This window comes from Pollicipes pollicipes, unplaced genomic scaffold (genome assembly GCF_011947565.3).
Source record: "Pollicipes pollicipes isolate AB1234 unplaced genomic scaffold, Ppol_2.1 Scaffold_4881;HRSCAF=5763_pilon_pilon_pilon, whole genome shotgun sequence".
Classification (NCBI taxonomy): domain Eukaryota; kingdom Metazoa; phylum Arthropoda; class Thecostraca; order Pollicipedomorpha; family Pollicipedidae; genus Pollicipes; species Pollicipes pollicipes.
In genome coordinates, this window is record NW_023596576.1 from 50,337,741 (window position 1) to 50,408,613 (window position 70,873).

The 70,873-nt window shown below is 53.3% G+C and overlaps 4 protein-coding genes and 1 long non-coding RNA gene across 8 annotated transcripts in view; 2 read left to right on the forward strand and 3 right to left on the reverse strand.

Annotated features, from left to right (window-relative positions):
• Nucleotides 1-5,636: 5,636 nt before the first annotated feature.
• Nucleotides 5,637-7,811, forward strand: LOC119101473 (endocuticle structural glycoprotein ABD-4). The gene is made up of 3 exons (XM_037224814.1): nt 5,637-5,687; nt 6,497-6,597; nt 7,404-7,811. The coding sequence occupies exons 1-3, from the start codon at nt 5,679-5,681 to the stop codon at nt 7,588-7,590; spliced, it is 297 nt and encodes a 98-aa protein (XP_037080709.1). The 5' UTR covers nt 5,637-5,678; the 3' UTR covers nt 7,591-7,811.
• Nucleotides 7,812-15,519: 7,708 nt separating this feature from the next.
• beta4GalNAcTA (beta1,4-N-acetylgalactosaminyltransferase A) lies at nt 15,520-26,646 on the reverse strand. Its single transcript, XM_037224038.1, has 6 exons — nt 26,614-26,646; nt 24,942-25,086; nt 23,409-23,506; nt 21,370-21,553; nt 16,898-17,116; nt 15,520-16,059 (listed from the first exon to the last, which is right to left on the reverse strand). Exons 2-6 carry the CDS (start codon nt 25,040-25,042, stop codon nt 15,933-15,935), a joined length of 729 nt encoding a protein of 242 aa, XP_037079933.1. The 5' UTR covers nt 25,043-25,086; nt 26,614-26,646; the 3' UTR covers nt 15,520-15,932.
• Nucleotides 26,647-26,890: 244 nt separating this feature from the next.
• Nucleotides 26,891-51,409, reverse strand: LOC119100866 (uncharacterized). The gene is made up of 3 exons (XR_005094471.1): nt 51,317-51,409; nt 47,025-47,112; nt 26,891-27,342 (listed from the first exon to the last, which is right to left on the reverse strand). It is a non-coding gene; the product is annotated as an uncharacterized LOC119100866 (long non-coding RNA).
• A 6,720-nt stretch (nt 51,410-58,129) lies between these two features.
• On the forward strand, nt 58,130-65,916 carry LOC119100554 (28S ribosomal protein S31, mitochondrial). The gene is made up of 7 exons (XM_037223637.1): nt 58,130-58,194; nt 61,083-61,248; nt 62,141-62,327; nt 62,825-62,954; nt 64,135-64,373; nt 65,029-65,184; nt 65,573-65,916. The coding sequence occupies exons 1-7, from the start codon at nt 58,130-58,132 to the stop codon at nt 65,800-65,802; spliced, it is 1,173 nt and encodes a 390-aa protein (XP_037079532.1). The 3' UTR covers nt 65,803-65,916.
• Nucleotides 65,908-70,873, reverse strand: part of LOC119100771 (adenylate kinase isoenzyme 1) — a 17,369-nt gene continuing 12,403 nt past the window's right edge. For all 4 annotated transcript variants that reach the window (XM_037223904.1, XM_037223903.1, XM_037223901.1 and 1 more), the window contains 4 exons: nt 68,674-68,837; nt 68,429-68,545; nt 67,976-68,161; nt 65,908-66,682 (listed from right to left, as the gene is read on the reverse strand). In XM_037223904.1, the coding sequence (XP_037079799.1) occupies nt 66,599-66,682; nt 67,976-68,161; nt 68,429-68,545; nt 68,674-68,837 (551 nt within the window). In that variant the 3' untranslated portion in view covers nt 65,908-66,598. The remainder of the gene's footprint in view (nt 66,683-67,975; nt 68,162-68,428; nt 68,546-68,673; nt 68,838-70,873) is intronic.

The window sequence follows — 70,873 nt, forward strand, 5'->3', positions numbered from 1 at the left end:
ACAACGATTTTTAGTCGAACCTTGCTTAGCCTGATTTGACCCGAAGATAGCGACCAAACAAATTTGAAATTTAATACGAGTGAGCTCATATAAATCGTGCTCACCCTGTGAATGTGATGTTCCTAGATCTCTGCTTTTGAGACATCACGGGGCCAGGCTGCCCCGCCCCCTGCCCTCCGCCTCTCCCGCCATCACCCCCTGACACCATCGCATTTAACCGGTCACCCGAGCACTGTTATCACCAGAAAACATACACTTTCTCCGTTGATTTACAGCTGTAAACTTTGGGGGGGGGGGGGGCAGTGAGGTTTTCGAAGGTACCCCTTGTTATGCAACGCCGTAGTTGTAAAATACAATTGCTGGAAAGTTAAAGGGGCGTGCATTCCTCTCGCATACAGCGGCAAAAAACACGAAAATTTGGCGATCTTTGATTGCTACTATAGCACGCATCTGGACGTTTTCAGGGAGATTCTTGTTTGTGGCATTTGTGTAGGTTTGTGTCCGCGTACCTGTAAATGTAGTACATGAAATGTATATGTGTAAAATGTGTGGCCGTTTCGCCAGTCTTAGGCTGTTTTCACAAGGCCATACCAACCCCTTTATTGCTCGCATGCCTGCCCAATTCTAGACTGTTTTCTAAGAATAGCTGTTTTCTGAGGATGTTTGTCTGTAATGGCCGGCTCCGCTCCAGCGTCGGGACCTCGCAGAACAATAAGAAAAACATGCTAGCGCGGTGTCTCTGCCTTGTGCCTGATCCGGTTTTCAGACGCGGAAATGACGGAGTGCACATAACACGCACATGCGCACGGCACAAGGCCTACTGTGCATGGTCAGCATCACTGTGAATATCGTAAAGGTGTGCTTTACATGAAGTGTTGAATTCAAATATTCAGCAGAGTTAACGCATGCAGAATTCATATAATGGTCAATCATTCATTGCAGAATCCGTAATATAGCCCGGGTGTGCAGTGTACTGGTAATGTGTCCCCAAGAGTGTCCACCGAGTGTCAATTGCCGGCGAGGTCTTGATGCAGTATCCCTTATGCCTTGGCAGTGTGAAAGGTAGGATACCCCACGCTTGCCTCTTGAGTGCAAAGGTGCGTCACCTCTAAAATTTATGTGCTGCGCATGGAACTAATGGGCGTTGTGCACAGGAAAATTTCGCCCCAAACCCTGAAAGCGCTCCTGAAGTTGAAATGCTTGATAACCTTTGGACACGTCCGGCCCCGTTGATGTCGAACCCAAAGCTGAACCCTGCTGGGTTCCAACCACATGTCCGTTTTTAAAACCTGGGCTCGCGGGATGCAATCCTTTATGGATGAAAGTGCATGAAAATGTATGAAAATGTCCTTTCTTGTCATTCTGGTCACTACCAAAAACGACGCATGCACAAACGTTATATTACTCCCTTTCCTGGGTAATTGTATTGTGAACCTGTGCTCATCGGATCGCCATAATTTCTGTATAGGTCAACCACCTGGCCTTTTTCAAATATTTGCTCGCATCGAATTACGCTACACGATAGAAGAATATTTGTCAATCTAGTGTTACTCTGGTAACTGCCAAAAACGACGGTATTCCTTACAACGGTAAGCATTCCTTATAACTATGCCTTCTTTGACAACCCCCAACACTCTTCACACTGAATCGATATCCTTTTTCGAGCTTCAGCACCACTCCTGTCATGCCTTGAGTTACTCAAATGGCGACACCCGTGGTGCAGCTGTATGATTCATCGGAAACAACAATAACTCCTGTAAACGCACGGCAGCGTGTACAATCCCGTGGCGAAAACCACATGAGCATGATCACCAAATTTCGCTGGAAGTCATCCCAAAACTGAGCCTTTAAACCGTCCTTACGCACGCCATACGCCTTAAATTTCGACATAGTGCATACGAAAAATGCTTAGGAAAACTGCAAAAATGTCCATAACCTGCTTCAAGCCGTTTCGGAAAAAAACAGCGGTAAACTCGAGGGGAGCAAAATCGCCCCCTCTTGAACTTTGCTTGCACATACAGCAATCTCAATATCCACGCTTAGACGACCTCGGCATATCTTAGCGTTTCAGAATATGGTTGCAATTTAATAGCAGGTTCCTGTGCTGGACCTCGTCCACTTAAATCGCTCCCCGTTGCAGCGCGTCCCAGGTCAAACACCGTCACCGCCGACTCCCCATGAATGCCGCGTCCCGTGTCATAACTCGCCGCAAGGCGCAGACGGGCGCGACACGCACGCATCGGCCGAACTGGGAAGCCCGCCATGTCTTCTAGTGCTTGAGCAAGTCAATGAGTCTTGTTGCACGCCGTCCCGAATAATTTGCATTCCGCAGATAGTGGGCCTCCCTCTCCGACAGCACCGGGCGACAAAGCTCCCGTGTCGGCGTTACAGGTGATGTCTTATTTGTTCTGCGGTCAGATATATCCCTCCGCTGCGCTCAACCGAGCCTCAGGTCCAGTGCGGTGGCCTGGTCCACGGGTGATGTCTTATTTGTTCTGCGGTCAGATGTATCCCTCCGCTGCGCTCAACCGAGCCTCAGGTCCAGTGCGATGGTCTGGTCCACGGGTGATGTCTTATTTGTTCTGCGGTCAGATGTATCCCTCCGCTGCGCTCAACCGAGTCTCAGGTCCAGTGCGGTGGTCTGGTCCACGGGTGATGTCTTATTTGTTCTGCGGTCAGATATATCCCTCCGCTGCGCTCAACCGAGCCTCAGGTCCAGTGCGGTGTCTGGTCCACGGGTGATGTCTTATTTGTTCTGCGGTCAGATATATCCCTCCGCTGCGCTCAGCCGGGCCTCAGGTCCAGCGCGGTGGTCTGGTCCACGGGTGATGTCTTATTTGTTTTGCGGTCAGATGTATCCCTCCGCTGTGCTCAACCGAGTCTCAGGTCCAGTGCGGTGGTCTGGTCCACGGGTGATGTCTTATTTGTTCTGCGGTCAGATATATCCCTCCGCTGCGCTCAACCGAGCCTCAGGTCCAGTGCGGTAGTCTGGTCCACGGGTGATGTCTTATTTGTTCTGCGGTCAGATATATCCCTCCGCTGCGCTCAGCCGGGCCTCAGGTCCAGCGCGGTGGTCTGGTCCACGGGTGATGTCTTATTTGTTTTGCGGTCAGATGTATCCCTCCGCTGTGCTCAACCGAGTCTCAGGTCAAGTGCGGTGGTCTGGTCCACGGGTGATGTCTTATTTGTTCTGCGGTCAGACATATCCCTCCGCTGCGCTCAACCGAGCCTCAGGTCCAGTGCGGTGGTCTGGTCCACGGGTGATGTCTTATTTGTTCTGCGGTCAGATATATCCCTCCGCTGCGCTCAACCGAGCCTCAGGTCCAGTGCGGTGGTCTGGTCCACGGGTGATGTCTTATTTGTTCTGCGGTCAGATGTATCCCTCCGCTGCGCTCAACCGAGCCTCAGGTCCAGTGCAGTGGTCTGGTCCACGGGTGATGTCTTATTTGTTCTGCGGTCAGATATATCCCTCCGCTGCGCTCAACCGAGTCTCAGGTCCAGTGCGGTGGTCTGATCCACGGGTGATGTCTTATATGTTCTGCGGTCAGATATATCCCTCCGCTGCGCTCAACCGAGCCTCAGGTCCAGTGCGGTGGCCTGGTCCACGGGTGATGTCTTATTTGTTCTGCGGTCAGATGCATCCCCCGCTGCGCTCAGTCCGACCTCAGGTCCAGTGCGGTGGTCTGGTCCACGGCAAAGCTAACAACTCGCTGAAAACTTGAGCTGGTGCCTTCGCAGCAATGCTAAACTCACGAGCAATTGTCTTCGGCGCGTGACGATAAACATCTGAATCTAGCAAGGTGACATGCGGTGCACTCGCAAAAAGAGCACGGAGCTCACGCGCGAGCTCACGAGCTCACGCGCGACGCTCGGGTGTTTCGAACAACGATTCCCTCCGTCAGCTGCAGGAGACTTCAAATCAAAGCGTGGAGTGACTTATTTGATTAAAAAGTTTATTGCTGCAGGGACATCCTCGGCTCTACGCAGCATAAGGTATATGAGATGCACAAGAAACCTAAAAGAGGCAGCTGCGAGAAACCTGCACTGCATTGTTGAGGTCGGGAATTACGTGTGACACAAATGAACAGGGTAGGTACATCTTATTGCAGGTGATGACAATATTCGCAGTGTAGTTCGTGTGTATGAGACCATCGCATTATATCTTTCGATAGCAAAAGAAGAAGAACATGCACCTATTTTCAGGTGTAGTAACTTGCGACCGGCCACTATTAACCAATTGTGATATTTTTGGCTCTAGATTAACAGCGATGCTGGTATTTTAGCTTCAGGTGCAATCAACGCTGTCATTATGTAACTGGATCCTTGATAATAGCATCCTGATTGGGTGAAAAGATCACGTCGGAGAAACCAATTTTTAACTGTGGGGTCCGTGCCGACTACAGATCGTCCACTCAATAAGACCGAACTTAATAGTAACAGAGCACATCCACAGGGCGTGGGGATGCAGGCACCCGGTGTGTCCGGTGTGTCCGATGACGCCTATGTCCAGTTACTCCTTGGCAGCCAGCTCCGGTCTTTGTCGCTCGCCGGGCGCGATGACGGGGCATGGTCTGCAAGTTTGCACGGTGAACAAAAACAACGCCGTGCCAGAGCGCTTTAACGGCATTGCGCCTCTAAACCATTAAGTGGCTATTGTGATAAATGTAATGGAGCCCGAAGAGAGATACGTGCTAAAGACCGGTAGATATGCTTTGGGATGAAGCTTTTCATAACCAGCCTTGAAAAACGATCCTTATGTCCCTTCCGTCAAGTTGCAGGATCACGTATCGTCAGTTGCAGGATCACGTATGCAATAGTCGAATGCTCTTCTGAACGGACGACCAGAACGGCCCCGAATCCTTGGCCGCGTTTTGTCTGCGGCGAACCAGCTCATGACGAGGGGCCGCGTTTAACATTTATGCCACCGGTGCATACACACAGCGGGCAACAGTGAAAGGCGCCAGCGCTTCGACGGGTATGCCACGGGCTGCCGCCGGCTGCGACTAAAACCCCGCGAACGTCTGCCAGGTGGATAATCCCGGTGTAATACATGCTTTGTGGGAGGAAGCCATCCATCGCTCGCCTACGGGACTGACACCGCTGCCTGACAGTGTTGAGCAACACAGAAGAACGGAAACAGCTGAAGGTATGGAAAAGGGACGACGCGATGATTGTGATAAAAGTTGCGTGATATCGCATTTGCAGCTTTGCATCACGCCGAACCCGTCATAAGTGACTGGCATGTAAAAGGAGATGATCATCAGAGCTACAAACGAACAAACCGAACTGTTAGCCGCCAACTGCAACGCCAACGGCCGCGCAGTTGGAGCAAACCGCGGCTGACCGCTGGCGCCGTCGGCCCCGCCGGTGGACACGTAATTGGAGCCAGATCCCGGTCACGGCGCGCTCACCTGTTGTGCCGGACCAACAGGCTGGTCAGCCGAGGTGACCGCCGAGGCGGCGCGCGGGGCGGCGCTGTCCACTGGTGGCCGGCTCCTCGGCGGGGGGCGGGGGACTTTCGACAGCCCAAGGCCGAGGCGGGACGGCAGATGAGCATAGGTCGCCCCGGGCCGAGGATGGGCTCGAGAGGCCGCTATAAAACGGCGCACCGCCTCCTCACTGGCATCACTCGCCCTGTACACCTCCCCCGCCTCCGTCCGACACCGTCCGCTTCCAGCATGAAGCTCGTGAGTATACGCTGCTGATGCGCGCTGGTGGTAGGCGACGTGCGACAATGGTCAGTTAGACCTGACGCTCGAGAGATGATGGGTTTTTAATGGGACTTTTTGGAATATAAACGTATAATAATGAAAGTGTTACCACACTTGCACCTTTCTGAATCATGGCGCCGTTAAGATGCAGCTTGAAATCCTGCCTTAATGCCGTTGCAGTGTTCTAAACCCCCGAAGTGCCCATGCAAGAATCCAAACTTTGCAGCAAAACTGTTGTTTAAAAGACGAGCGACTACCAGACACAAAGATATCATATGCGACAGGAGTAGATTCTGAAAGTCCCCCGCTGAGCTACGAAGCATCTGTTTCGTGGATTCATGCCAACTTTTATGGTTATTTTTTGGTAACCAGGCACAGATTGTCACATGATGCAGGTGTTGAAAACCGTTGCTGATTCCTCTGCAATAGCATAGCCAAGGAAAGTATTTTGGGGCCATGCCCACGTGCGCTGGAGGTGACAAGGGCCCTTCCCCTCTTCACCCTCCCCCTATCCCCCATCCCCTGAGACCAAAGGCAGTTCAGGACAGCCGTAAGGCCCCTAAATTTTCAAAGCTGGCCTACGAGCCCTCAAAATGGAATCCCGAGCCTGAAACGATCCCCGAATCTAAACTATGGCCCCTTTAATTACTATGCGAGACCTCTTGCCTGAAATAGCCCCTGTGCCCCGATCTGACCCCCTCTTGGACGAAATCCTCACAACGCTACTGGCACCTGGTAAACCCACCAACCACGGTTGCTGTTTCTGTATGAATGTTCTGCTACAGGTGATCGTTCTCTGCCTGGTGGCTCTGGCCTGCGCCGACCGGGACGCCAAGATCGTCAACCACCAGTTCGAGATCAACGAGGATGGCTCTTACGACGCCACGTAAGACAAAAGCCTGCTGGGTGCCTTGCGCTGGACACACGTCTTCTCGCGGGTGACATCTCGATGCTTCTGCGACTCTCGCAGCTGCTGCTCTGCTGAAACGTGCCCGGGCGTTTTGGTCGGACTCGCGCTCGGTCGCGCTTCATCAGAGTCGAGTAGCATTGTGACTCACGGCGGGCAAGATTCTATTTACGTGGCTCAGGACTAGGGGCATCTTTTCTTCAAATTTCACTTCTACTCTAAAATGGTTGACTAAAATTTAGAACGCCTCCATCTGCAGCCGATTGGTTTCTGGTTTGGTTTCACTCCAGGTGTTTCTTCTGAAAGCTGAGGGGTAGGGTGTCCCCATGTCCCCCAAAAGTCCAACTAGGAGTCAAACTCGGATTCATGGAGTCAGACTCACGCAAGCCAGCTGGGAACACTTCAGAACACAGCCTTATGCTTCCAAAGAAGGCATGGTTTTGCAAAGATACCAATGCAATACTCCATCTTTATAGTTTAAAACTTTAAGCCGTCATAAAACAGCTTGCTGTTCATGTTAACACGCGCATGCTATGTTTGACCAGAACTAACATTTTAGCGCAACTGGACGTTCATTGCAAGAATCACCACCGTTCAGTCCATGTAATCTCTATTTTTTTATATTCCGAATGGAGCCAATTTCAACGCCGTCTGTTCCTCCCTCGGGTAGCACAGCATGGAATTTCATCAGCCAGTGAGCTACATTGTCGCATGCATCAAAGGCTATCTCACATGCCAAGCAGAGCACCAACGTGTTGCCATACCAACACCTTTGCCCTCTGCAGGTACGAGACCTCCAACGGCATCCAGGCCCAGGAGAACGGCATCTCGTACCCGGGCAACGAGCCGGAGACGGGCAACTACGTGAGGACTGGCTCCTACAGCTACGACTGGGAGGGCGTCACCTACACCGTCACCTGGACGGCCGACGAGAACGGATACGTCGCCGAGGGCGACCACATCCCTAAGTAGACCCGTCCCCATCGGTGCCACCCTTCCGTCGGTACCTCCTCCCCCTGTTTGTTTGTGATCTTCTTCCGTTCTCCGTTCTCCTGCGGCACCGCAGGCTGTCCTCGCCAGCGTGCCGCCGTCCTGTCTCGCGTACCATGTGGATTGGATTGTGGATTGCAAAGGATTGTGATATGTGACATTGTCTCGCAGTTTCAAAGCCTGTCCGTCCACAATATATGTACAAAAGATACCGCTGACTGTCGGTGTCGAGGAGACGAAGATCACCCCTGGATATATGATCTCTCCATCTCCATATATATAAAAGATACTGCTGGCTGTCGGTGTCGAGGAGACGAAGGTCAACCCCGGATATAAGATCTTTTCATCTCCATATGTACAAAAGACACCGCTGGCTGTCGGTGTCGAGGAGACGAAGCTTACCCCCGGATATGAGATCTCTCTATTTCCATCTCTCGGCACATGCTTCGTTGTACTTGACATAAATTTCGCCAGTGAATCATATCGTAAATAGATTCTACACATATGTTTATCAAGCGCCGGGTAGGCATAAGCACTGGCACGTCTTACCTGCCTGCCGACTGGCATCGTCCAGTTTGCTGGTTTTACTTACCGTCGAAATGACGCACTTGAAGTTTCAACTAACGCACTACAGAACGTAGCTAGGTGCAATAGGCATTGGTGAGCCTTGAATGGAGCGTTTTCATCCCCAGTTGGATGCATCTTCCAGCTTATAATTCATACGTATGATAATGTGCGCTACCATGACGAAGAACAGCATGTTGACGCCGTGCATACCTTCAGCCAGTTCCTTCGTACGGGTCACACTTTTAAAAAATCATGAATCAAAATGATTTACCAATATGTGCTATGCTGCAAGCGCCATTGTAGCGTGCGCAGATGGAAGAGCCAGCCTTTTGCGGGTCTATCTGGAAAACGCTACACGTGTAGGCTGCGCCCCTTTTCTGCTGGTCAGCGTGGCTGAGACAAAATCATTAAGGAGGCATGTTGTGTGTCGTCCAGTCTTCACTTCACCTAATCCGTTGTTATTTCACCAATTTGATTTTACGCTGGCGGTTGTGTAGTCTAACCATGTCTTATCCTATTGGTAACAGCTGTCAAATAAATCGACAATATAATAAAATATGCCATAAAATGTGTTCATTTGGGATAGAATGATAATGGTCTTGGATGCAAGGCTGCTTTGAAATTTGTTAGGTAGCCTGGCAATGATTGTTCGCGCGCAGGTCGTCTCTTGTCAAAATATAAACGTAAATAACTGGATCACGGTGGCATGGGCGATGGCCAGCGGCGGGTCTCCACAAAGACAGGCATATTGCAGTTTGCAGCCATTTTGTGTTCCATTTGAAGCCATTTTGTGTTATATTTGCAACCATGTCGTGTTCCATTTGAAGCCATTTTGTGTTCCACTTGCATCTATTTTATGCTTTAGTGAGCGTGCTCTGGTGAAACACACGCGTAAAATTTGAAGGTGTTGCTAGATAATCATTTTACTTGAGACCTCTTCTGTGACTTAGGGAGCCGATGCTCTAGATCAGGAGACCCAATTATTTTATGTTATGGAGGCTATCATTATGAATCATGAGGCCTCCATTATAAACTTAGAGGTTCCAGTTATGGGCCGGGAGGCCTCATTATGGACTAGGAGGCCCCGTCACGGACAAGGAGGCCCCAACATGAACTAAGAGGCCCCATTATGAAAATAGGATGCCCGATGATGAACTAGGAACCCCGCTATGAATAAGTAGCTCCAGTTATGAACTAAGAGGCCCCGCTATGAAGAAGGAGCCATTTTAATTAAAAGGCACCCTTTTATATCAAGAGGCCCTTTTTTCGGAGCAGGACGCCCCTCCATGTGTTGTCAGGCCCATGGCCCGACCGATCTCCCGAAGGGGTGCACCACTGGCCCAATAAAAGGTGGACACGTTGTGTAAACACGGTTCTTTTTTCCTGCCTGCACACAACTTAATCAACACTGCTGTGAACGAATGTTTAGCACCCCAAGCAAGCTTGTTCATTTTTGGGGACAAGAAACGTCAAGTCAAGACAAAAATGTACAAGAGAATATCATACACACCTCGTCTTACGATTTGCTTGGTGTATGCTGGATGAGGATATAGCATGGAAACGAAAGGCCAGAACAAAAACAGGCCTAATGGAAACATATAATAAATTATAAGACAGTCGCTTTTGTAATAATTTTGTACGATAGCATTCTGTGTCGGAATGCATGTTGGGTGGTAGCTGATTTATGAACAGTAGATATACCTATACATATATAGTAGGATACACCTACTTTGCACAAAGTGGACAATTCGCTGGTGGGGGTGACTTTTTCCGTTACCTCATCCCAAATAACACATTTGACACCAAAATTGGGGAAATAAAAAAGTCTCTAGGGTTGCAAATTGCGCTCAGAATGCGCATTTAAAAAAATGTGGGTAGCTAACATCTATGCTTGACAAAGTCTAAATGCGTCAACACCTGCTGTATGAATGTGTGGGTGGCACCATCGTGTAGATGAGTTATGTAATATGCAGCTTTACTTTGGTATCAACTTCATTGATATGCTTTGGTCAATTAGCCTAGATCAGCCGAGGTGTCAAATTCAACATATTTTCTCAAATGACGCCCTCATGCGTGTGTGGACGGAAAACGATTATGCTGACGCGGTGTATACCCTACGTTCTTGCAGTCAGATTAGGTCAGTTCAGTTAAAGATGGGACTCGGAACATTCCCGCTAAGCATTCAATTTCGCATTCGCCAATGGTAAGCATTGGTCGCTGCGGGGTTTAATCGGCGCCGCAATTTTACGGTTTACTCATTGGGCTTCGTGTCACTCGCACGGTTATCTCAGAGACCTCTTAATTTAGCACCCAAAGACTACAATTTTTGTCGCTCTATGACGTACATTAGACAAGAAAATTGCATTGTACGCTTAAGCCCTACTCCGTTTGACACAGACGAAGGCCTTTGTTGATGCGCACACTGTGATTGGCGATATTTGGTATTCACGCTTGAAGTTGAAATTCCAAAAGCTGATAAATGGGTTTTGATAACCAATATGTTGAATAAGTGACCGTAATCCGTGGAAAACTTTGTGGAAAGGGAAGGCGGCACTACCAGGCATTTCCGCAGAGTAGAGGACTCATCGGCCAAGGTTCCTCTTCCAAATGCATCCGCTACCTGGATGCCAGCACTGGGGCTGTGCCGGCACTAGTTGTCTTCACAGGTAATATTTCTTACCAAATCTACTCGTCATGCATGGGGCTGTGCCCACACTCGGTCTCAAACCACCCCTGACCATTCTACCCACCCGTCATCCGCTCGTCTGCATTTTTCAGGCCTTTCATTGCACATTAAGGGTGACTTTGAAGAACGTTTACATCCACCCTTACTCTCTTTTGTTCGTGATTGCAAAGTGGTGAAAATGGAGCTGATGATACATAAATGGAACGCGAACAGAAATTTTAGGCGCTTTAATGAAGGACCACGGTGCGAAATGTTTTAAAACTTTGTAAGGCTTACAGCGTCTAGTTTCTAACGCTACAACCTTAATCTTCTACTTTGTTACAAATGTTTTGCAAACATTCAAAACATCTTAGTGAATATGCATATTTTGATAAAATTGTGGCTGGCTAGCCATAGGTCAGACCATGTCTTTAAGACCAGGTATAATACCAAATCTTTTCATATCGTGTTTTTTTTGGAAGCATGTTAAAAAACATCGGATGTGAAGTCCTTTCAACGCCTTTAAGCGGACTATCTAAAGGGAGTGTTCCACGTTTGTATGGGCTTTTTAACTCTAATAGCCATCTTGGAGATCATTCGGTGTAGTTCACAGCCTTTCCCTTCTTAAGACCTAAACCTTTCTCATTTCTGAGCTACGCGCCCGTGAAGATGTGCAGATTTCCTCGGGCGAGACTATTTCAGGGTCACCCAAGCGACTAAGACATCATAAGTACGTGATTCAAATCCTGGCATTCCGTTGGCCAGGCGACGATCAAAGCCAGTAAAAATATGGTTGTCGGGTCGCTTATAACCGTCGTTCATGAGTGCGATTTTCAAACACAACGGTCGTCAATTGGTTCTCAGTCGATGTTGTGCAAGGTGCGATGACGTAATCAAGCAATGACGTATTGAGGAGCATGTTTACTAATCAGAGAAATTATGTCGTCTAGAGCAGCCTTTTCAACTTAAACGTGTGCCAATGGCTGTGAAATGAATGAGTATGCATAAATAACTATTGTCTGGATTGAAAATGTGCTATTGGAGATGGTCGGTTGTTCGATCTGCCATGAAATCAGAAAAAAATGGCACGGAGGAAGGTTGAGAACCAGAAAACTCTGCGCATGGCCGAGGAATGGTTCGTTGAACATGACGGTTTTGAAATATATTGACTTCGCATACCGAGTTCACTTCATTTTTGCCGTTGTGTCGCCCGTTGCGGTATACTCCATAAAAAAGCGGCTGATTTATCATAGAATCCCGGCTAATTCATCTTAAATGCAACCTTATGATCACTCATGCTGCTTTTATCTTTGTGGATACTGCCAAACTCGAGATGAACGCCCATGCCTTTCAAGGCGTGCCACCGATAACCACTAAAACTGGCCTTAATCTCATCATGGTGCACAGCTAGTTACACAGGTGGTCAGACAGCCCATGCACGCATAGGTCAGGAAGCTGTCTGGTGTTCTACCTTCCACGATCCACGAACAATTTATTGCTACCTGGCACCAAGCATCTTCCTCTTCCGACAGACACACTCCGTGGTGTTTCGCACCGCGCGCCACGTGACTCTGTTATGCAGGCATTTCAGCGTTTAGCTGAATGGCTTAGTCCGCAGCCAGGTCATTCACTACTATAAGCTCCATGCTACTTTAAGGCTTCCGTTACACGCTTGCTGTCAGCTGCGCGGAATCTGCAAAAGCCGAGACGATTTCAGGTATCCATGCGGTTTTTCCGCGTCATGGCCACGCGATACAGCTACAGTAATACATTTACATTGGACTTAAGGATCTATGTTAGTCTATGTGGACATATGTGTACATGCCGGACATTTATGAGAAACTGGGCCGTTTCGTAAACAAAAGGGCCTGTTGGTGCGCTCTTTCTCCGACAGCTCGGGCGTTACCAGTTTTGTGTGTTCCTTTCCTCGGATTCTGTTATCTGTGGTTATGCCCTGCTCTAGGACCCTCTCGTCGGATTCACAGTTTCTCATTCACCTTGGTAGCAGGAAACTAGTTTTAAAAAACTGTCAGTATGGCGTGGATCACTGAGCATGGGGGGAAGTAGGGTGGGAGTGGGGGGGGGGGGGATAGAATGCTGGTACCCCAACCGTGTGTGAGTGGTCTCTTTCTGCGCCATGTGAAGGACGATTGAAACCATATGCTGAAGACGGAAAGGGTGTGTTCAAGCGCGAACCGATTATTATCCTACGAGGGGCGCCCCGAATATTCGAAGGCGCCAAGGCGCCGGATTCTCGCTGACGCCACGTTAAGTTTGACCTGCAGCTTTTTTCTAGCCGAAGGGCGAGACGGCGACAAGAGTCTCAGACAACGATTTATCAAGGTAAAGTCACCACGGAAAACTGGCCCACTGTGCTGGCGAGGTGACTGGTCGAACGGAGCACCGCTTGAGAGCCACCCATACTACCCCTGCCATCTGTTGCCCGCGATTTGACTAGAAGTTCGCGGTCACCCACTTGGCGTCAGGTTAAGCGCGAACGACACGAGGTCCATTACGACTGAGCCGATGTGGCTACAATTTCACCGGCAGCTTTCAGTTTGTGCAGTGTGCTTATCTCATACCCTGTTAATATATCTAATTCCACCTCGCGCCTTGATGTACCATGCGTGAAGCATCCTCCACCACACGTTCAACTAGGAGTGGTCGACACCGTAACAATGCACGTCAACGAGGCGAGAGATGGCGCAGTATGCATTCATGGGTAGAACATTGCAGATATCGGGGGGTTTGGGGTCCTCATATGCTTATTATTTTTTAACTGAACTTACGGGACGTCCACAAATTAGGGGAGCGAGGGATTGATGGATGCACCGGCAGCGCTACACTTGAGGGAAGGTGGTTTTCGCGAGGCTCCAAATCATACTAAAATATCTTGAGACAAATAAAAACCAAAAAGCCAGACATCAACGGCTTCTTTCGTGGCAAGAAATGCGCCAACTATTTGTTTCGCACCTCCAGTTCAATAAGAGGGCCCAAATGGTCTTACCTTTTTTTAGGAATTTGCGCTTAACACCGCGGAACCAGAGGGGCGGGTTTTGCCCAGCGTGACAAGCGTTTAACCAGAGCAACGATTGAAAATGGCCGAACATGCGTAACGTAATAGATGGGCGTCTCCAGAGGAAGTTGTGGAGTAGAGAGCGACGCATGAGGACACGGAGGGCAGCAAGTGGGCAAGCCGAACTTGCAACCTCATCCAAATACGACACAACTATCCTACGTTGTTTAGACACCGATTTTGGTGCTGAGGCGAAACCAACTGCTTACATGCACGCTATTGCGGAGTCGGTGGATGCAAAATGGCGAATCGACGGACGCAAAACCTCGAAATCGGGGCACATAGCACGTCCTATCGTGAAGAAAGCGTCATAGCACAACCAGTAGCCTTGGTCCCACATCACTGATTGTGTGTCCCTGACAGCACTGCAGATTAGCCGCGCTGATGTAACGCACAGATGCAGACGGCAGCGTCGGTATGGAAAACGCCTGCCTTGCACATCATGTAGGTGGGTGCTCATAACATCGACTGACATCCTACCCCTGTTACGTGCCTGGCGTCGCCCCTCATATCCACCACACCAGCATTCAAACTCCAATGAGATGTGATGATAACTTATTCAGCCAACAAGCTGTTCCAAACTACTCTTAATAGAACGCGAGCGATGACTGCTTGTCACCTCTCCTTGAAGCTGCCCAAGTCAAAGAGTACGTCCGCCAACCGCGAGGTCACCCACATGGTATCGCGACGTACCTTTCGCGCGTGACGCATATCAGCAGCCATAGGCGTGGGAACATAGGAACCTGTGTCATGACATCCATTTTCCGAGAACGCTGAGCATTAAACTAACCATGACGACGGATGGAGAGAATCGTCTTCAGACTTGGCTTTTAGCACCCTCCCTTTCTGGAACATGAATGGGCCCAATGCAAGTGAAGCACCTCAATAGGCCGTGAAGAGAAGTTGTGGACGGCGCGCCCAAGCGGCCGGCCAGTAGCGACATGATTCATTCTCTCCGCAGTCGCTTGAGAGGCGCGGAACCGTCCGCAGCGTGCGCTCCACCCCAGCTCAGCCCCTAGCCCCGGTGCGTACACCGAGCAGCACGAGCGTGAGCGAGCCGGCCTAGCGCAGACACCCGCGGTTCGCAGGGCGACCATGAGTTGGTGGTGTACGGCTCCGCTGGGCCGCTGGCCTCCGGCCGGCAGCTGGTCCTCCGTTGGCGACGGCGGCCCAGGAGGACCGGCCGCACCCCAGGAGATAGCGGCACCCGGCCGACGGCGGCCCAGGAGGACCGGCTGCACCCCAGGAGATAACGGCACCCGGCCGACGGCGGCCCAGGAGGACCGGCTGCACCCCAGGATATAACGGCACCCGGCCGACGGCGGCAGGGGAGGACCAGCACGACCAGCGAGGTCGATGTGAACGGTGTCAAATCGGCGGCCCAGACGCGGAAACGCACTGACGAAGGCTGTGGTGTGGCGGTGCATCCTGGCCCGCCGAGAGCTTCGCCAGTTCGCTGACTACTTGCAGGAGTACGGAGTTAACTGACAATGCCGTGGAAATTCCGCCCGAAAAGACCGCCACCTGCCCTATCGCGCTTCCCACGATGCAAGCCGTCCAAATGCTCGATAACAAAACTAAAAAATCCATTGCAACACCGCAGTTAAATTCACATTGCACCAGTATATTTCATGAGTGTACGGACATATACACTCATCTCGATAAAAACGCAAGGAACAGTTGCACTGCAAACTTACAGCCTGCAGTTACTTCGCTGTACAATTGCGTGTTTGCCGTCACAGTTAGACATCCTCTCCATCGAACACTGATCACCAATGGCCGAACATCGACCGTACGCATCGCTCGACGTAAAACACAATACTCATCACCGCCAGCCCACATCAATGTCTCGGCTGTCGGGTGTCGTCCGCAGACAAGCTCTCTGTCTAGCGTCAGCAAGCTCTAGTGCAAGTATCACCGGCGGCGCACCCCACTCTTGCCCATGGCACTGGCACTGGCACTGGCACAGGCAGTACCGCCCGGCGCGCCGGCCCCTACCTTCCACCAGCACATTGGTCACCTACTAAAGTCTATCAACACGCGAGTATATAGCTTTTCCAACGAAACGTCCTTGACTTGGTACTCCAGCGACGACAATCCGTCCGTCGTGAAGCGCTTCTTGCCCTTCCGCAATAGGTCAAACCTGGAAAGGCACGGGGCGTCAGCGGGGTCACCTGCCGGCCGGCCGCCGCCGGTCACCCCCTCCGGGGCGGCGCTGATCCACCGCCTGGACGCGCGGCGAAGCTCGCAACTCTCGCCAGGGGCGTCTGAACAGGACCGCGTCAGACATGCAGTGCTACAACTCGTTCGCTGCGATGTTCGCCTCCACACCGCGAGTGCGGGGTCACATGAGAGGTGCACCAAGAGCTCCCCTGAGCCCGTGAGGCGCACCCGGAGTCGCACAAGGCGGCAGAGCGTCTCACCTGCGGTCCCGGCCTGGGATACAGGCGCGGAGAGGTGCGGACTTGGACGGGGCGGGGTCGCCTTACATATGGCAGGGCGGTATGGTAGTAAGCGGGGCTTCCATAGACTCCTGTCGCTCGATGGTGGAGAGGAAAAGGATTCCTGGACGCACAGGTCCACATCAGACATGTCAGTTCATTCCGTCAATCACCAATTACATGAGTAATCCCCCAAAAATGGCTAGTTTCTCAAATCGCATCTGGAGACTTCAACGTTCGTACAGTTGCTTGGTATGGGTAAACAAAACATAGCAAGTATTCACCCGGCTGTAAAATAGGCGTACCGTCAAAATGGAGCAAAATAAAAACAACAATCAGCATCACTAGCCTTCTGCTCACACTCGCATGGAGCGATTCAAAAAGGGCTTAAGCGGCTTCGCCTTCCCCGAGGTTGAGTACCCTGAAGCGGTCCATCAAACACGACGAAGAACGACCCAGCAGGTGGGGCGCTGTGACAGCCGGTCAGCCGGACGTCCGCACCTCGTCACGCCATTGCGTCGGCGAGCACGCCCCACCCACCGTTTAGGGTTGACCTTGGCGTGCTTGTGCTTGACCATCTTGTAGCGGGCGATGTTGGCCGGGTAGCGGGCGATATACAGGTGGTGGAAGGTGAGCCGGTTGTACATATCGTCGTCCTCTCCACCCCAGCCCCAGTACTGGTTGCTGAAGCCGTTCACCAGCTCGAACTGCTCCCGGTTGACGGCCGAAACACCGCCGAAGAGCTGCGGGTACGCTAGCCTGCCGACGGTCAGCGTGGAGGCGGTCAGCGGGGCGGCGGTCAGCGTGGAGGCGGTCAGCGGGGGGGGGGGGAGCGGTCAGCGCGTGGAGGGGGGGTGAGCGGTCAGCGTGGAGGCGGTCAGCGGGGGGGAGCGGTCAGCGTTGAGGCGGTCAGCGGGGGGGGTGGGAGCGGTCAGCGTGGAGGCGGTCAGCGGGGGGGGAGGGGTCAGCGTGTGAGGCGGTCAGCGGGGGGGGGGAGCGGTCAGCGTGGAGGCGGTCAGCGGGGGGGGAGGTCAGCGTCAGGCGGTCACGGGGGGGGGGGACGGTCAGCGTGGAGGCGGTCAGCGGGGCGGCGGTCAGCGTGGGCGGTCAGCGGGGGGGGGGGGGGGAGCGGTCAGCGTGGAGGCGGTCAGCGGGGGGGGAGCGTCAGCTGGAGGCGGTCATCGGGGGGAGCGGTCAGGTGCGGTCAGCGGGGGGGGGGGCGGTCAGCGTGGAGGCGGTCAGCGGGGGGGGGCGTCAGCGTGGAGCGGTCAGCGGGGGGGTGGGGGGAGCGGTCAGCGTGGAGGCGGTCAGCGGGGCGGCGGTCAGCGTGGAGGCGGTCAGCCGGGGGGGGGAGCGGTCAGCGTGGAGGCGGTCAGCGGGGGGGGGGGGGAGCGGTCAGCGTGGAGGCGGTCAGCGGGGGGGAGCGGTCAGCGTGGAGGCGGTCAGCGGGGGGGGGGGGGAGCGGTCAGCGTGGAGGCGGTCGGCGGGGGGGGAGCGGTCAGCGTGGAGGCGGTCAGCGGGGGGGGGGGGGGAGCGGTCAGCGTGGAGGCGGTCAGCGGGGGGGAGCGTTCAGCGTGGAGGCGGTCAGCGGGGGGGGGGGAGCGGTCAGCGTGGAGGCGGTCAGCGGGGGGGGGGGGGGGGGGGTGGGGGAGGGGGGAGGCGGTCAGCGGGCGGGGGGGAGCGGTCAGCGTGGAGGCGGTCAGCGGGGGGGGAGCGGTCAGCGTGGAGGCGGTCAGGGGGGGGGGGGGGGGGGGGGGAGCGGTCAGCGTGGAGGCGGTCAGCGGGGCGGCGGTCAGCGGGACCGCGGGCAGAGGTGACCAGCGGTGCCGCGTCAGACAAGATGGCGCGAGAGCCGTCCAGCGCGGGACCGGTGACGTGGGAGAGGCGGGGTGGATGACGTGGGAGAGGTGGATGACGCGAACAGCACGGACCTCTGTACGACACAGTAACAGAGCCGTGTCTGACTCGGCGATGAAATATCGAACCGATAAGCGTCACCTAAATACACAGAAGTCACTAGTGACATTCAAGCCAACGGTTTGAAGCAACGGCTCGAGGAGCACAGTGCTTTCCAAACATAGCTTGCTTAACAGAGGCAGTGCGCACCATTCCAGCAGCAGAGAAATTTCAGTTCAACGTAAGGTTTCTGCCGGAACATTTCGGTGTCCCCAGTACTGCCGTGGGACGGTCATTCATATTCCAACCTCCGTCGCTTGGCCAGCTGCCAACTGTTCGTCACTATCAGGCCACATAAGCACGGCTTCCGGACCCTTTCCAACATGTCTGCCGGTGGTCGGCCACATTATCCCAGGCTCAGCCGCCTGCGCCACACATATGGCAAATGCTCAACTCCCAAATAAATGGGATTTTTCAATCGTAGTTAAAATAATGGCCTTGTGGCACGCCTAATCATTGTGATCATAGCTCGCCCAGCGATGTGCTATATTCGAAGATCGACTGACATTGAGGAAAAGCAGAGATCAAAAATGGCATCCAAGCCGTGGAATATCCAGGACTGGTTCAAAAATTATCTGCTGCTAGATCAACGTTGCCCGTAAATTACGTGAACATATGTGGGCATGGCTCTTGCCTGGCCCAGTGGGCAGAAATGGTCACTGATGGCGCACGCATTCATCAAGCAGACAGCGACGGTTAGGCCAAAACGATTCTAAACCTTGAATGCCAGCTTAGAATGCTGACAGCAGCGGCTAGCGGACCGGACGCATGGTGGCGCCGCCTGGACACGGTCGCATTAACTATCGAGTGGCGGATGTCGAGCGACTCATGCAGCGGTCAGACGATCCGATAATGTGTTTAATTTTGTGTTTTGTGCCGTATGTCCCGAGCTCGCGACCATAATCATTCAATTCGAGAGAAGTGCCTACATTTTCTTCACTTTGCATCGATCTAACCAAGATAACACGCCGCGTTATGTTCGACGATTTCAGACAGCACACGTATTGGTGTTGACGTCAGCCCTGGCGGCGTGTGCCACGCAGTCGCACGCGCAGAAAGAGCCGCTCGAGTCCAGCGTTGGGCACGCACGCCACCTCTGCCTTCCACTCACACTGGCTCGGACGTCCCCGTTCTGGCTAGCAGTGTATCTTACGGCAAACCTGATGCAAGCATCCCAGTCCGGGCCGTGTGATTCTAGGTGATCCAATAACCCCGAGGCGAAACGTCCGAACTAACTTCATTTTGCCTATTACAACGACAGGTTGAGGAAACATGTGTGGGTTTCAGGCACCATTTAAGGGGGAAGGGGAGAGGGTTCAGTGCGAATGGTTGTAATTAACTGGCTGCACTGTCATCAAACTTCTCAAAGATCGTACTAAAATTGCAACACATCACAAAATGGCGTCGGCACATCTCGGATGGGAGCGCCTTCCCCTCCGCCCCCTCCCGACCCTGTGCCGGACGTGGCGGGTAGCGAGCCTGTCGCCTGCGCAAGAATTTTGTCGTGCCCCCTGGCGACTGGCGTGAGGCATGCTGACATTAACTCACACGAGACGTGAAATGGGTCCTCACCTATACCAACTATTAATCATTGCAAAACGTGCAACGAGCATTCAAAAATTACCTGCACCATACATCGCCATTAGCCACATAGCCATAATCAACACCTGCGTGTTGATCAACTGACAACTATGAAGGTGACTGAAACAACAGCCAGCCAAAATCAGTTGGATTCACCCCGACCCCGACAAAGTCCTGACCCCAGTTTGACTCGGTCTCCAGTCAGGCGCACATCGGGTATGCGAGCCATTAGCCCAGCGTCCGCGTCCGGCCGCGGTCCGGCTGGGCCCGCTGGCGCCCCAGCCTTCGGAGCGCGTGGTGACGTCAGAGCGTTTGGAGCGTTTGGCGGCCGCCGTTTGGCGGGCCGCCAAACGGCGGCCCGCCTGCTCTCCTCGGGGCAAAATGCCCGGGGCGAGGTGGGGAGCACCCCACTCGGCGGTGGGGGGACGCTCTGGCGCGAGGCGACGGTGCGGGGCGGCCCTGCGACGCAGCTTCGGCCAGTGGCTGCAGCTGCCACCGGTGGAGGGACGCTCTGGCGTGAGGCGACGGTGCGGGGCGGCCCCGCGACGCAGCTTCGGCCAGTGGCTGCAGCTGCCACATGTACGCCCCGTAACGCTTATCCGACTTTGTCGACAGTTGTTTACAGAGTTGAGTTTGTGGAACATTGCTCAGCATCATGTTCCGTTGACGTGAAGATTGATGCCGATACCATATCGACAAAACAGACAGATTTATCACAGGCTTCGCCAGGGCTTTGTGTACACATGATTCCCAAGCGCACGTGGTTTCCCCGTAATAATCCAAGGCACACCATTACACCGCCGTCCTCAGCACCACATCTTGACTTCAATCCACGGCGTGACACCATTACGTAAGCATTAAGAAATCCAGAATAAAGGCAAATAAGGACGGACGGCGTTGGCTTGGCCCGAGCTGAACAAGTGTAAAATGGCGCACGCGCCCGCCCGGGCAGAAGAGCCGAGCCGCTGCGACAACCCTTCACCGATCCTCTAATGCCGTTTGAATAATACCCCCTTCGCTGACGGATCCTCTCGTTTAGCAGGAAAGCTGCGTCTCAAACAATCTCGTTTCATTAATGTGTCGGTCATTGCCGTGAATGCAAGGATCATCAGCACGTAAGCAGCGAAATTCGCATAAAATACCCGATGGTTCAAATCGTAAGGAAACCAACCAACGTCGACGCAATGGCAAATAAAAAAGACCATCCCGCCTCACGTAACACCACATCCCACTTCAAATGAGCTCATCCCACCGACCAGAAACTAGCATGCAATGAGTTGCACTCACTTCAGAACACCTGATGCCCCCTCAAGCACCGGCAATGCCCGTCGCCTGTGCGTACTCCAGAACGGCTTGGTGCCGGAATACGGGACTTTCCGATCGAAAAGGCGTGAATATATATCTTTTTCAATCCTAAGCAGAGAAACCGGTCTAAAGCACGTCTTTCCCCACCATCTCGTGGGAATTGAACGTACTTGTAGTGCATCGAGTCGACGGCGACAGACATGTGTCGCGGCTGTTGCGGGCAGGTGTAGAGGTTGCGGTCGTCCTCCATGAGCAGGTCCACGTCATGGAAGACGAAGCACTGGAAGTCGTGCTGCTTCAGCGACTCCATCGCGCCAGCGTTCAGCAGCGACGCCCGGTTGAAGGCGTCCGAGCCTGCGCCACAGGGGGCTGGTGAACTCGGGCCGCTAGGTAGCACACAGCCCTGGGGCGCGGGCCGACCCCCTGGCTCAGACCCTATTGTCACCCGAACAATATGCCTCACTCAACTCATGCATCTAATACAATCGCATCAAATGTATTATATATATATATATATATATATATATATATATATATATATATATATATGTACAGCGTTAACCAAGCAACGAGAGGGGGCCGTACATCGCCAGCGCTTTGTTCGGTGGCTTAGCCGACGTCGGCCCCCGAAACACGTACACACACGGGGAGGAATCGTTAGTGGGCCGCGGTCACACCGAGCGTCCACAGCGGGGCTCATGGCCGGCGGCTGACCCGTCGCCAGACCTCTCGCGCGCGCACAGGTGTGCCGGTCAGCTGGAGGGCGATCATAATAGCCCTACACCGGAGCAAACACTTGACAACAGCACATGTGGGAGGTGGGGTGGTGGTAACGTGGTATGCACAGCTTGTACATGCGCCACACAGAAGCCGGCAAGCCCTCGTATGAGCACAAAACGGTGGCGCAAACCGAAGCACGCCAGTTAGAAAAAGTGCGCGATTCGTCAAAAAAGAAAATGGCACGAGGGGGCTTCTTTGCGGCCAGACACACATGCTGGGTCTGTACACGACCCGCCACCTTCACTCGCTGATGCCCTCTCTCAAAAAGTACATACATTTATATGAAAACACCACGGGCTAATCCTGACCGAAATTTTGTATCGCTGCAGGACTTTTCAACGGAGAACGCCAGCTTAATTAAAGCACCATGTAGTATCACCAATGTGTCTGTACCATGTTCTAGAGCACCTGTTTCCAGAGCAGGAATATCATGGGCACCACCGATTTAGTGCAATTCGTGTTGGGCTCACATGGAGCTTCGTAGCAATGGTGACCGAAAACGATGAAGGACGACTTTACGCCATTCCGAGTAAGAGCACGGAAGCGATTTTGAAGAACAAAAAAAGAGCTAACAATGCGCAAACTCTGTTTTGTTTGCACCTATTTATCACTGTGATAATCGCGTACAGGTTGCATATAAGGGAGAGAGTCAGTTAGAGTGTAACCAACTAATTCAAAAAATGGCACCAGTATAAAACGAGGTAATAGACTCGGACTCTGTTGTCGTTATCAAATATTGATGCTTCCGCCAACTGACAGCACATTGCGGATCCAATACCGGCTCCCTCTGCTTATGCAGACATTGCGTCCATTGCCCAATGCCACCTGAGGTCGACCACTCACTTCGCACGCCTACCACTCCAGCTCCCGTGGCGCCGGGCACCCCGGGACGAGCAGAGGGTTACGTCAGAGCCGGCGCCTCCGCTGCATCCCGATCAGCGGCACTTGCCGTGCAGGACTGGGTTATAGCGCGCTCGTCAGCTTCCGGCGGGCGGCCCCGCGGCTCGTGCAGCGCGAGCTGCGCCGCCCGCTGCCAGCTGGTGTCCGACTGGGCGGACAGTGCGCTTGCCTCCTGGCCGTTTCAGGCCCGGGTCAGAACCCAGCGACCATACGGCGCCGAGCGACGTAGGCTGACCCTCGGTGCCGTTGACTTTGGGCACATGTGTCGGAAAAACGGCTGATACGCAACTCCGGCGCAGACGATTTCGGCTCGTCGGTGGACCCCGACCACTGACCCGTGCCGAGGCGTTTCCACTTTGTACCGGCCCCGGTTGGCGGCTGCTCCGCTAACTGGGTCTGTCAGGTCACCAGCCCAACCGCCGGGAGCCCGGCATCGGCTCTGAACGGAGCGTCGCCCGGCGCGACGGGCCCAGTCGGGGCCGGGTCTCTGCGCGCTGGCGGGACTCGGCGCCACTCAGCCGCCACTCACCCGCCTGCTCCACCACGAAGATGCCGTAGTCCAGCTGCTGGCGCTGCAGCACCGGGTGCATGTGGTACAGGAACATTCGCAGATGCTCCTCCCTATCTCTGCAAGCACGCAGGACGGTTGGTCACGGTTGGGTACACGGACGCCGACGAGGCCAGCCACATATCAGACCAGTATCAGTGCAATCGGCGCACTATCAGCGGGCAGTGCGCATGTGTACACCGGACACCAACGGGACGCTGTCAGCCGCGGCTCATATCGCTGCACCCGCGTCCAATATCAAACGGAATGGCGTCCTCAGCCTGCACAACGAGCACGGCTGACAGGTAGGGAGCCCACGTGATTGAGTCACCATCCAGCGTTGGCCGTTAAAGCCCGGCCGTCGTTGGTCACGCAGTGCTCATATTCTCCTCAAGCGCAAAGGCGCGACGTGTCTAGAGGATACATGAACAACTGCAGATGCGAGCTGTACACAATCAACTTATGGATTTCGGGGCCTGTCATAACATGGCCAGACAGTGTCATGTGCACGCTACATGCACTGCACAATCAACCATAGAAACACAAAGACGTGTGCAATATTTCGGCGGACCTGACGTTTTCGTGGTTTCGGACAACTGGCGATTTAGTGCTCTCCGACAATTGAAGGCTGGAGGTCGCCTAGGCACTGCTGGTTCCGTGGTGTACTCAACAACCACCCGGCAGAACGAATGGCCCTCGGTCTCGCCCACTTCCGCTCCAGAAGCGAGGCTCACAAAGCCGCTGTTTAGCCGCAAACCACTAACCTCGCCGACCAATGCTTGCCTAGCACGGGCCTCCATCCCAGCGTTTCCCTTGCGTCCTAAACCATATCCTTTCCTCGGCGCATGGTGCACATTTCCTACAGTGAAGGAGTCATCGAGTAACATGGCGGTGCAGTCATAACGAACAGAACGTGTTGGTCGCATCAGCTATGAAAAAAAAATGATGGCCGCCCCACACAAATTCCTTCTTAATACCGTGGCGTAACTGTATGATACCATGATGACCAGCCGGTGCCGCGTGCGGTAGCGTACCTGTGCTGTACAATGATGGCACCCGTTGCAGTGTGCGGTTGCGTACCTGTACGGTGTTATGACTGCCGGTACCGTATAAGGTAGCATACCTGTACTGCACTATGATGGCCCCCGGCACAGTGTGGGGTAGCGCACATGTACGGCACTATGATAGCCCCGATACCATACACTGCAGCATGTCTGATAAGGTAGCGTACCTGTACAGCACTATGATGGCCCCCGTACAGTGTAGGGTAGCGCACATGTACGGCACTATGATAGCCCCGATACCATACACGGCAGCAAGTCTGCACGGTGTCATGACGGTCAACCGGTACAACTTACATTATGGTACCGTAGCGTACCGTATATGGTACAATGACGGGGTCCGATGCAGTGTACAGTGATACCTGTGCGACACTATGATAGCCGCCCGGTATAGTGTACGGTAGCGTATCTGTATGCTACTGCAATGACCCCGGTACAGTGTACGGTAGCGTACCTGTACGGTACTATGATGGCCACCCGGTGCCGGGCGACGCAGTTGGCTGGCTGGTACCGGCCGCCGGGCTGCAGCCGCTTGAAGTCGGCGATCGCCTCCATCTCCTCCCAGGAGGGCGCCGCCGTGGGCACCGCGAGCGGGCCGACTGCCGAGACACGGCCCGTGTCAGGTCAGGTCAGATCAGAACAGAACAGGTGTATAAATAAACACAACGCGGGTCATGTCAGCCTGTTTTATAAAGGCCATCGGCGGCGGATGGCACGCGCGCAGGGCGTGTCACACAGCCTGATGGCGTGCACGCGCGGTATGTTCAATGGGTCAATGTCCGGCTGGCTGGCGGGGACAGCCGTCTGTCGGACAACGGCTGCAGATCACGCTAGAGGTCAGCAAGCGATGAACCAAATTCGGGAACGGAGTCCACGGCACGTGACTATAAACGCCCATCCCACAGCCACATGGGGGAATAGACGTACTGTCATGAAAAAATGCGTCAGACCACACATACCACAGCTGAACCCACGTCAAATCCATTTCCCACCTGGGCATGCTGCCATGTAACGTAAAAACATGAAGACTCTGTATGCCTCTTGCAATAGCATAACAGCCGAGGTTCAAACATCGCATGCAAAAGCGTTGCCTTAGAACTGGGCGGAAAAAACGACAAGATGTAACGGAGTAACGGAGTCCTGTGCGTGACGTCACGACGCGAACATCCGTGACAGCTGAGCCGTGCAAATTAAAAACATAATGGGACGAGCGCTCGATCGATGCGCCTATGCGAGCCTTCCACGCAGCGGTCCACATACGCGATTTGCTTTAGTGTTCGGACTCAAGTGGACCAGTTCCCGAATTATGAGGCATGACGAGAACTTCGCTGCATCTTTTCATCTCATGCGAAGAAAATCATGATGTACACTCCGTTAGAACGTGGCATGGCGGATATGCACTCGCAACGCACGCATTGCCTCCATGCCAAACACCCCGACTGCGGCTCGTTAGTTAACTAGAAGAATTTTGCATCGCTCAAAAACTGGCGATTTACCACGGCGATTCCATCTGTTCCTGTATGAATCCTGCTGTGTGAATGTGAATTCATCTGTGAATCCAGTTCCGTCTGTTCAACCGCGCCACGCCAGCTAGCATCAAATGACCAAAAGTGTCCTTTGCCACCGTGACGTTAAAACCCCTTTGAAAAGACGAGCGAAGGCTCCACTTCTACAGCCATTATTTCTTAATTTGCATGATGCGCATAGGTGCGCAACACGCCTCGAATTATCAGCTTTGACGCCGCTTGAACGGAGACGCCAGCTACCAAATACAAAATATAGCATCAGAAGTCAAAAACAAAAACCGGCATCCTGCTCTGCAGCACTCTAGTCTGAACCACAGCAGCACTGATGTGCGAGCGTGTACGGATAAGCCAGAAATGGCGCGACAGCTTCGGCGCGGCAGCTCGGACAGCACCGGCAGCCCGTCGCCACGTACTGGCGGCCGGCACCTCCCCGGCCCGGCGGGCCCCGTCACGTACCTAGCTTGAGCGGGACGGGCGGGCACACCTCCCGGCCGGCACCTCCCCGGCCCGGCGGGCCCCGTCACGTACCTAGCTTGAGCGGGACGGGCGGGCACACCTCCCGGCCGGCATCTCCCCGGCCCGGCGGGCCCCGTCACGTACCTAGCTTGAGCGGGACGGGCGGGCACACCTCCCGGCCGGCCGCCCAGTCCGGCGGCGGCGGCGCCCGGGACGGCGGCACCTGACGAGGGACATCGGCGGCCGCGCTCGAGTCCGTTGGCCGGCGCTGCCGCCGGCGCGGCCGTGGAGTTGGAGGGCGCCGGCGGCGGCTTGACGGGGCCGTCTTTCATCACGCGCTGCAGCAGCGGGTCTGCGGGGGTCGGCAGCGCCGCCGCCGACGTCGACGAACCGTTGCCGGCGACGAGGCCGAGCAGCGCACGCGGCGTGGCGGCCGCTGACGAATCAAACTGGAAGAACGAGGCGGGCAGCGCGCGCCGCGCCGCCAGCAGACTGAGGAAGCACTGCAGGAAGAGCAGGGCGATCACGCAGCAGAGGAAGTAGCGCAGCAGGCGGCCGCGGCCGCGCGGCACCACCAGCGAGCCGTACATGGGCGCTCGGGCGGCCGACCGGCCGACTGTGGCAGCACGCGGCGACGCACGGCCGCGTACTCCGCTTATCGACGCCGGCTATCAGCGGCCGAACTGGAGCGGGCGACGCCAGGCAGCGCCGCTGGCTGACGGGCTGGAAGCACGCGGGGTCTCTGGCCAACGGCCGGGGCCTCACATGTCCGGCCGGCCAGGCAGCCGGTCGATCGGGCCGGTGAGATGAGCAGCGGCGGCCGGCGGCCCATGACCGCCGAGGTCAAAACATCGACCGGCGGCGCGGCCCCACCTGCAACAGACGGCCAGAGAGCGGCTGAGCCGGGCGGCGCTGGCGCTGCTGCTGCCGACGGGACGGTCGCCAGTGCCGAGCCCGCACCGAGACACACGATCAATGGATGGACAGGGGGAGGGGGCGGGGGGACTGGCAATCGCCACACACAGATGCACACCAATCAATGGAGGCCGACAGATGATCTGGCATACGCCGCGTCTCGACTGAAAAACCTTGGGGATCACGCCGGAAAGCCGGGCGCAGCCACCAGATGACGTTGGACGCCGCATTGGGCAAGTCATCTCGTCGCAGTACATATATACAGAGATCGTTACATTGAGTAACTACAGAGCGCGCCTGTGACTTGCAATATGGTAAACATGCGTGGCCGAAAATGTTCTTTTTTCCCGATCGCCGTCGAATAGTTTACGTTAAAGCAGCCATGTCAACTTAGCTGAGTGACATCCTACTCAGTTCGCACCACAGCCGGCACTGTATGCGAAGGAACCACTTCTGACCGTTATCTGCATACTGCATCACGTTACCTACGCAAAACAACACAAGCACTTCTGAAAGGTGCGAAGAGGGGCAACATGACGTCCGGTGCTTTGGCCTCTGAGAGCCGCATGAGTGGGCAGTTTCACGTCCACTTTTGTGCAAAAACGAATGCCCAACTTATTTTCCTGCATGTGCTGCAAGGAATTGAGCTCTAAGTTTAGATATCAATGTTCTTTGAATGCTTCAAACAGACAAAGCTAATCGATATATTTGAGAACCAGCATTGCGCGATGAACACTTTGTTACGATGTTTTGTTTTATTTCCGAGCATTTCATGGGCTGAGTTTTAAGAATCTTCTGCCTCGATTATTTGAGGAGGATTTCCTGTCGCAGTATGAGGAATTACGGGCGCTTCGACCAATTTCTTCGAACTTATCTGCACTGGTCTTGCTTATAGATAACCTGGCGATACTTCATGTTCAGTCGCTTGCTCGAAATCATGCGCTCAAAAGCCCACTACCATGGGCTGCTGATGTCACTAGGGGTCTGACAGCGTTGACATGACACAGTGAATCGTAAATGGTACATAGGCATCCACCTGGTGCTGTTGATTTCACAATGTTATCCGCTCGGGTCGCCGAGATCCGACATAAACTTTAAAGTGCTTAAAACCGTCGAATCTGCTGTTCGCTCACGAGCGCACGCGCGCAATCATGCGCAACGGTTTGTACTCATGCCTTCACGATTATCCCTTCCCTTCCCAGTCGTGTTGACCCCGTTTCGCTGCGGCCCGCCCATGCCGAGATATGAACCGGCTTTCGACACACATTCCCGCAATGTTTGGCAATTCACGAAACTCACGGTTGCCGTGTTAACCAATGGGACCCGTTTGCACGCGCCGACGGCGCACCACCGGTAAGCTGCTCGCTAAATGTCGCGTGGCCAGCTGGCACCGGCACCGAGACGTGACTGCGCTGTGCATGACAAATGGACGCTGTTGTTCATTGCGGCGCTACGGCACGCTGACTTCTGAGATCACATTGCGTCCATCACTGTGTTAAATAGCGAAATGTAAAAAAAAAAACACCGCATGCTGCCCGGCCGCCGGCGTGGCACAGCGTGACGGGCCGGAAGAGGCCGATAGCTTATCAGGTTTGACATTTTTTGTTCCCGTCCTGACACTGCGTCACAAACAGGTCATCAGCGCAGTGGCGCATGAACCTCCGGAGGTCACGGAACTGTGATTTTTAGCTCATATTTCTTCCTGCACCGTCATAAGTGTTACAGGTTGTCCGGAGCTGGAAGCAGCTGCCCCCTACCCTGATCCGCTGCCCGTGCATCACCGGCCTGCGGTAGGCGGTTGGAGAAACATCCTTCGCTGTCATGCAGCAGCTCGAGCTCCCTCTCATCGACACCCAATTCTCCACGTTGCCCTTTCCACACCGCACAGCGCGGAAGAGCCCCGGCCAGGCATGCGGAGCCAGCCGCTGTCAGCAAGGGGGGGGGGGGCTGCCCACCGCACGGCGCCCTGACCTCTCACGGGTCGCCTGGCTGCCGCCGGCCGTGCCATGCAGGTATATGCAGTCTTTCAGGCCTCCGGGAGGCTCTGCCTCCACCGACAATTGGCCTGCACACATACTTTCACTTGAAAGTAGGCAAATCTGTCTCTACAAAATCACGTAACCACCGAAACATCAGAGGTCGGCTAATCTGACGCTCTTAAATTATGTAACCAAAGTGTCACGATCGCGGCGATCGGATGTTTTGTTCGTAAATATGTATGTCTAACCCGCCGAATAAGCCGGCCGAACGGTCGGCACGCGACGTCATTCCCCGGCAAACATCGGACCACAGCGCGTTCGGGCATGGCGACGCTTCCCCTTCGGGAACCTGGGATCTTTCAGGACGTTGTTGATGGCGAATATCTCAAACAGAACATAATGGCCCAACACAACCTTTATCGGCGCAAAAATTTCCGAACACGTTAGTGGGGCGCCTGGCGAACATGAGTGGGACGCACACCCGACATTTGTCAACCAAATAGCATGCTTCGTATTTCCTGTATTCTTGAGCTTTTGGGATTCAGCTGTTTTGAGCGCCTTGCTTTGTTTAGTCAAACAATGAGAAGGCCAAGATAATCACTGAGGAGGGGACAAGTCTCCTCGCGCGATGCCCGGACCGTTTCACACTAGAGCTGCCTCTCCTGGACAACATTAACCCCCGTGTCGTACGCAACGACATGCTCTAGAGTAAATGTCATCTCAGGCCGGCAAGCCTTGTTTTCCGTCCCAAGCAACGTCACAAGTCAGGGCCCCGAGATCACACCCCTAACTAGCATCACTTATGCTGCACAAATGGACTCGACCACAAATTCAGCAATTGATCAGCTCCGTCAAAAAGAAGCACATAAGGTGGGCCCAGCGCAAATCCTGTGTTAGTTTTTGATACCCACGGTCAAGAGTCTTTTCTCCCACCTACGCTCTGCTCTGCTGACGCTCTGCGGCTCTGCGCGCTGGAGGTGGCAGCTTCACTGCGCACCGGGGGGCGCCATGCCAGGGCGGCGGCGGCGGCGGCCGACGCTCGCCTCTCACCGGGGGCCCAGCTGGCCGGCGGCGGCCGCGGCGGCGGCGACGGAAGCGGCGCAGCACGGCTGGCGGCCGGCCAGCACCGCCCCGGTCCAGCACGGCCTGCCTCACGCGAGCCGCCTCTACAACTGGCCGGCCTTGGCAGCCTCGGCGGCGCGGCCGAGCTGGTACCCTCCCACAGGCGGCCGCCTCTACACAGGCGACGCGTGCACGTGGCGAATGGGCGCCCCACACGCCACCTCTGGCCTAGCGCCGCATTTGCCACGACTTTGGCGGAAACTGATTTTGCAAAACTCACTGGTCGTGACGGTGAAATCTGTCGCAAAAGCTTTTCAAGCCTCTGCCGCGTTTCACAAACACAGCGTGTATGCTGGAGCACGAGTCAGCACGATACCTCGAAAAAAATTGGCAAAGACCATATCTCGTGCACTACACCAGAACCGCGTTCACCATTACCGAACGCCGTCCATAATTTGCAACCGATGACGTCATAAGCACTCGCCTCAACACCACTGAGCAGTCGCTTGCGTGTGATGTAGGACGTGTGACGTCAAAGACATCGATTCCAGATAAGTACTTTGCCAATGGGGCAGCGATCCTATCCACTGTGAATCCTGGCCGTGTCTCTCTGCGTGACACGACCTGGCGGCCCATGTCAGCACCTCCAGGACAAACAGAGGCGCGCCCAGCGAGGGGCCGTACCAGGACGCAACACGCATGGGTCCCGAAAGAAACAAGCAGACGAGCTGCTCACAAAATCGAGCTGAGTCGAGTTGAGAATCAATCCACATACGCAGCCCGAAGCCTCTGTCAAATAGAGACATCTCATCTTGGCGAATCTGTAGCTGTCATCTGTGTATAGGTAGGGCGCTTATTCTCTGGCTTCTTGGGGGCCGAAGTGTGGGCCAAGTAAGTGGGATGTGCGTCGTTTTATTTCGTGTTTTCGGAGAACAATACATCGAAATGCGCCTTCTCCACTGCCTGGTGCTTTTTTACTTTCTCCGCTTTAATGCATGGTAATAAAAACGCCAGGTAAAGACGATGCGCGACTTAAACACAGTCCTTCTGGGACGACACTGACCATATAACGTGATGATCCATTTATGAAATCAATTTTGAAATTGTGTCAGCTATGTCAATCGCCCTTGTCTGCTGACGGCCAGTTTTTGCTTCGTGGATATTCCTCGGGGATCTCCCGAATGGGGGACCAAACATTCGCCGCGTAGCCGGGCTGGCGACACCACCGTGACCTGTAACCAGTTTCATAAAGAGGGAATGGCGTACGGTTGTGGCGCAGGGAGTAGCTTACCAAGATTTTACTTCGAATCCGGTGGCATAAAGTAAGGGGAAAACATGTACTCCCACGCCCGTCGAAAGCTTCTATTTACGGGGATATCTGAAGTAGAGTTTCTCCGTACTTTATCAATCATACATCGGGCCTCATACACGTAGCTGATTCGACCAAGGAGAACACAATCACTCTGAAACTGAAGTAACATTAAAGATACTCTCGCCGGCGTAAAATCAGCAGAGACGACCACAGAGGACCTGGCCCACAGGCATGCAGGAGCGGAGGAACAGAACGTTCAGGCCGAAAATCAACCTACGGTGAGAAATTGTTGAGCTATGAGGCGATGTTAACATGCCAAGGGTCGACGAGTACGTATATGTAGGAAAATCAATACGATTGCAAGTTGTATTGTAGCATTGTAGGTATCACAAACATATGCCCAGAAGTGTGGTGGATACAGCTGGCAGGCCAGTATGAAAACCAAGGTCCTTCCCGCATGCCGCGGATTTCATAAGATCATGTTTTGTCTTTCTTTCTATGACAGGACAGATTAAAGGTTGGTGAAATGCATAACCTGGGGTAAGGATAAAGGCAGCTATTTCAGGGAGCTTTTGTCGTTGAGGAGCACATTGCCTTCACATCAGTACAGGGTAGCTCAGAGCACGAAGGTGAACACACGGACAAAACATTTATGTTTACTTCTGCGAGTGGCGGAATAATGCTGAGACTGATGACATCCCTGAATTTCAGCAAATTAAAAAGTGACCGGAATTATTCTATCAATTGACCTTCACACGTATCACAAATGCATTACTAAATATACCCATATATGACCGCACCTTATATGCCACGTTATCGAAAATTTTGGATTAGACTAAACTAGAGTAGATTAGATTAGACGTGATATATACAGAAATACCCCTCGGGTCCAAAGCGACATTGTTGCTATGGCAACGACCGCTTCGCTGGAATTAAAATTACTTCAGCATGGACATTTTAAGATATGCTTCGGAGGAGTGCCACCAGTTTTATGAAACCGCCACAGGAAGTAGGGAGTTACGCCGAAATCCCTTCCGCCAGCCAGGAATAATCGAGTCTCGTTATAAAACTGCAGAACGTTCAACTGTCACAAAAAGCCGACCACCATCTGGAAGACTAATCGCCGTCCCCGATGCAGTGGACTCAGCATATTCTGCGTGGTCATCTTTGACCCCAGGCATAACGCCAACCAAAAATAAAGCTGTCAAAATCGCGCGCCGTCGCCAGCGGCCCGTCAGCCATTGACAGATGACACGAACCAGACACGTCTATGCGGATGGAGCCGAGTGCCACATGTATTGCCCAGTGTTTCAGACGGCTGCGGTCGCGACACGAGGAGCGAGATGCGGTCGCGGGCCTCGGTCAAGCGAGCGAGACGACGCTGCACGTCTGCAACTGAAAGGCGCGCGGGGTTGCTATTTGCTTTGTGCATCCAGGCGACTGACGAGAGACGGACGCGGTCGCGTCTCCCGAGGCGATATCGGCAATGAATCGAAGGCCGCCGCGTGTCCCGAGCTGACTCTCGTTAGGAGTCGGGTTGACCGAGTGTTCTGAAGTGACTATGACAGAGCAAATGGCGGCAGGCCAAGCCGCAGCGACGGAGCCCGTCGAGCCGGCTGCGCCCGTGGCCGGTGGGTGGACCACACGCCGATCAGCGCCCGGGACGTGGCCACCGTCACACGGCCGGAGACGGACCAGAACGGCCGACAGACACCGCGGCTTCCGCCGTCGAGAGAGCAGCACGCGTCAGACCGGCCCCTCGAGCAGCTGGGACACGTCCGAAGCGTATCGCACCCGCCAGCGAGCACCGGACCGAACGGAACAGGTGAACGACCCACTGCCCATCTGCGTGGACGAAACTGTCCACAGTCCGAAGCGAACTGAACTGCCTGCTTGCGTTAGCAAGCCTGGCTGGGCGTACACGTATAATTTCTTAGCGGGAAGGGTCAACCCTCGGAGGGGCGTCATCTCCAGGTCTCCAGGGATACAAGCATCATTTCCCAATTGTTTCGTCCAATTTCGTTGACCGGGGGTAACGGCGCAGATCGAATGGAGGCCCGGGCTTCCACCCGAAGCCCATATTCTTTGTCGCAGATGGCTCTCGTCAAAAACTAAGAAATCAGCGCGATCCGTGCTCATCGGGCGCCGTCCCCCGTCCCCCTTTCCACGACATCCTGGCGCCGGGGAAGACCACAGCATAGACGGCGGCAGACAGATTTTGAGCGTCCAATTCTTGGGTGGACCAATGCCGGCTGATACCGTTCACCGCCGCGTGCTCCCATCGGTGTCGACATTCATTTCCACTGCACTTGCACCGGAACACACTTCCGCCGCAAGACAGCCGGTCAGCCCCACCTCCGGGCCGCAATCAGTGGGACGAAGAGGCGGGGGTGGCCCCGATGACGTCACGCTGCGGCCACCGCCAGCTGCACCCGTCTCAACCCGCGCCGCTGCCGCTGCCGGCGCCCGCAGCGGCAGCGGCAGCGGCAGCAGCGGCCAGACTCGGCGGCCGTCGTCGCTGGCGTGGGCGGGATAACGGAAGAGCTCCGTCACCCGGTGACGGATGGCGTCAGCCGACATCGGACACGTCTTTCCAATCAGCACCGTGGCGCCGCCGGTCACGACAGCCAATCGACGCATGGCGTGGGCTCAGCGGCGTAGTCCCGCGACGTCAGCTGACATGGCGAGGGACTCAGTTCGGGGTGGCTCCACCAGGTGCGCCCCAATGATGATGGCTTCCAAGGTTTCGCTCACTGATCAGTACGGTCTGCAAATTGTATGCGTCACTTATTGCAGCGCCGCACTCACATCCAGAGATCATAGACTAAGTATCGACAGCAGCTGTGCAGTGCAGTCCTGCCTGCTGGCTTTGCTCGCAACTAACTGCAGTGAAGAAGTCACGCCCCCAAATTTAATTGATCAAGAACGGCAGCTGTACTGACTGCGCATGTGGAGAGCTGCAGTGATGCGCCCGCACTAGCCGACTGCACCACACGTAAACTGTGGCTGCAGTGATGCGCCCGCGCTAGCTTACTGCACCACATGTAAACTGCGGCTGCGGTGATGCGCCCGCGCTAGCCGACTGCACCACACGTAAAATGTGGCTGCAGTGATGCGCCCGCACTAGCCGACTGCACCACACGTAAAATGTGGCTGCAGTGATGCGCCCGCGCTAGCCGACTACACCACGCGCAAACTGTGGCTACAGTGATGCGCCCGCGCTAGACGACTGCACCACATGTAAACTGCGGCTGCGGTGATGCGCCCGCGCTAGCCGACTGCACCACACGTAAAATGTGGCTGCAGTGATGCGCCCGCGCTAGCCGACTACACCACGCGCAAACTGTGGCTGCAGTGATGCCCCCGCGCTAGCCGACTGCACCACACGCAAACTGTGGCTACAGTGATGCGCCCGCGCTAGACGACTGCACAACACACAAACTGCGCCTGCAGTGATGCGCCCGCGTTACCCGACCGCGCTACACGCAAATTGAGGTTACGCGGGCGCGCCTGGGAATTATAAGGTCCGCCTGTTGTGCAGTCATGTCTACGTGAGCTTAGCAGTCATGTCTGCCCGCACTCAACACTTAGTGCAGCAAAGCGCGGTGCCTATTTGCTGCGCTGACGTCACTCTGCCTGTTATTTCGTTTAGCACCCGCTAGTGACCAAGGATAAATTCAATGCAACACGGTCTGCGGTGCAGAGCGGGTTGTGACGAACACGGGCTCAGATGAACATATCCGTTCGCTGATAGCACGGATAGCTGATAGGACGACCTGTTATCTGCCCACGGGCGTGATCTCGCTTCACAAGCACTGCAGTTGGCCGCCTGGACACATCTCATGAGCTTTTGACGGCTACGGGTCCTCGCATTGTGTCGATGCCCCTCATGCGTCCTCGGATCCTTACTATCTTGATGTGGTTTGGTCGCTCGGGGTCTGTTTACGAACGTTGAACGTTTAGCCCCTCGTTTAGCCGAACGTTGAACGTTTAGCCCCTCGGCATTTTCACCTCATCCGGTTGTTTTACATCCTTCATTGTCATGGGACTCCTCTGCAGTGGTCCTTGGTTGTCTTGTGACCAACGGACTACCGACCAGACTACTTCATCATGTAACCACCTCAGGGGCCTTGGCATATTCAGGATCATGTCTTGTTTTGGCAAATGATCCGTCCTCCAACCCTTTGGATGTCATGTGGGACCGCCAAAAATTGAGCTCTGATGATATCTTATTCTTTTCGGGTAGATATCAATATGGAGTTTTCCCGAATTCTGTGATCATTTGATTTCTGCTTTGGCCAGATATATGTTATTTACGCTGTGATGATCGCGCTAAATTTCGGCTTGAATACAAGTCCCGTTGGTGGCATAATTTATGTAAAATATACTCCATTACTATAACTTAGCGTTAACTGCAAAGGAGAAGCTACACTTGAATACACTAAAGCAGTGTTGTGGCGGAGGAAAAACATACAAGTTGCACTATTCTAGCTGTTCAAAGTTTCGTTATCCTTTCATTGGCCTACAAACCTGTGTTTCTGGCATCACGATTTTTGCATTACTCCACCGCAAATACAGATGGAGAGCTGTTTGTCTGGGCACAACCAATCCCCTAACCATATTGGGACCCACTGCCGGCCAACAGCAGCACGAAAATCACCCCTAACCGACTGGATACCCCCACTACGATGACCCTGGGCTTGCGGCGGCCCGCGGGGCGTCACCGTGCCGGGCGCTGGCACCGCACTGTTACCTCGGGGCAGTCTGTGGGCCGGGCCGCGGGACCTGCAGACGCGCGCCGTCCGCGCTTGCGGCGCCGCACCTCCCGCCTCCGACGCCGCCCGCCGTCGACTGGCGGTCCGGCGGGCAGCGGTGGGCCACGCCGGCCGCCCCTCAGCCGACGCGCCGAGCAAGACGCTCCCCGGATCTGGCCTGGATCTCGATGTATCGTGCATAACCGCAATCCTGAATACCATCACACATCGTTTTTGGACACATCCGCCCTCTTTCCCCAGCCACGCTCCACCTGCATCCTCGCAACGCACCGTTTATCAGGGGCAAGCTGCATGCACCAGCCGTAAATGGGCAAGTGCTCCTTGGTGGGGCCCCGCCCATGGACCCAAGCGCCCGCCCGCACATGCCCCGAGAAGGGGTCCCTGTGCAGGCTTAGTCTTTGCGGTGGACTCTCAGATGCATGTTGCCATGCCACAGCTGTCCGCTCGCCTTCGTTTCATAACCCTGAAATGGCCGTTAACTGCCGAAAGGGCCCAAGTTCTAACCAAACCAAAAATAAGTTTTGGTTTGTGCAAGTGCGTAGTACAACATATAACAACACAAGTGCATGGTCCAATACGCAAGTGTATGGTCCAATACGCAAGTGTATGGTCCAACATATGTCACATTTAAGAGAGCCTGACAGCAATGGATAAAGGATTGAAACTAACATTCTGCGGCCACACTTGTGAAAGAATCTCTCAAAAACTTAATCTGTATGCTATACAGGGTGCCCCAATATTGATGTGCAGTTGGTCATTTCCTCTCTCCCGAACAATGAGTGAGTGAAATTGTACCGCACTCGGCCCCAGGGCACCCCGCCGTGTCAGGTGATCCCACGGCCCTAGCGGCCGGTCTGACCTCGGCCGGTAGCGGGTGGAAGAGATCATTCCTTTCGAGATAGCCGTAACGTCGAGTCCCCATAGCGCCGGTGGTGGAAGAGCACAAGCCATCGATCCGCTTCCGCACGGGTGGGATGGTCCGGGGCGGCATGACCCAGGTTCAGGTCGCCAGGGACTTTGGCGTCAACGTAGCGACGATCAGGCGCTGGCTGGCCCGCGACCGCTCAGGAGAGACGCTCGAAAATCGCACAGGTCGTGGGCAGAAGTCGGCCTTGAGCCGAGCGGCGAAGATCGTCATTGCAAGGTCGACCTTCGAAAGACGCCACTCTGCGAGAACCATGGCGTGAAAACTGACGGAGGAGAAACACCCAGCCTCCAAGTCGGCCGCCCACCGGTATCTGAAGACCAGCCCGCAACTGAACCCACTCAAGCTCAGGTGGCAGCCAATGCTTACTGTGGACCAGAAGTGCAGGCGGCTGGAATTCGCCAAGGTCCGCAAAAACTGGTTCGTTCAGGATTCGAGACGCGTTCCGGTCAGTGACGAGTCGCCCTTCGAGCTCTTCCAATCACCTAACCGCCAGAACGACCGGGTCTGGGACGACAACAGCTCGGATGTGCCGATGGCCGAGACAGTGAAGCAGCCGCTAAAGATTCTTGTCTGGGGCATGATGAGCTACGAAAATGTCTCTGCGCCACACCAAGTCCCGCGCGGGCAGACCGTCACCGCCGACTTCCATGTCAGAGAGGTGCTGAAGAAGACTGCAGTCTCGGTGATTCAGCGGAGGAAGAAGAATGGCCCGCCAACCAAGGTCAAACTCCTGCCAGACATGTCGAGGGCAATATTCCAGCAGGATGGTGCACTAGCTCATCATGCCCGGAAGACCCAGGACTGGCGCTGCGCCAACTTCCCCGGATTCTGGGGGAAGGGTACGTGGCCAGGCAACATCCCCGACATGTCGCCGATCGAGAATCTCTAGGCGACCGTCAAGGAGGAGCTCAGCAAGACGCTACCGGCCACTTCAGGGAACAGCCTGTTCTAAAAGGTGCCAGCGGCGTGGCGGAGGGTCAAGGCAGACACTCTCGACGACCTGCTGTGGGGCATGCCGGAGCGCATGCGGCAGTGTATACGATTGCGTGGGAATTACATTGGCAATCAATCATGAACCGGTCTCAATTATGCTTTTCTGTTAGTGACGACGACACAACCGCGCATCAATTTTGGGACACCCTGTACAATACTATGTCTGTATAATAGCACATTTCTCAAAGTATCAGCCCTCGTCAGCCCTGTAGGGCCCAGCCCCTCACGGTGTGAGGGCTCGTCAGACTCTGGGCGCGAGCCCCTCGCGGTATGAGTGCTCATCAGACTCTGGGCGCGAGCCCTTACCGGTATGAGTGCTCATCAGACTCTGGGTGCGAGCCCTTACCGGTATGAGTGCTCATCAGACTCTGGGCACGAGCCCCTCGCGGTATGAGTGCTCATCAGACTCTGGGCGCGAGCCCTTACCGGTATGAGTGCTCATCAGACTCTGGGTGCGAGCCCTTACCGGTATGAGTGCTCATCAGACTCTGAGCGCGAGCCCTTACCGGTATGAGTGCTCATCAGACTCTGGGCGCAAGCCCTTACCGGTATGAGTGCTCATCAGACTCTGGGTGCGAGCCCCCCGCGGTGTAAGGACTCGTCAGATTCTAGGACCCAAGCCCCTCGGGAAGTGAAGGCTCGTCGGCCTCCAGGGCGAACTCTTGGTGCTATCGATATGATGGTGACTTTTGGGAGGGAACGGATGGGCCATTACACATTCGGGTGTCATTTAGGAGGTCCTGCTGGTTTATTTGGATTTCAATTTATGGCATAATAAAATCAAATGTTTCTTAACTAAAAATAAAAATTAATCATGACTGTACGCTGGGTGCAATAGGACAGAAACGTCGGACATGCTGTCGAAAACCTTGCTGAAGTGTGGAAGAACTGCGTCGGTTTGTTTTTAGCTTGTCTGGTCTCGCTGTTATCTGCCGCACGTCAGGATGGGCCGCCTTTCGTGCCACAGCCTTTTGTTGTTGCTGCTTGGACGGCAACGCCCGCCTAACCCCCGAAATTCTGGGGGAATTCCGGGTGAAACAAAATTTAACGCGACGTTCCTTCACACTAACTTATAGGGCAAAACCAGTTACAAATATCGTTAACACGCCCATGCCCCAGAACAGTTCGCATCTCCACAGGTCGTGTGGTCCGGTCAAACGTCCTTTCCCTCCCAATAGCCTTGGCTTTACGCACGCGGATATGCACTCTTTCAATGTTACACAAATCCAGTCGCCATAGCCCGTTCCATCCTGCAGTCGCAGCGCAACAGAGAGCACGGAGCGATGTCACATCGTCGTGCGTGCATCGCGCTGATCTGCCTGTTGGATCAGCTGACGGTACAGCCGTCGTAACTGGTGCGTGGCTGGACCAGCGACCCGTGCACAAGAAACAATAGTGAAGAGGGCTACACCAGCATTCCTCGACATGCCTATAAACGCGGCCCGATCACGGATAAACCTCCGTTGGAACGCTCACTTCCTGTCAAGACCGAACCAGGCCAGGAAAACTGGAGCGCATGTTGTAACCCGACGGCACACGGCACAGGTCCGAGCGTCCTCCGTTGCGGTGTAACCCGGCGGCATACGGCACAGGTCCGAGCGTCCTCCGTTGCGGTGTAACCCGGCGGCACACGGCACAGGTCCGAGCGTCCTCAAATGCGGTGTAACTCGGCGGTGCACGGCAAAGCCCCGAGCGTCCTCCGTCGCGGCGTAACTCGGCGGCGCACAGCAGAGCCCCGAGCGTCCTCCGTTGTGGCGTAACCCAGCAGCGCACGGCACAGCCATGAGCGTCCTCCGTTGAGGTGTAACTCGGCGGCGCACGGCGCAGCCCCGAGCGTCCCACGTTGCGGCACGCAAGAGGAAAGCTGCGACACCGCCGCCGGCCCGTGGCCGGTGCGGCGACCAGGCGAACAATGGGTGGGGGGGGGGGGGGGATGGGCTGACCGGTGAGGCGCTGTCACGGCGCAGCACCGGTGCCGGACCTCGCGAAGATCAGGTCACAACACCGCCGGATGTCCGGTCACGGTCCCATGGCCCGGGGGCACGGGATGGCAGGCATGGCCCGAGCGGGGCTCGTGTCTGTCGCGGGAGCGGAGACATCAATGGGCTGCCTCCATCGACTCTGCTAGTTTGCTGTCGTTGCCACTGCACTTACAACACTGCGATATCAACACCGCTTCTACTATCCATGTTCCTGAAATCTTGACACAAGAAGGGAAATCGTCATGCACAGGGAGCTAGAATCGCTTTTGAGCTGGGGTGGGAGTGAAAAATTTCATCGCAAAAAGACCGTGCGGGAGTGAAAAAAATCAATTCACAAAATATAGAACTTGTGAGCTTGTGACTGATGTTTCAGCAAACAAAGACATCTTTTTCAAGTTGGCATGGACGTAATATCAGAAACCTGACAAAGGTATTTTGTTTTTTTAACATCTTAGGCCATTAAAGTGAAACAGAGTATATTAAAATATGGTAATTTCATGACAGTGTAATGAGCGTAACAAATTATCAACACCAATCATTTCACACTGCACTTTGCACTTCCCTTCCCCAGCGCTTTTAACGCAACACAAAGCAAAGGACAGAGAGTCCTCGGAGAGTCCAAGAACAAAATAACAACAGAAAACTCAGCAAGCATAAAACACTCAAACAAACAAAAAAACCTTGGACTCATACACATCAGCCCACCACCAAGTCAAACACAATAGACATACCTCAGGCTTCTGTTAAGATGGGGCCAAGGAAAACAAATATTTTGTCACTGTTTCTTACAAAATACCAATGCTTACTTCCAAGAAAGTAGCCTAACTATGCCTAACCTAAAGAGGCCTTACTAAATCTCATCCCGTCTAACCTGTTTGCATCACAGCAGCAGTTGTGAGTTACTGATACTTGCACAATTCCTGTTGCTACTTGCTATGCACTGAACCAACTTAACCTAACTTAGAGTAGCCCATATGTTGAACGTTATCTCAACTCACCTATCGGTTGACAGCGGCACTTGTGATAAAAGCATATTAAAGCTGATTTTTGGCTGGTTTTAACTTGCATTCTTATTCAGTCCATTTTTGTATGCTTGCTCACATCAGACAAAGTTGACAACACACAAATCAAAGCACTTTAAATCGCTTTGAACAACGTACTTTGATTGCCCTGGTTAACCTATGTCAAGGGTAATAATGGGTATGCTCCACAAAACAATCTCTCTTCTCCAAAAGTAGCATAACTTTTAGATGACCATGCCAGTATTGCTGCTTGCCTTTTCAGCTGCAGCAAAGGCATCTATTTAGATTGTTTATTCATATTTACCGATAAAGTTTGAGGTGTTGGCTTCACATTTTAAATGGGATGGTCTGACTTTTTGTTACATACTAATACTTAACTCATATTATAATTGCCATGCAGCTTAGAGTATCCCTGTGTTAAAAATATAGTGCATATATACAGTACAGTCGTTTGCCCGTCAGCGAACCATGACAGCTATAGAAAACATCTGGTTAAAGCAGCCATGAGGGACCACTTCAAGAAATCTGGGGTAAATAATCAAGAATATGGAACAAAATGAGTCCATTGCATGCCTTGTGGCATCATAATTTGTCTTATGATAAAACTTGATGGATTAAAACAGAAAATGGCTAACTCGGGTTACCAAGCACGTGTTGAAAGCAGGTAAGGTAAGCAATTACTTGGTCCACAGGAGACTTACTGCCTTCTTCCTGCTCCCCCAAAACATTCAGTCAGTACCTTTTGCATGATCTGCTACAGACAGAGTCATCCCACTCATCCCCCCAATATAAATATCAATCATGCCCACCAGCCCACAAAAATAAAATGCCAAACAAGTAAGAGGTGTGCATGATAAACACGTCAATAGGGCAGAATTTCGCCATCAAACACTTCTGTATTAGCTGCGTCAGGTCTGTCCCGAAGCTCTGTATTGCAGCATTAGGATAGCCTTGTCAGGTAGCCTGGTGAGTTACACTCGAAAGGCTTAAATTTATCATTATTGAACACCGCCATGAACCAATAAAACGGTTAATTGAGGGTTTAACAGGGCAAAAATGGTGGTAAAAGTAAGTTCCATGCTTCAAATTGTCTCCTTCATTCCCTGTCAATTGTTCACTCTTGGGTGCATATCAAACATGTTTGGGCGGCTGGCGAATTAATCCAATTTAGGTATAAAATACGCACAAGTTTGCAGTTGGAACATCTTGCAGAGAAATTGGCCAACATTTTAAGCAGCAGATGGTACCTCTAAAGGCAATCCAAAAGGAAGGCAGATCATAGTGGTATCACATTCGTATGATACCAAGAAAAACAAAAGTAGTCACATAAATATAAAGACTGATCCTTTTCTGGCAAAATGTTGTTATTAGCTGATTTGACTTAAAATCTGTTAACATGAGTGCTCAAATGGCCATGTTCATCTTGTAACTTTAATTTAGAAGACATTGCTTGAATTTTTCACTCCTGTATTTCGGGAGTGATGCAATCTAGTGGTTAAGTTTCCTCGGGAAAAAATAAATACGTGGAGTAAAATTATCTACCAAGCCTTGCTGGTGTTTGCACCAGGTTCTGCTTTCGCGGTGTAGTGGTGAGAGCAAAAAAAATAGGGGATGCGTGAAAACCTTGCATTTGGCACACAGCTGCCGATTGTGATGCATTTTGCAAACAGACCAAACTTAATGCGTGCAAGCGGCTGGAGTCGCTGGGGTTCTTGGGCTTGGAGGTACCTGGAGCCCTTGCTCTGTGCATAGATAGACATGATTCAGATGTAGGTGAGGCAGGATATAGCCAGGTTCTGTGGTTAGGTGTCCAGGTGTCATAGGTGTCCAGGTTCTGTGGAGCCTCGTTTATGCTTGGTGGTTTCAAGTGAGCTCGGTTTTGGATGACATCTGAAAACCTCAGAGAGGGAAATAGGGGTTTGGCATGTGCGATTAGACAATGTCAGGCGGGAGTGAAAAATTCACATAAAATATGGAGAAAAGGAGTGAAAAATCCCTCCTCATAGGGTGTTGCCTTACACCCAAAGTCGGCAATTCTAGGACACTGATGGAGCAGGCCCCGCTTGCACGTGAACTCTGGCCGCGGCTGGCCGGCATCAAACGGTCTGTGCCGGCCCGAGCAGACGTCCGTCAGCTTTCCACGCACCGGTGCCAGGGGCGCGCCCAGGCGGCGGCGGGGCCCAGACGCAGCCCGCACGGAGCCAACAGCCCGCAACAGGCCATTGAAAACATTGCTTTGGCGAGTGAGGTAAGACATCACGTTGATAGTCTGCTTCGTCAGCGTTCCCTAAGCACTACCTGAGCCCTACTGGACGTAGGTGTAATCGATTTGGGAAGTGGCTTGCTTCCCGCAGATTTCTCAACGCGACGCTTTTGTCGCTCATTGCCGTCGCAAAACCGATGTTCATAATTTTATTTACAAATATATATATATATATATATATATATATATATTTCTTTCGCCATTTCTCGTTAAATGCTTCTATGTCAAATTGTCCTCGTGGTTCCGATTTGCCCCTCCCCTATCATCTCTAGATGATGACTGCACTCCTGCCACTGACAAACTAGCAACGTACCGCCGCACAAGCAAGCCTTGATTGGAAACAGATGTTGGAAGCCACGCTTCAGGCCGCGCATGGAGGCTCTTTGTGACATAAACAACTCTTGTCCCAAACTTTGTACATGCGGCGGTTCAGTACGGTAATTATGACGCCAGCGTGTCCGTTCCGCAACAGACCTCGACCTGCCGAAAGTATTCTGCCGCACGTGCCGCCGACCAATAGCATGCGTGCTTGCCTGCAAACGAACGGCGGGGCAGTTTCCGTGGCGTTCATGTTACGCCGATTCCTCCGAGAGGCGCTTGGAACATCGGGCTCTGGGAAATCTTAGTACACGGACAAGTTTGTTTAAGAATTGGCTCCAATCTCAAGCGTAACTCACCCAAATATGCATGTTTCCAGAGCATTTACGAGCCCCGACCGCGATACTCACAAGTGATCGGGGAGCAGGAGGTAGACCTGTCCGGACCGGACCAGAGACGCACAATTACAAGGCGCACCTCACTGACACGTCTCATCCAACAACCATGTCTCAACTCATCGACGGTGCGCTGTGCCAAATCCCCAGTGCGCCGCGGGGCACCGAGCGAGCCGCCTCAAGTGGCGAGACGCGTCATACCGGAGGCGCCCGGCGGCGGCTCGGCCTGCAGCTCAGGGTCAGGCCCGGCCGAGACGTGGGCGTGCGGCCTCAGGCTGCGATGTGGTCGCCGCACCAGCAGATGCCACGGCGCGCCGCTGTCATAAGCCACCAGCGGACGCAGTGGCAAGCCGCCAGTAGACGCGGCGGCCCGCTGGCGTAAGCCGCAAGCGGACGCGGCGGCCCGCTGTCGTAAGCCGTCAGTAAACGCGGCGGCCCGCTGTTATAAGTCGCCAGCGGACGCGGCAGCCCGCTGTTATAAGTCGCCAGCGGACGCGGCGGCCCGCTGTCGTAAGCCGCAAGCGGACGCGGCGGCCCGCTGTCGTAAGCCACCAGCGGACGCGGCGGCCCGCTGTTATAAGTCGCCAGCGGACGCGGCGGCCCGCTGTCGTAAGCCACCAGCGGACGCGGCGGCCCGCTGTTATAAGTCGCCAGCGGACGCGGCGGCCCGCTGTTATAAGTCGCCAGCGGACGCGGCGGCCCGCTGTCGTAAGCCGCAAGCGGACGCGGCGGCCCGCTGTCGTAAGCCACCAGCGGACGCGGCGGCCCGCTGCCGTAAGCCGCCAGTGGACGCGGCGGCCCGCTGTCATAAGCCACCAGCGGACGCGGCGGCCCGCTGTCGTAAGCCGCCAGTAGACGCGGCGGCCCGCTGTCGTAAGCCGCCAGTAGACGCGGCGGCCCGCTGTCGTAAGCCGCCAGTAGACGCGGCGGCCCGCTGTCGTAAGCCACCAGCGGACGCGGCGGCCCGCTGTTATAAGTCGCCAGCGGACGCGGCGGCCCGCTGTCGTCAGCCGCCAGCGGACGCGGCGGCCCGCTGTTATAAGTCGCCAGCGGACGCGGCGGCCCGCTGTCGTAAGCCACCAGCGGACGCGGCGGCCCGCTGTTATAAGTCGCCAGCGGACGCGGCGGCCCGCTGTTATAAGTCGCCAGCGGACGCGGCGGCCCGCTGTCGTAAGCCGCAAGCGGACGCGGCGGCCCGCTGTCGTAAGCCACCAGCGGACGCGGCGGCCCGCTGCCGTAAGCCGCCAGTGGACGCGGCGGCCCGCTGTCATAAGCCACCAGCGGACGCGGCGGCCCGCTGTCGTAAGCCGCAAGCGGACGCGGCGGCCCGCTGTCGTAAGCCGCCAGTGGACGCGGCGGCCCGCTGCCGTAAGCCGCCAGTGGACGCGGCGGCCCGCTGTCGTAAGCCACCAGCGGACGCGGCGGCCCGCTGTCGTAAGCCGCAAGCGGACGCGGCGGCCCGCTGTCGTAAGCCGCCAGTTCGCCAATGCCGCGTGCATTTGCACCATTCGGCCGACCCGGCCGACCCACGAGGCGCGCCGCAAAGCCTTTCACCACGCAGTGCCAGTCCGCTCCACTGTGCATCCGCGGCCACCGCCAGCCTGCTCTGACGCGTGTCGGCTTCTTTACTGGGGGAAGGGGAGGGTCAAGTCCAACCGACAACGGATAAGATACTACGCTCGCGGTCCTGACAGCTTCGTCATAAGCAGACGGGACGTCACGGGTATTAGTAGGCACCTGAGTCACCTTCGCACCAGTGTGCTCTTAGAATCCCTCTCTCTTGAGACCACCATCCCACTCTTGACTGCCGTACAGCCGAGATGGAACAGGTCTCGACGCGTTTAAGAGGGCCCTGAGCCGGCCCACAACGGTCATGCCGTACGTGAGGTACGATGAACGCCGGAACAGACGAGTACATAGCTGGAGTGTTTGCCTACTGGAACGACTGCGCTCGTGGAAATATAATTTTTAAGCCGAAAATCTTATCTAAAAACGTAAAACGAAGCCTGCCTGCAGCGCTGATAGGAATACTCCCGGGTCGTCAGGGTCGTGTGCGCACAAGCCACACGGACCACGGCGCATTATTTCGCTCACTGCACGCCAACCTCTTGTGGAGAACATCTGTGACTTGCTAAAAAAGGTGTGCTGTCACGGTGACGCACTCATCACCCCCACACTCTGCCCTGCCGCTAGGACAGCTGAGCAGCACCTCCATCGCGGTCGTCTCCCCCTCACAGCCGCTGCTTACAGGGACTCAACCCCCGTCGCGTCGTCTTATTACGCATCGCTAGTTTAGCTTTGCCGGATCCTGCGCCCAAGCTTCGCCAACGAAAAGGAATGGCATACTGTTCACTTCAATTCGAGGAAGAGGGAGCAAAGCTGGGCATATCATATACCAAACGTATCTCACAAACATCTCGAACATGCCATTCATTTTAACTACCGCGCCATTTCCTGAACAACTACCTTGACTACGTGCTTAAAATGCCCACACCCAAAACGACAAGGCGATCCCTTTCACCGACCGCGGCATCGTTGTAACGGAGCTGTGCGGCGTGGTCTGGCGCAATGGGGTAACCGCTGCCGTCCGGCGCAGCTGATCGGTACTCACCGACATGCTGAGGTCAGGCGACGGCGGGTACGGTGGGACACGGCTCTGTCCCGGCGCAGGCCCGTACTGCTCGCCACACGGCCGCCCGCTGCCGACCACACAGCCGGTCACGGACCAGGGCGACCCGGCCACACAGCCGGTCACGGACCAGGGTGACCCGGCCACACAGCCGGTCACGGACCAGGGCGACCCGACCACACAGCCGGTCACGTACCAGGGCGACCCGTCCACACAGCCGGTCACAGACCGGGGCGACCCGACCACACAGCCGGTCACAGACCAGGGCGACCAGACCACACAGCCGTCACAGGCGACCAGACCACACGGCCATCACAGGCGACCAGACCACACAGCCGGTCGCAGACCAGCGCGACCTGACCACACAGCCGGTCACAGACCAGGGCGACCCGACCACACAGCCGGTCACGGACCAGGGCGACCCGTCCACACAGCCAGTCATGAATCAGGGCGACGAGACCACGCAGCCGGTCACAGAAGGGCGACACCTCACCTCGCCCCGCACAACAGTACACAGACGGACTCGGCACCCAACGCCAAGTCTAAAAAATGATGGAACACTTGTCGTTTATAGCTCGCGGTGATCAATGCCACGGGACGGGGGCGGCACATCCAAAGAAAAACTCCACAGAAAGGCAACGTCACTCCGCGTAAGCCTCATACATAACGTCATTAAATGCTGTGAGGATCGCGCATTTGGCTAACTTCGCTGCCAAAGCAGAGCTATTCAGGCTAGAAATTCCGCTCCGGAATGCCCACGTCTCGCACACATCGTGCAGCAGTTCAACAATCCTGCCAAGACGCCGTAGCCGTTCTCAATCATGAGCCCCAGCGTCACAGACGTGACCTGAGCAGGGCTAGGGAGCGGCGATCCGTGGCGACCCCGCACCAACATCGACCCAGCTACCGGATGATTAAATGCCGCCGCCGGCAACATCGACTCGCTGGATCCCGCCGCCGCCGGGCCAGCCATGCCACGACGAGCCACGACGTCCAGCCCAGCCAAACAGAGGGCGTTCAGTCGACCCAGCACAGCACGTCCAGCAGGTTCCGCCGCGGATCGTGCAGGCAGCTAGGCATAGCTCGCGCAGCCAAAGCACACACGGCTCATCCATCCCGCGGCACAGCTCGTCCAGGTCGACCCAATGCGACTCGTCCAACCGGACCGGTCTCAGCGCGGCTTCCAATCACGAGGCCGAAGCCAGAGCCGCATCTGGTGTACGACGTTGTTTTAGCGAAACTAAAACCATATTCGCGTCCGTCACAACTGCATCAGACCACAAGAAAAATCCGGGTTTTGGGGAGTGATTCCGGATTTCCGAACTGGGTTTTGCGGATTGATTCAGACGAAGCCTTCCCCAAATGTAAGATTGCATCACGGATTTTTTTTTTGGGGGGGGGGGAGGCGGGAGTTCTTTATCGTTGTGTCAGTATAAGGGCGGCGTTCCAGTCATTTAGTTCTCCGGCCGTCGTCAGCCATTAATTAACCCTGAGATGACCGGATGGCTTTATAAAGCGGATAAGCGTGGCAGCCTCGGGAAGCAATGTGGCATATTGGGCTGACAGGACAGGGGAAAATAGTTGCGTGAGGTGAGGCAGAAGCTGCACTGAAATGATGCAAGGCTAAAGCCAGCTGTTCAAGGTCCTATGAAAATGAGGAGGGGTCGATAATTCAAAGTTGTTCGGATCCAAAGCCGAAACTAAAGCCAGCCGTTCAAAAACGACAACAGCCCAAGACAAAGCCAACTGGTCAACATGGCCAGGAGCCAAAGCCCAGGCCAGCTGTGGACAATGACTCAAACCAGCAGCCAAGCCCACAACCGTGTATGAAACGGCACTCCATCACTTATCGGCCAGGAAAGTGCCAACCTATCAAAATCGGCTCAAGTGACCTGTCACAAGGCAGACAATGCGAAGAAAAGCCTGGCATTATCCTGTGAAGACCTCCATGTTTAGATATTTGCCCTCACTGACCCTGGATGACCTTACCTATTTCTATCTCATAGATCAGGCCTTGCAGTTTAAAAAATACAGGAAATGAATGCTGGGGTCCCCTGGAGCACACAATCTGTGACAACAAAAAATTACCAGACACCATAACATGAAATATGACCAAGATGACAATAGCCAAGACTACAATCGCCTGAGATCTGTGAAATATAAGCCCCAAAATTGTCATGTAGTGTGAGGGAAAGCTCAAAACTCAACTAGTGACACAATTTATCATTTCAGAGGTTCTGGATCTACTTCAGTGGTTGATGCATTCAGTGGTTCTGGATCTACTTCATTGGCCATGGGGTATTTTGAGGTCTCTGATCCAGCGAGAGTCTTTTATGGATGGGGGAAAGCAGTTGCTGCCCTGATCCCCCCCCCCCCTCTTCCCACATCTGGCATCCATAGACAAGTCATCACTGATCATTATCACATTCATGGGGTTTTAGGCATTTGTACCACCATAGCTGGCAAGTCACAAAATCAATAAAACACTGTGAATATGGCACCTGACTCCCAATGAAATTGATCAGTAATGGACTGATGTTTATCACACAAAAATGGAAAATGCTGGACTTAAACATCAGGGGACTCAATATTATTCAAACTAAAAGTACATACATTTTCATTCTAATCCATTTTGGCTCAGTTCCATATGTCATATTAATACAAGAGCAGCCTCTAACTTTAACACACTGCACCAACAGCCCTGAAGAAGGGAAGTCCTGGATGGCCCCCAGGCAGTCCCAGTTACATGACCAGTCACCTGGCAGATCACTGGCAGACTCATACTCAGAGTCATGTGTTGTCCAAGTCACTTATGTTCAACTGTATGTACAGCTGGACTCCAGGACAAGACAATTTTGGCAGGCCATTGTCAATTGAATCTCATCCAAATCTGTGTGGGTCTGTTTGCAAGTTTGCAAGCAAGTTGCAAGTTTAGTCAACCATATTGACAGGAATCATGGACAAGTAAACTCCCACTGAATTTGCGCCAGGGCCCATGTTAAAAACCATAATCTACGTTTACCACATAATTGGAGCCAAGCACTTGAATTCTGGATCCTGAATAAGGATTTGGATGTGCATTATTTTCACTGAGTTTTTTATGTTCTACAGGCATTCATTCCCATTTCATATCACAGTGCATTGGACCATGCCTGGGCCTTCTCTTCATAGCTCAACCCTGTTTACTTGGCTCCAAATCCAACCCAAAGCCATGTGGCTGGATTCCAGAATCAGTTCTGATAGGTCTATTCTAGTGGCAATAATCAAGCATATAAACTATTTTACAGGCTAGCAAAGGTGCAAAGTCAACATTCCCATTAATGCTAACAGTAAAGCATGGCATGCTATTCTTGATGGATACCTGATGCCTGTAGAAGTCATAACAGCACTCATTTCCTTTAGAGTTAAAGTTCTTGCTTGGGTTAATTCTGTGGTCAGGGATGTTTCATTGAGATTTCCAGTATGGGCTCTGGCCCCTTTGAGGACTGGAGCCTTCAACATTTTTTTACCTCAAATTGTTTGCTTTAAGATTATAAAATTAAGAGAAACCTTCATGTCTTAAATAGCATGGGTCTTAAATTATTTTTCACCCAAAACAATTTGAAAACCCATAACAAATTGGCCTGGCATGAGTTGGTTTTATGTAAGCAGGAGGTTTAGGGCATCAATGCTGTGAAAGTGTCTAGTGCACTGGTTGTTATTTTTCTGCAGCCTTACCCAAATCATTTACCAGGATTATGCATGTTATAACTTGTTATATGATCCCAGAAAGTATGGTCTGATTAACTCACTTACACTCTCTTACCTTGAAAGGAATTATTTCTACACAACAAAAATAATTGCAATTTGACAATTTGATCAGCTGCCCCAGCAGCATGTCAAGTCAAACCCATGCTGCACTTGCTGAAAGTACCTGCATTGCCCGCTGCATGACTAGTTTTTATATGCCTCAGAATGCTCTATGCCTTGCATACTGAATTCAGTGTGTACTAGTGTTAAACCTGCAAAGGCAATGTTCACAATGTTCACAACCACCACCCCATCCCCATGCTGACGGCTGTGCCACTTCCTGTACATAATCTTTGCCATTTATGCTGCGCAAATTATGACTTCAGGCATGCTTTCCGCGTGATGATGCAAAAATAAAGCACATGCATGCCAGAAATCAGCGCATTTCTTCACTTTGGGCAACTCACTCGACCTGCATCTGGAATGAAATCCACTTGGCGCATTCCCCTGTCGACGGCACATTTGGGTAACCACCACACACTGACCTTACACAATCCCGCAAGACATCGAGGCTGTTTCTGAGTATCCAGATGTGATGTCCCGCCCCCCACCCCGCAGCAGAATTCGCACAAATGCCACCACCGCCAACTCCGCACCTCTCCGACCTGCGCTGTAGCTTCCACAATATCCGCCGAGTTTCTTGTCCGTTCTTAAGGATGCTGGAAGAAATCCTTAGCGACAAAGTGAGTTGGTAGCCCGGCGCATCCAGTACGGGCGTAAATTCCTACTGTTTGCCTTCGCGCAGGTGCAAATCAAATTTCATCGCGACAGGCTTGGTGAAACGGACTCCAAAGGAAAGAATATGTCATCTTATCAGGTTCTCTTAGCTGGATAGGTTCTTATGGTCTGAAAAGAATGATCAGTCAACGGTGTGAGAAAAGGGATTTTGCAGTGAACATATATTTTTTAGATGTGGCAGTTCACACATTGCTTGGGTAGCGATTTCTCCGATTTTCTGGGCGGGTCATAGCAGTGGAAGTCGGCAGAAGGGAAGAGGTACGAAAAGTTATCGGATTTCGTCCAACCGTGTGGGATCCGTCGCAAGGACCGGGCTGCGGCTCGCGGCCCCCAGTAGCGTTCGCAGTGTCAAATTCCATAGGCCTGACTCCGTGCCGCTGTTTTTTTTTTTTGCAGTGCCTACTGGCCTGCCGCGGGTAAACGCAGCTGGCCTGCGTGCACAGCCCGCTCCGACGCGACAGAGACCGGCACCTGGTGTGACGGCGCCACGGCTCGCGCCGGGAGGGAGGGTGGGCCACTGCGTAGCGCCGTTCGGCCGCTCACATTGGAGAATTAACCGGACCACGGGCGGCTCACGTATGTTTCGCGCGTGGACGCTTACCAATGCGGCACACGATGCGTTCCTGATGAGACTCCGTCCCAGCTGCACCGGCCAACGGTGGCGGCAGAGCTTGGCCTTTGCTTCACATAAGGTGAAACACAGGTAACAGCGGCGATGCAATCTCTTTTCTATTTTAAAACTGACGTGTATAACTGCACAATTGAATAACTCAACAACAACCCACAAATACGTCACTGTTGCACAGGATTAGCGTTTTATTACACCTCACATCTTCACTTTCCATCTATAATGTTCACACACATGTCGAATATAATGCCCCATTCACGATGTTGGCAACCATTTAGCATAGTTAAGCAAATACGGGACTTACTACAGGTGACGTCTTTAAACGAGCTGACTACCAATTAGTACCGTCACGCAAGGAGAGGCCTGTCGAGAAGATAGTTTGGAGGACGTCATAAATGAAGAGCCAATGTTTTTCGTCAGCTACGATCAAGACATCAACGCATCAACACATCGTAAACATAGCTACACATCAGCATGACAAACGATGCCATTCTGGGAGTAATATCTGCCGGCGATGTAAATCGCTCATAGGCCGACATGACCTTTTTTGTTCGAATCATCCCTTGACATATTGGCAACCGCCGTCACAGGCCAGTAGCGTTATACGTTCCTGATGAGACTTCGCCCCGGATGTACGGCTCCCCGGCTAGAACGCTTACAATAGCATGGGAGGAGTGCAGTTGTGTGCGGTTGACAGCACTGCTCTAGGCCCGTCAACTGCCAGTACAGCGCACTTCTCTTATTACGAATCTATTTTACTCAGTCGACGTCATAAATGAAGAGCCAATGTTTTTCGTCAGCTACGATCAAGACATCAACGCATCAACACATCGTAAACATAGCACTGACAGCACTGCTCTAGGCCCGTCAACTGCCAGTACAGCGCACTTCTCTTATTACGAATCTATTTTACTCAGTCGACGTCACCCCCTTCTGCCCCCCCCCCCCCCCCCCCCTCTCCCTCCACCCACCCAGTGTCTCATTCAACGCTGGGTGGCCGGCTGCAACGGCGATTTGCAAAGTTCAGTAGTGATATTTCCAATACATTGAGTAGAGCAAGCCTTATTTGACCTTATGCACACTATGTCACCTTGGGAGAACTGTCGGCGAGCGTTGTAAATCGCTGGTCGACTGAAATGACCCTTATTGTTGCAACCATTCCTTGACGGTACATTGCCAACTGCGACCGGCCTAACAGTAGCGCTATGATCACGATGCAGCAGTGCGGGAAAAATACATGTCTTCGCATGCGAAGAGTGCAATTGTGTGCACTCGATAGCCTTGCGATCGGGTCATCCCCTAACAGTACAGCGCACCTATTTTATTACGGGATCCATTTTATTCTCCCCTTCCGTCCCCCCCCCCCCCCGTGTCGCGCTCAAAGCTGACTGGGTGACTGAACGGGTCATTGGTAAGGAAATAGTGTCTTATTCAAAATAGAGTTAAAATATTAGTCGTGCTCTTCGAGTGCAGCCATGGACACACAAAGTCAATGTGTGAGTACTATCCGCTTCTGATATCAAACGCTGATCGGCCGACATTTCATTTTGCACTCAGATTATCTCTCGACGGCGCATTGCTTACTACTGCTGGTCAGTCCTACGCACAGCGGGCGGGAAAAAAATGTTGACAATGGCGCTCAAAGTGTTCGACTGTGTGTGTTAGATAGCACTGGTATAGGGCTAAAACTAGCTGTGTGAAGTTGTCGCTTACTTGTAGTACTTAAAGCTCGTCGAGAGATGACAGCTTTGACTGGAAGTATTTGCTGAACCAAATATCGTTATTTGCTCGTGTTTTGGGCCTTTCTTACCATGTTCTTGCATGTTTGTTTGTGAGCTTTGGATGTTTACTCGTATTCACATACTCGGTTATGGCGTTGTTCTTAAGGAATTTCATTATGTTTTATTTTCGTCATGACTTCCTAGCTTTGAACGCCACCTAGCCTGTGGGATGGCAGGATTTGAACGTCGTTGCTATGGCATCATGCACGCCTGCATGGCCTTGACAAAGCCTTCACGAAAATATTCGCGGGTGTGTAGCTCAAAACTAGGGTGCTTCCGGTCTTAAAATGGATAAAAAATTAAACTGCACCAAATGATCTTCAAAATGGTTGTCTATCTCAAAACCCCATACAAATGTGGAACACTCCCTTTAAAGGAAGTGTTCTGCATTGTAGCATTGGAAGATATTAAAGCAAGCATCAAACATGATAGAATAAGCTCACTTTTAACTATAGGTTTACCTTTCAGTGGAAAGGCTGCTGTAGACAACACAATCTCGTTGCTTTTATAAATATGCTCCTCAATACGTCTTAGTTTGATTACGTCATCGTGCCTTACACAATACTGATTGACAACCAAGTGAGAGCCGTTACATCTGCAAATCATGCTCACGAGCAACAGATATGAACAGCTCGACCGCATCATAATTACATTTTGATCGGCCTTCATCGCCGCATGGCCAATGGAACGACACGATTTAAATGACGTTATTGTGGCTTGGTGGATGCCTGGGTGACACTGAAAAATCCCCCCCCCAAAAAAAACCCTTGAAATAGTCTCTTGAACGAGTCCACTCAGTCCGCACATCTTCGTGAGCGTGTAGCTCAGAGGCTAGAAAGATTTAAGGCTTTAGAAGGGCAGGGATGTGAACTGTTCCAAACGATCTTCAAGACGCCTGCTTCAGTTCTAAACCTCATACAAATGTGGAACACTCCCTTTACGTCACATTTTGTTTCTCGCGGCTGGCGCGAGAGTGCCCACACAATGTCCTTCAGGGAGCATTGCCGACGGACAATATAAGTGGGTGGTCGGGCGGCGGGGCCCCGTTTTTCAAATCAATCATTGACTGCGCATTGCTCTTTGCGGAGGTCCGTTCCGTAGCGTGATGGACAAGAATATGGTGGTCCGGCAATCATACTCATAATCGTCGCGAAATGTGCGACTCTGTGCATTCGATAGTGTTGGTACATGGCTATCAGTTGCCGTTACCACGCACCTGTCCGATTACGTCACCCGTCGTGTGCGGTCCACTCTCTAGAGCCTCACACAACGCCTAAACTATATCTAAGTTTGGAAATCGCCCCGGCGGATAGCACGTTACCGTTGCGTGAGGCACTATGGTGGCCAACTAAAAAAAGTGGATGCCTTAAATGATAAGCTTGTTGCCCTGGAGTCTGACAGCCCTCCAGGACACGTTGCACGTTATATGTCCAAATGCACGTCCGTTGCACGTCCAAATGCACGTTGCGAGCAGTCGCACTCTTCGCGCATGTTATAAGTGATATCCCGTGCCGACGTATACTGTCCATAATGTTTCGGAAAGACCCGCCTCAGTTAGAAATGTGCCGTCAATAGGCGATTTGAACCAAAAAGATCAAAGGTCGTTCGATGGGTGATTTGCGCTGCCGGCCAATATTGCCACCACAAGGGTATCGTTTGCACATGGTTACATCCGCCACACAAGACTAATAGTATTTTACATTTGATGCTGTCACTTTGAAAATCATCGCGGCGGCCGACCAACCATTGTCAGGGTTGGTCTGAGGCGGGTTCTAAATATATTTCCTTCGTCAGTGCATACTGGTTATCACGCTACGGGCCCAAAGGCCGCAGTCTAACATGTTCTGTGAAGGTGTTATTTGGAAAAGGGTCGTGTTGCCCCATCAGCAGTTCACATTTCCGGCTCACAGTGTTTCCATGGCATCATGCGCACATGGTCGCCTCCGTCGCGCACGACTGCGTGCACTTTGGGTTTCACGCCGTAACTTTGCAAATCGCCGCTGCTGCAATCACGCTGGCGTTCAGTGAGATAAAAGGGGGGGGGGGGGGAGTTGACTATGTGCAATGGATGCTGGATTCGGACAAGTTTGTTGCAATTGTATGCCGATTAAGCTACAGCAGCGCTATCGAGGCCAGCCATTCGCACGCTTCACGCGTGATAAGGAGTGTTTTTTTTTTCGGACCGCCTTATAATCCGCCGACGGGCTAATTACATTGTCGGCCATAAGGCTTCTACAGTTATCTCGTGTGGAACTGAACAAGTAGCGACAAGTAGGGACAGGACTGAAAAGCAGCGGCAGACGCCAAAACACAGTCAGCCGTGAGCGAGGTTCACACGACCGCACGTGCTGCTCATCAGGGATTGTAAACATGCCGGTCTGTGGTCAGGGGATATCACTCTCCAAAATCATTTGGGGCGGTGGGCTGGGACAATAAATTTGACCTAACCGACTCGCAGATTCTTACTTTTCCGGGATTTCTGTCACTTTGTTTTGCGTTCGTTAGATTTAAAATGCGACCAAAAGATTTTTTTCTGTTTCAGAATTGTTTCGATGTTAAGGAATGTTAAATGATATATGCACACACACACACACAACACACACACACACACCACAACACACACACACACACACCACACACACACACACACCACACACACACACACACACACACACACACACCCACACACACACCACACACACACACACACACACACACACACACACACACACAACACACACACACCACACACACACACACACACAACACACACCACACACACACACACACACACACACACACACACACGCACGCACGCACGCACGCACGCACGCACGCACGCACGCACACATATATATATATATATATATATATATATATATATATATGTATATGATATATATATATATATACAAATATATATATATATATATATACACAAATATATATATATATATATATATACGTATGTATGTATATGTAAATAATTGATGACATGATATTGATAGTGATGCGCTTAGGTACCTGATGCACCAGCAGTTCAGACGCTTGGTGCATTTCATTGGCCCAGTATTCCTATTTTCACATATGGATTCAGGAGGGGGATGCTCAGAGCAGCATTAATGGGCTTAGGTCGACGTCGGAGGAGGGGACTCAGGCCCCCGAAAGTACATGAGGTGACACCACGTCTATGGATTCATGTCATCGCGGCTCTTGAATGACCGTGGCCAAACAAACTATGCTGAGGGGTGAAGAAAATGCAATTATTCGAGCCCACTGGCTGTCGTATGAATCGCACAGAAATTGATAATTTGTGTAGTTAACATAGCATGGGCTACGAATAACGGTATCACAGGCAAATATTGGGTCATTACCCCCAGTTTGGCTGTCGATAATTCTACCGACATGCTACATTGGCGTTAAACGCACAGGCAGATAAACGTCTTAACGACGCAACATACGTGGCTCGACACCCGTGATGACTATGCAGACAGGTGAGAACCGAGCACTGTCAGCCCCGCGCATAGGTACGGTCCGAATGCGGCTGGCCCCGCAGACAGGTGGAGACTGAGCACGGCAGAACATTAATAGGCACGGACCGAGCACGGTAGCTGTGCATACGGGCATGGACCGAGCACGGTGCCTGTGCATAAGGGCACAGACCGAGCACGGTAGCTGTGCATAGGGCACGGACCGAGCACGGTAGCTGTGCGTACGGACACGGACCGAGCACGGTAGCTGTGCATGCGGGCACGGACCGAACATGGTAGCTGTGCATACGGGCACGGGCCGAACACTGCCGTTTGTGGAAATGCGCACCGTGGTATATGACGCTGCCGTTTTTGACGTCCAGAGCACGGCAGCGACGGAACGAGCACGACAGGCACGGAACGAGCACGAGAGCGGCGTGAACAGGCACGTTCCGATCACAGCAGCGACGTGGACAGGTACGTCCCGAGCACGGCAGCGACGTGGACAGTTAGTCTCGAGCACGATAGGGTCGTGGACAGGTGCAGAACGAGCACGGCATGCCCGCGGCCCATCATGTTCTTCGGCCGATAAAGCTGGGCTACTTCCGCAAGACTGCCGAACTGGGCAGGTCGGAGTCAGTCTACTGGACCTAGCAGATCAAAAACCTCACCCAGCAGGAGATGCACCTCGAGCGCTTCGCCATGAAGGTGGACCTTTCCTCGCGCGAGACCATGACCGACGCAAGGTGGCAAGTGCAATGACGGAAATTGGCTCATTGCAACGATGTCTTTTCTGCAAGGCAGCGCCAAAGGTCATGAACGATCTGCAGCACATCCGGCAACTTGGAGTCAGCAAAAACCACTTGCAATTTGGTGTCAGCACTCTGCACGCATGGATAAGGGTTTTTGAGTGCATGCTCCCCATCACCTATCGTCTTGAGCTACAGAAGTGGTAGACCAGGTCAAAGGACAAAAGGAGCAGGTGCAACAGAAGACAAAAGCAAGATAAGCAGCGTTTTGGGAAAGACTCCATTTTCATGTAGACCGCCTGAGAGTTGCAGGAAATGGCCCTCAAACAATACAGCCCCTGGCAATACAGCCCGGCTGACCTTCGCAAAGGAAGCGGTCTTTGCTGAGATCATCGGGATCGGCGAGTGCCTAATTCGACAGCTGCACACTGCCTTTTACAATCCATGGCATCCGGATACCAAAAAGACGGTGAGAAACTAGGTGCCTCCTGCCATGGAACAGGCGAACTGCATATATACCTCCCTTCGTGGCATCCAGTGCCCGTGTCCGCGCACCGAGTACTTCTCGATGAGGCAGCCGTCATTAACGCACTGCCAATGCCACTCGAACTCTTCAGCGAAGAAGCACAAGAGTCTCGCAATAAGGGCGTACAAGCGTACTATGTGGGACACGCTAAATAATGCATGCATAACATCGCCGACCAGATTGGATACATGCTGGTCACCATCAGTGGTCCTGTGACCAGCTCGTCGGCGGTCAGTGCACGTAGTCAAAGAACTTCCAAGGGCAAAACTGCGCTGTCGGAAGAGGCATTCGCCATTCTACAACACGGCCCTCCCAGAGCCAGGTCATGTATAGTAGACTACGACACCAGCGATACTGATTTCGACTAGACAAGTAAGGATCAACGTGCAAGACCTGATTGACTTCTTGCGCCACATACAAATGTGCTAAGCAATTGTTTTGATCATCAGTAGTTAGAAAATAATGCTCAACTCAAGTTCAACCTGTAAAAGTACCTCACACACGAAATTAATTCCAATTAACTGGCTGAAATATCATAACAGGTCAGTAGCCTCAACTTGAACCAAAAACAAGTCGGAAGTTTGACCTTTTCATACAACAAAAATGGAGTGCAGATTAGGATTATGCATGGACAACTGGTTTGAGACAGGCAATAGAATTAATCTTCATTCACTGAATTAATCTCACTTTTGAGGTCAATCTGGCCCATCGTACACTGACAGCGGCGCGACAACGGGGTACAGGGCCGCACGACTCTGAAAAAAAACATTGTAATGGCTTGCTGCTTAAAGTTGCCATGTACATTATCATGCTCGTCGTTAAATTTTGACGCAATGGGTTTGCTATTCAAATGCGTATGCCACTATCAGTTTGTTCGTTTCTGGGTGCGAAGACAGCCCGATGTTCCTGCCTCCCTATTCCGAATAAGCGTCCGCCCATACATCTTCACTTTTCACACGCCATTGAATCTGAAAGCTTCACCGCATATAGCTTGCAAATCACATGACCATCCTCGCTATAAAAGTGCATGTAGTCAGCTCGCGCGTGTTATATACAACCAAACGTCCAGCAGCTTTTCCAATATTTGTACTAATATTTCGACGGGCCGGTTGGATCTCAGCACCGTCGTCTAGATTCCCATCGACCATTTAGTCCTTGAGCCAATGACGTCACGATAAGGCGAAGATGCGAGAATCGCCGGACGGTTTTATACCACTCTTATACCGCCTTGGGCTTGAGAGGCGGGCGGCGTGTTTGGTGGGTGTGAGGCCCGGACCGCCTACAACGGGGAGAGATTTGTGTTCTCATGGCGATGAAATGGTTGCTTAAGTGAAATCAGTTTTTCTGACCTGGCACTGTTTGATTTTTCACATTTATATGCCATGGCGTTTGTTCTTCGTCGATTCGGGAGAACCTTACCATCGCTGGGGGTCTGCCAGGTAAGAGCTTCTCAGTGATATTAGCTTTGGAGGAGTACCTGGTGTCCTACACACTACCAGCAACAGTGAACTTTCAGATGATAGTATAAGTTGTCATGAAAAGCATGATATTCGTAGGCAACTGCTTCTTTGCAATTTAGGTGATTGGTTCTTTTTGAAAATGGTTGAAAAATCACCACTTGTATAGTGTAAGGTCCAGTCTGGATGGTTCTTGATGTCGAGTGTGATATGTTTTTGAACGCACTAATCATACATGGTTGAGAATGCACTGTTGTATGTGGTGACATATATGTTCAGAAAAAGCCAGTCATATGCAAGGGTGTAGGTGTACTTTCCTACCTAACGTTAGAAAAAATCATTGCACACCATTCGTCGTGTTTAAGGCGGCACGCATCATAAATAACCTCAAAACAGGTAGAATCTGCGGCGCTCGGGAGCTCGCCATCATAATTATAAAAAATTGAAGGTAAGATAATGAATCTACCTGTTCTGTGATTATTTACGAGATGTCCTGCCTTAAACACGACGAATGGTTTACTTTAGTCCCGTACATTTTGTAGAGTTCTTGGTAAGCAGAAATATTGTATTTACGCAACGGCAACGCAGAAACGGCGCTGGGGAGTCAAGGCGGTGCGGTGCGCGCGGCGCTCGGGGGCCCGCTATCGAAGGTATTGAAATTTGAAGGTAGGAGCATGATTCTACCTGTTTTGAGATTATTTATGTCCTGCCTTAAACACGATGAATGGTGTACAATGATTTTTTCTAATGTTAGGTAGGAAAGTACACCCTGACCTATGCAAGATGTCTTGCTTAGTTTTCAATCAATGTGCATTTTTGCTTATGAGTGTTTGTTCTTATGCTGTTTCTGACAGTGCATTGTCAGTCTCCTAATAGGTCTTGTGTTGTGTTTTTTTAACCAGTTTGAGAGGTGCAAGAAGACAAGTTATTGGTGACAAACAATATTGCTCTACTGGCAATGATGCTTCTGAAGATAGTGAAAACAAAGCCAAGATAAAAGCTAAAGCTGAAGAAAAAAGAAAAGCAGCTAAGCTCAAGCTCAATGATTTGCTTGAGTCCATTCAGAAGGTACTGTTATATTGCAGGGAAAGAGGTTCACAGACCTGTTTTTTTATTTTTGCCATGGCTTATATAAAGTGAGTGGGGATCTTCATATGTATTTCTTGTAGAAAAGGTGTGTATTATTTGCCTTACTAGATGCTGACAGATTATTTAGATGCTAGTTTTCCACTTATATATATATATATATATATATATATATATATATATATATATATATATATATATATATATATATATATATATATGTATGTATCCATTCTCATTAAGCTCTCTTAAGATTGTTTCATTCTCCAGCCCAGGTTATGTCATCAGCATGGTTTAGTCCAACTACATTAAGTTTTATGCTAGTTGGCAGTCAGGGCTAGGGCCCTGTGGACAAGCAGGAAGTTGCAGTTATTTTCTGTGCAGATACTCCAGCAGCTACCCACATTCTTGTGCCCCAGGCCTGACTACTTTCATGCAACAGCTGCTTGTGATCATCAAGGACTCTGCTGGTAAAAGCCTTCCTTGGCCAGGTCTAGTTACCCATTTATCACTATGGCTATCATGCTCTGTCTGTTATACATTTGATGTAGAACAGATTGGGGTGCTGGAGCTTGCTTTTTTGCTCCTGGTATGGAAGGTGGCTGATGTAAACCAGCAGGGTAGCACAGTGCTATACTCTCAACTAGATCACATTCTTTCTGGTTGAGATACCCTTTCCTGCTGTACCTGGAGCAAGGTCATACTGATGCCTTGAATGATAGAGGCTCGGTTTGTAAGTACATGTGCTTTAAGAAGCAGTATCAGGATTCAAGGGAGTAGATTTCATTGCAAGCCCATGTCAGATACCAGCCATGTCATTGAGTGTATGTCACCATCAGCTCCTGATGGGGGTTGGCCACGCCATGTCCACCAGACATCAGCAGTGCCCAGTGACAAGGATGGTGGCGTGTCTGGCCGACTGGCACGACCAGGCCGCCAGCCGCGGCCCCGACATGTGGTGGCACGGCCAGACCGGCCTGCCCCTGCCTCTGCCCCCACCCCCACCGCCACTTCTGCTGCTGCTCCCACACAGCCTCCGCCAGTCAAACAGCTAACCCTGGGTGAGTGTGATGCTGCATTCCAGGGGATTTGTGGTGGTGCCCGTGGGGGGCTGAGCTGACTGACAAGGTGCAGGCCTGGGTCCCTTGGCGTGGAGGTGATGTGATGCAGACTGGCCCTGTGTATCACTGCCAGGTCTTAGATTGTACTGCACTGACCAGATGTGTCATGTTGAAATTATCTGAAGGGTTCAGGTTGCATGATATGCTGGTCCAATCAGAATACATTTTGGAAGTCCTGACTTGAAAGCAAGTCAATTCACAACAATTAACAGCTTGTCTACCCAAAAGCAGAAGTGTAAAAACAGCGCAACAGCGAGAAAATCAGCTGGAGCAAGAAATTGCTTTGTTCTATATTATCAGATGTTGTGGGGGTGCAGGCAAACACTTGTTCGTGAGTGCTTAAGCATGCACTGCTTTATGAAATCTGCGGCTGGTGGCCAGTCGAGCATGTGCTGCTGATGTTGATGGGGGTGACTGACTCCACACACGTGTCGCAGACGAGGAGGTGGCGCAGGCGGCTCGCGACGTCGCCTCCTCGCTCGGCGGAGACACGGCGCGCACCGAGGCCGAGCTGCTGTTCAAGCTCAATGGGGAGGACGGGGCGTCGGCCGACCGGCCGCAGCTCAGGTAGGTCATCAGAACCAGCTCTGGTGCGGGTCAGGACCGCCCGCAGCTCAGGTGGATCATCAGAATCAGCTCTGGTGCGGGTCAGGACCGCCCGCAGCTCAGGTAGGTCATCAGAATCAGCTCCGGTGCTGGTCAGGACCGGCCGCAGCTCAGGTAGATCATCAGAATCAGCTCTGGCGCGGGTCAGGACCGGCCGCAGCTCAGGTAGGTCATCAGAACCAGCTCCGGTGCGGGTCAGGACCGATCGGAGCTCAGGTAGGTCATCAGAACCAGCTCATGTACGGGTCAGGACCGATCGGAGCTCAGGCGGATCAACAGAGGCAGCTCCGGTGCGGCTCAAGACCGATCGGAACTCAGCGACGGGCTAGGAATGGCACGATTCAAGGCCTACCTCAGAACTGGGCCAGGAATGGCATCAGCTCATATGTGGCCTCTGGATCAATGTCAACCTCAGGCACGTAAAGGAGCCGACCCAGGTTACGGACCTGGACCAGGCGTGGCTTGGGCGCCTACGCCGGGCCAACGGCGCTGCCGCCGGCCAGCGGACTCCAGCGGTCCCTCCCGGCCGCCGCCCCTTGCCAGCTCAGGCACGGACCACTCTCGTGTATGGGTTTAGGTATGCACCGCGCTTGGCCACAACCCACGCACAGGAGAGTCGGCCTTATTTTTGGGACCAGGGTTGGCCATAGATGGGGTACGGAGAGGAGCTGGTCTAGGTCCGGGCGCGGCCCAGGATCGGCTCCATCCGTGATGTGGAAATGGAGTGTCCAGCCGGTGCTCCTCAACCATTGTTCTGTCTTCATGCAGCCCACGTCATGCATTTCCTTGGCAAGTTGTGGAAGGATGGCAACTCATCCCGCATGGGCCGATCTCGTTGGGCGGATAAGACGAATTCATTACTTGCGTACTGTTCTCAGCCAGAAGCTGATGTTCGGTGGCAGTGAGATGTATGTTCGTGCCGCACGCCACCGTCCACGCCGCGTTAGATGTCTGGTCGATATCCTCACCCCATCCACAGCAGTCTCCGATGAGGTAATGCCTGGTTAATTATAAGATTATCCCGCACACCACCACCCTCAGTGAGATGATATCTGGTTAACATTCGGTTCATCCTTCACGTGCCACTTCCAGTGAGCTGATGAAGCGCACGCGCTCACCCAGCCCGCCGCCGTGCCGGCAGTGAGCTGATGTCCGGTATGAAGGTGGACCAGCGGCCGGCACCGGGCCGCTCGCAGCAGGTGCGTCACCAGCTGGGCGAGCGGCGCGCCGACGCTGTGGGCCGGGTCCGCCGCGAGCGGGCTGAGACGCCCGGCCAGCAGCGGGCGCCGTCCGAGCGGCACTCGCCTCCCGAACACGTGCAGCTGTACACGGGCGACGCGCTCGGCATCTTCACCGACCAGGGGCGGGTCGGCGCCAGCGGTGAGCGTGACAGCGACGGCCGCGCGCCGCCGGCCGCAGGCGCAGGGCTTCAACACGACTATTGCTGTTCCCTGAGGTGCCGATCACCCTGCAGTATAACTGCGTGCCCGGAAAGGCTTGTTTATCGAAACTTGCGGTATTGAATCAGCGGGTGCTTGCATGTGGGGCCTTTTAACATTCACAGATTTCACAGATTTCAAGGCACGAAACATACGACTGCATAGCAATTCAAGTGTTACAGTAACGTGACGGGCCATGATTTAGGCCATGATTTGTTGAATCTGCATCAGTAAGCACACAGACTCCACCTGATCAATGCATGCCAGAGGTTGTTGTAAGGAGCAAGAAACTCATGTATAACCATAGCTCGTTGCACAACGGCATCCGCTGTACTGCTCTCACGCCCCCATACAGTGGTATGCTGACTTGACCTGCTGTAAAGGACTCGCTCATGCCGGTGTCCGGATTCTGAGGGAATCCGTACACCGGATGATACAGATACGGGCTTCTGAGAGAATCACAGACGGGACGGCCATCTTGGATCTGTGTTGATGCCGCCTGCTGAACACTGTGAGTGTGAAGTGCGCTGGTGCAAATGTTGCGCCCCAAGCCGGCCTTTGACACGTGTGGGCTGTGTTGGCCGCCGGGTGCGCAGAGCTGGTGCCAACCGGTGCCGCCAGTCAGTGGGAGCGGCTGCACGAGCGGGAGTTGCGGCTGGCCGTCACCCACCCGCCGGCCAACGCCTGGCAGGAGATGATCCTGTGGACCGAGCAGGGCAAACTGTGGCACCTGCCCGTCGACAACGAACAGGGTGGGTGTGTGCTGTTGCCGGCTGCACCGGCCGATGGTCACGCTGTTTGAATGCCCATCCCGGGCTTATGGTCGGCCGGGAACCTATCGATGAGGGAAGCGTTCAGGAACCGGGCTCATTGCCAGGGCGCGCTTACCAGGCAAACGCCGGGGCATTTCAGCCACGACGGGCGTCTCCCCTCCGTAAGCGGCGTGAGCATTGTTTGTGAAGCCTGCGAACCTTTGTATGGCCGCTTTAGCTGCTGCATCGCACCGATCGCTTGAGATTGACGCGGTGCCGCCACGACCACAGGCGTCCTGTCGTCGCCGCAGCCAGGCTCTTAGGACGCCCTCGCCCGGCAGCCTCCACGGAGCTGACTCAGCCCGCTGACGGCCCCCTCGTCCCCCAGGACTGGAGGCGGAGGCGGCCGTCGGCTTCCACGAGCACGTGTTCCTGGAGCGCCACCTGGAGCCGTGGTGTCCCCAGCGCGGCCCCCTCCGCCACTTCATGGAACTCGTGTGCGTGGCGCTCGGCAAGAACCCGTGGCTCTCGGTTGAGGAGAAGCGCGAGCACATCGTCTGGTTCAGGGACTACTTCGCTGAGAAGCAGCAGCTGCTGGCGGAGCTGAAGGCCATGTAAGTGGGCGGAGCGAGTCTATTTGGTGCAGCGAGTAGTGGGAGTGGCAGTGAGCGACTGGCTCTGAGTGGCGTCCCGACCGGGCGCACAATACAGGCGACACACGTGTGCAATCACTCCATGCATTTATGTCTCAGAACAGAACAATCGAACCAGAGAAACGGAACATGCAGCGTCGCGCACCGTAAGACGCAGCCGTAACACGCGCAGAGAAGCTGAACAGACTAGAATTCATGACCCTGCGTGACCCTGACTAGCATGCGTGCGCTGCGGTATGCAACAAAAACAGTCATCTGAACATAGCACAGGGTTTTGGGTGTTTGCGCCTTTTCGCCTATCGTGCCCGCTTATCCGTATAAAAGTTATCGTATCAACTGTAGGATACAAGTTTGTGACATCGCCTCCGAGCGGGCTCACAGCAAACGTGAATTTTGTGACGTCAAGGCCATCCATTTCCACCGCGTACCCACAGACAAGTTTGTAACAGCCACCATCAGAAGTCACAGAAAACGTAGATTTTACGACACGGAAGCCACTCGTGAGATTCGCTGTGTGCGGACGAGACAAACCGCTAAAACTGCGTTAAACTTTCCTTACACCTTACCAGCGTTCACGCCAGCGACGGGAAAGGCGAGCCCGGCGCTCCTACGCTACCCACTGGCAACCCACCCGACCGCGGGTCTCACCAGCGCCCGGGTCAGCGCCCGACAGCCTGGCTGACCAACTTTTGAACACGCGTTATCACCGGGCGGCCAGCGCGCCGCGCAGTCCACACTCGGCCGAGCAGGCTCCGGCCGTCTCACTCGGCCGGCGCGCTGCACAGGGCGTCCAGCTCCTTGCAGACGTCCTCGAAGATTTCGTCCACGGCCCGCTCGCCGTTTATCTGCGGTCATCACCGGCCGACGGGCGGCCAGTCGTTACACGGTGCGGTGTTGGTTATGTGGTTACGTGATCGTAAGTGTAGTTGTTGGTTTTCGGACGTTTCGGCTTCAAATGCCATCTCACCGTTACGCGTTGGTGTGGGCAGAATCAGAATGGTCCCTGTGTCTAACATGGCTGACCGCAAGATAACTTCTCTTGTCGGGTTAAGATAACCACTCAAAATGAAAGCGGTCATAACATACCAATCATAATGTCGTTTGTCAAAAGTGCGACCTAACAAAAGTTACTGAACGAGCCGCTACACAAATGGCCGGTTTATAAGTAGACGGATGGCACAGCCCACTTCTACACCGCCAGTACACACGATTCATCACGCGGTACCGTAAAAGCTTAATGTACGAGCGGACGTAAAATCATCGTTACATACCGCGCCGTTGAGAGGAAAGTAACTTGTTTAGTGCGAACAAAATCACACTGTCCCACGCAGCACTTTGCCGCCAGCTGCCTTTTTCGCCAAGCGAGCTGCTCAAATGCAAATACAAAATCTGCCACGCGTGGAAACTGGACTCTGTCATGTGATACGTCTTAAATGTCACACAGGAAGTAATAAGTTACAATTGCGCCACTTATTGCGGCAGATTTATGACTACCTGGCATACAAATGAATGTGCTATCTGCTACACTTGAAGTGCATTTGTACTTAAAGTTACACATATATGAATTTGTAATTTTTAAACATTGCATTGAAAACAAAGCGTCGCAAAACGAAATCGCTACCGTTCTCGCTACACATAAATGGCTCACCTCGTTCTCGGCTCCGTACAAACTACCATTTATACACCAACTTGCACTGTGAGACATCGAAAGGCATCTAGAACGATGCTGTTCACAAGCTTGTGCCACTCAAAGTGCGTGTGCGCCTTACATGTGGGAAGGGTGTCATAACCTCATTTGTGTACCATGCAGCTTACATATGGGAAGGATGCCACACATTAATTTATCTACCATGTGACATATAACCGACTTTCAGCCAGCGATAAAGTGACTGGACTCCTCATCGTGCAGTGCCCGTGTACATGTTGATAGGTGGCTAGGGGCAACAGTGAAATCGAGCGAACCAGTATGGGGTATGGCGTATCATTCAGGCAAGGAAGCTGCCAGCCAACACGTGCGATCGCTACAACACACAACCACGACAACCTCCGCCTGGATAGCCCCGACTGCCGGCCACGCCCCGTCCGGGTGGGCGCAGCACCATGCCGCCGACCGCCCCTGCCCGGCGCTGGTCTCTCACCCGCTTGCAGCGCTGGTCAAAATGTGTCACCAACGGCTCGGTGACGCTATGGAACGTCTCGAGCCGCTTCTTGATGGTCTCGGCGTTGTCATCGGAGCGGCCGGACGTCTCGCCCCGCTTCAGCAGGCGCTCTGTCATCAAGGCGTCTGACACCTCGAAGTAGAGCACCAGCGAGCAGGGGCACACCTGCGGCCAGCCAGAGGTCAGGCATGCTGGCACCGCGCGCGGCGCGACGCAGAGCCGGCGTCCTAGGAGTCACAGCCGACACAGAGCCGGGCATCGTAGAGGTCACAGCCGACACATAACCGGAGGTCACAGCAGTCACAGCCGGTACAGAGCCGGGATCACAGTCGATACAGAGCCGGGATCACAGGGGCGACAGCCGACAGAGAGCCGGGATCACAGGGGCGAAAGCCAATACAGAGCCGAGGGTCATCTGTCACCACAGCTCACCTGCTCCTCAAACTTGACTGCTTGGTCCACCTCCCGCGGGTAGCCGTCGATGAGGAAGCCCTTGCTGTTCTCCAGCTTCAGCACCATCCCCTCTCGGATCAGGCGTAGCACAGTTTCCTGCCAACACGGAGGACAGTGACTAGACGGGCTTAAGAGGTGGGCTTGATGGAGTGCCTAATGTCAACGACCATGCACTCGTTCCATTGGTCACTGGACGGCTGCCGCGGAGGCTCCCCGCCACTGACCATGGGCACTAGGTCGCCGGCGTCCATGGTCTCCTTCATCTGCTTGCCGAGGTCGGAGCCGGAGTCGACCTCGGCGCGCAGCAGGTCGCCCGAAGACAGGTGCGTGAAGCCGTACTTTTCCGCGATCTTCTCGCACTGGGTGCCCTTGCCGCTGCCGGGGCCGCCTGCCGGCGTGGCCACACACCGCTGCCATGATCCCAGCACAGCGCCGCCCTCACTACCCATACCAATGACGTCACAATGCTCGGGGCGACAGCGCGTCTGCCAGGTCACTTCTTGCAGTCCGGTTTTTTAAGCCAGGGCGAAAGACTTGCAATCGTCTGTGTACGTTTTGCCTCTATGCAGTAGGAACAATTCGGATAAGGAGTCCAACTTACCTGTGTGGCACAGACACTGTCGGGCCTTTAGATATTTTTGCTAACCCAACTTTGAACTGATAGGTGAACATCGTTTCAAGGCCCACAGCTGAATGCTTTGATGATGTGCTGTGCGCCCACAGGGAGAGGTGCGGGTATCTCATGAAGTTGTCTACGTTCAGACGTGGTCCACCCGTTGAAAGTACCAATTTGTTTAGCTTTACTCGCTTGCCCCGAATTGTACTGCCACCCTGCATTCACAAGCAAATTACATACAGTACATTTAAGCATGTGTGTGTGAAGGGGGATGGGCACCTGACCTGCCCACTCAGGTACCACCCACTCGCACACTCAAAACGCGGACGCTGATTCAGTCGAGGCGAGCTAACAGGTAGCAAGCAACATACACGAGGATTATAGCAGGCAAGACAATGACGTACGCCTTTCTACATTTGTTTATAAATCACGTGCTCAATAATGGGCTCTTCAAAGTAACCTGGTATTTTGCTACGATGTGTATGCATAATACACACAATATATAAATATATATATATATATATATATATATATATATATATACAATAGCACGTCCTTATGGATTAGTAATTTTGCGGGTTCGATAACACAATTACTCCCCAAAAGACGGCACAACAACTAAGGCGGGGTCAGAGTAATGAATTGGAACGAAAGTAGTTCTTTGGAAAAAAAATTGGCTACCTTTTCCATTGTTCGGTGATCCTCGCGAATTCACGAAGCCATATTATGATGTGGGTGTCCCCTTTTCAGACTCCCTATCAACCAACCTTCCTATGCGCATAACACATTTTGACGCATGTTTTCGGATGATTTAGCTGGATACTGAGACCATTTGAAGACATTTCTGAATGCTGCTTGCCAGCTTGTGGTTCCACATAGTAAGTTTGTTTGTAAGCAAGTGAGTTTGTTGAGCAACGTAATAATGATTCTCAGGAGAAGATGCGCCATCCTATCGAGGTCCAACTCGACCAAAAAAGGCAGGCGAGACGCTCGTGTTGTGGCCGACTTTCCAGAGCGTCAAAGGACAAAACAAATTATGAACCGGATTATCCAGAAACTTGAGGGTAACGAGGAGAACTCCTGCGCCAGAAGGTCAGGCAGCAGAAGCCCCGGAACACCCAGATCCGACGACCACATGGCGAAGTGAAGGGTCTGGCCAGCTTGAAATATATGAAGATGAACGTCAACGATGGCAGGCGCCGTGTGTCATAAACGGAAGCCCCGGATCAGGGATTTATGCCAGAAGATTGGCGGCGAGAAGTCACGGGCGTGTTTTTCACCGATGAGGCATCTCACGATTCACATGCCGTTGAACGTCCAGAACAACCGCGTCTATGGAAGCGGCAAGAAGGGCGAGGTCCCAGGAAATCGACTGTGCCACGAGAAACCGAGACCTTTGTAGAAAGCCATGTATGGTTAGCGTCGACGTCACCTGGAACGGAACAACTAGTTTTTTTTCGTTTCGAACATCGAAAGCGAGAAAGACCGCTGGGTTTCGTACATTCGGCTGCTGGACGAGAAGCTGCTACCGACCTGGGAAGGGCTCCACCCAGCCGGCTCCACTGCCCAGCAAGACGGCTCCCCTCCCACACAACTGGACCACTCAGGAGTTCCCCGCCGAACTCTGCCAACTCGTCAGACAGCACGAGTGTCCACCAAACTCCGCTGTTCTCAATCCTCGAGACTGCCGCGTCTGGAATGCGCTGTTGGAGGCAGTGTACTGATCTCACCACCAGAAGTTCCCCGGTCTAGACGAGCCGAAGTAGGCCATCACGGCCACGCGGGAGGAGGTGTCATTTGACACCATA

Bases quoted from the DNA above. Each gene is read 5' to 3' on its own strand.
- LOC119101473 (XM_037224814.1), top strand. The intron at 6,598-7,403 runs GTAAGACAAAAG...TGCCCTCTGCAG, and splicing joins GATGGCTCTTACGACGCCAC to GTACGAGACCTCCAACGGCA.
- beta4GalNAcTA (XM_037224038.1), bottom strand. From the start codon at position 25,042: ATGGAGGCGATCGCCGACTTCAAGCGGCTGCAGCCCGGCGGCCGGTAC. The intron at 23,507-24,941 runs GTACGCTACCGT...GCGTGCTTGCAG, and splicing joins GCCATCATAGTACCGTACAG to AGATAGGGAGGAGCATCTGC. The intron at 21,554-23,408 runs GTGAGTGGCGGC...CCTGTGGCGCAG, and splicing joins CTTCGTGGTGGAGCAGGCGG to GCTCGGACGCCTTCAACCGG.
- LOC119100554 (XM_037223637.1), top strand. From the start codon at position 58,130: ATGCACCTCGAGCGCTTCGCCATGAAGGTGGACCTTTCCTCGCGCGAG. The intron at 58,195-61,082 runs GTGGCAAGTGCA...TTTTTTAACCAG, and splicing joins GAGACCATGACCGACGCAAG to TTTGAGAGGTGCAAGAAGAC. The intron at 61,249-62,140 runs GTACTGTTATAT...CATGTCCACCAG, and splicing joins TGCTTGAGTCCATTCAGAAG to ACATCAGCAGTGCCCAGTGA.